The sequence below is a fragment of the Carcharhinus amblyrhynchos genome, chromosome 21 (assembly GCF_965287045.1).
Source record: "Carcharhinus amblyrhynchos chromosome 21, sCarAmb.v2.hapA, whole genome shotgun sequence".
Lineage (NCBI taxonomy): Eukaryota > Metazoa > Chordata > Chondrichthyes > Carcharhiniformes > Carcharhinidae > Carcharhinus > Carcharhinus amblyrhynchos.
Genome location: NC_137344.1, coordinates 11,903,150 through 11,969,860, shown reverse-complemented (window position 1 = coordinate 11,969,860; position 66,711 = coordinate 11,903,150). Strand labels below are relative to the sequence as shown.

Genomic DNA, 66,711 nt, shown 5'->3' with positions numbered 1-66,711 from the left:
CTGCACTGGCTCTCCAACAGAGCATCCTGCCCAGGCCCCATCCCTGTAACCTTATATATTTGCCCCACTCATCCCCCTAACCTACACATTTTTGGACGTTAAGGTGCAATTCACCATGGCCAATCTACACATCTAGATTGTGGGAGGAAACCAGAGCACCTGGAGGAAGCTCACGAAGACCCAGGGAGAATGTGAAAACTCCACACAGTCCCCAAGGTTGGAACTGAATCCAGATTCCTGGTGCTGTGAGGTAGCAGTGCTTGTCAGTGTGCTGCCATGCTCAGTACTGTGATAGGTCGCCTATTCACCACTTACAACTCCATGCTGTTGGCCAATCTGTTCTGCGAAACATGCTTATCAGTCGAGTTCCACAGATTGCTGGGCAACTGGCTGAAAGAGCGGTACAGACTGTACTTACCGTCACTGTCTGAGAAAATTTGCATGTTTTCCACATTTTGATAATAAATATTGCATCTGATCTGTCTGGTGAGTGGATGCCTGTAATGGTTTGTAAGGAAGCTTTGTGGGTGGGGGACAAAGTTTTGTGATTAAACCTGCTGGTAATGGATATCCCCTTTGCATTTTGAGTACGTAGGACTTCTACAAGGTGAATGATTTATAACTTGTTAAACAGTAACTACCTATAAATCTAGTTTTCCATTATACGCAATCGTGTGATTTATATCTTGTGATGCAGAATTCTTTTGAATGTGAACTCCCTGATACTAAACTTTTAAGAGTTTGACTCAAGAGTTTGGTGCAAATTGCTGTAACAATATTGTATGGTAGTCTTTACTAACTTACATTTTTACCTCAAATACTTGCAGCAAATATAGAAATTAAGAAAATTACATTTGAGTCTTATCTAACAAATGTCACATTGACGCCCAGTTTAAAAAAAAGAGAATTGGTCTTTGGTAACTGCAATATTTTGACCCATAGCCTAGACCCCCCTTCAGGTTGAGTGTATAGCTGGCAGACAGATTCTGATGTGGAGATGCCGGCGTTGGACTGGGTTAAACACAGTGAGAAGTCTGACAACACCAGGTTTAAGTCCAACCGATTGATAGTGAACTCATGAGCTTTCGAGGTTCCCCTCTTCGTCAGGTGAATGAAGAGTTCTGGCCTCAGAGCATATAAAGCACAGACAGTTTACAGATTCTGACCAATGCAACTTGGAGTAGGACCTGTAATTCTGATCTGATTAATGATTCACTCTAAATGGAAGAACGCACTTTGATTTGGTATGTGGTCCTTTCACAAACAGCAGCTGAGAAGTGAGTAACTCATTGAAATCTGGCACAAGAGTGATGGGCCAAATGGCCCCCCTTCTGTGTATCATTCCACAATAAGAATGACTCGGAGAATGGTGGGGAATTATGCTAACAATCGTGCTACAGATTTAATAATGTCAAAATTCCTGCAAGAAATCCCAGTTCCCTGATGGCTAAACACATAACATACGTGTAAGGTTGAGAATTTAGGTAATGACTTCCTGTTTTCTCCACCCCTCTCCGTAAACACCAAGATTATTCACCATCGATAGTGGACTAATTTTTCCCAGTGCACTTGCCAAACCCTTCAATTTTGTCTCATTATATTGGTATTGCCCTCAGTTTGATACTATCTACCACATAAATGTCTACATGTTTAAAAACCATTTACTGGCAGACTAGCTATTAACAAATAGAGTAGAAACAAGAGCTGTTTGTGACATGATTACCATTGACTTATTATGTTTACTACACCCAGTATCGCTATTGACTTGCATGTGCTCTGGCCAGTATCACACCTATGGTATGGAAGTCCCAAATCTAAGCAGTTGTAATTTGTTCATGAATGATTGGAAATCCTGAACCCTGCAGTGCTAAATCTGTTTGAACATGTTCCAGCGCATATGTCAATCGTATCCTGTCTCTTACTGGGTGCTACATAATGAACTGATTCTGCCGCTGGCCTTTGATTCAAAGTGCCACCCTGCAGTGCAAAGTGGATGCAAGTAAGTTGTTCAATTAAATTGCAATTAATGTTGAAACACTGACAATTTAAGAAGCTTACAAGTCAAATAGAGCCAACGACCCCATCTTTGATTCACAACCTATGGTAAGTTAGCTGATCTTAGCTGGAGCAGATGCTGTATTTGAACTAGGTGCCTCTGAACTGGGGGGTGGGGGGAGGCGCTTCTGATTACTATCCAGTGAATATTATTGGAAACGTATGTGAGAGAATTCTGGTTTTGCTGTGATGGCGAATATAGTGAATGGCTTGCTGCTCCCGCATTGTGCCATGGAGTGATCGAATATTGACTTGACCTCAAAATATTCTACAGGCCATTTGTTTTAACTCCAGCTGGTCTGCCAAATGACAGCAAGGTTTTTTTTGAACTCAACAGGTGAGAGAAGGAGTGCTTGCTTTCCACAGCACAGGTTGGCTGGTTTGAGAGTGACTTTGGCAGAGGCCTGGATGCAGGCTTCCTGCTTATGTTGTGGGCCAAGAGCTAACACATGGCCCATTGGAAACATTACTGAGTGTTGGAACCAAGCCCAACTCAGGCCTCATCCTATATTCATTTTCCAACAAGGTGACTTCAAATTCTGATCAAGTAGAGCTGCGTATCCAATCACTCCTTTCCCTAATCCAGGCCACTTACGGCAGCTCACCAAACGTCTTGATGAACTCTGGAATGGTTGGATAAATTTAATTACTTCCATGGGGAATGATGCAGCTTAATTTATTAATAATTTTCTGGATATATCAGATTACAAAGGTCGTGTTATTCTGTTTGTTTCCCCTCAGTGTTGCCAGAGGAAGTGTCACCTGCACAATGTCAGAGCTTGCTAATTCAATCACAAATCCTAATGCTCTTCCAGGGAGTGCCATCTGTTTGAACAGTGAAATATTGCAGGGTCTGGTTAATGTTTGAAGGGAGGTTGTAGGCTCCCATTTGTCACCGTTCTATGTACACTCAGTAAAAAGGAATTTTATCTTGTGATAAATTTACATTGGCTTGTTAACGCATTCATTAAAAAAAATTAAATATCTGGTTTGGGTAGCACAGTGGCATGGAACAATGTCCTTTCACTGAGTGAAATCTGTTCTGAATAAAGCTAACCATAATGGATAATGCGGTCTACTGTTAATTCCAGCTTGATTGCTTCTTGAAGTTGGGGGTACAGGGGCAAGGGGTGGTATTATCCAGGTAATGTGAATTAAGAAATGTAAATGGTGAAGGGGGCAATTTGTGCTGGGCAACTTTGAATGGAGACAAATAAAATCTGACCGGTACGTCACCAATCTATGACTGCTACATGAGCACAGCAGCTGGAGGATTTGTATCTGTCCATCATGAAGTGACATTTGCTTTGTTTCTAATGGGATTTAACAGAGGAAGCTGCTGAAGCAGAGAATCTTGCTGGTTACTGCTTATTAAACTGAGTTGATTGAATGGGATGGAGCTAAAGACTATAGCTTTTCAGATCTGCCACCTGGATTTAAAGCAAGCACTGGGAAAGAAAACACATTTCTTTAACTCCATTCATGTCTAAAACTGCTTTACAACCAATTAATTACTTTCACAGTGAAGTCACTTATTTTCTAGGTAAACTTGGCAGCCATTCTGCGCACACAGCAATGTTCCACAATCTCTTAATGTGATATTTGGATGTTAATGGTTGAGGAATAAATGTTGCCCAGGACACAGCCCTGCTGTACTTTGAGTAGTGCCATAGATGCCTCATCACTTAGAGAACATCTATTTCAGTACAGTACAAAGGTGCCAACTTTGATTAAGTGCTTAAATTTAGAGTGGGACTTCAACCTATGATCACCTGGCTCAGAGACAGAAGTGTTACTACTGAGCCACTTGAAATGAATGTCTCCTATGTCTGCTGACTGTAAAGGATATTTGACCAGCTTTAATCCTTTGCAAGACTGAGCAATTCAAAAACTAATGGAAATCTGGAACACTTTTTAGACAAAGATAAGGGTTACCTGACCAATAAAGGCAGATTGTGTTAAGATTAGGCATGGTCTAACTGAATGATGAAACAGGCACAAGGGGTTGAATGACTTGTCCCCGCTCCTATGTAATTAATGATTCCACACACAAAATGCTAATTTTGGAGTCTTGTTGAGCCTGGCTTGGTAGATTTGGAAGATTGGCACAAGACAGGTAAACTATCAGTTCAGATTTAAACCTTGTATCAGACATCCAAAATCATTAGTTGAGAATACATGATAGAGATTGGAGTTTGTTCTTTAACTTTGAGAGAATATTTGGTATATATTTCTTTGAAAAGATATGGCACAACATACAAGGACAGTGAATCACACTACATCACTTGTGTGTGGCAACATTACAATACAGAATTGTTGTACTCTGATTCAGAATTCTATCCTCAGTTTACATTGAATTACCTCATCTAAGGGCAGCAGTAAGAACCTGGGCCACACCTGGAAATGTGTCTGTGCTGACGTTGGATGAAGACAGAATTAAGTAATGAAGTTCTGTGGAGAAAAGCTTAAGGTTCTTTTTGAAGTTGACACACAAATGGTGTTTGGGAGGAGGACCTGTTCCTAGCTGTATTCAAACTGGCCATCGTTAGATCCAGGCTACCTGACTACCTCCCCGTCTTCTGCGGCTATGCCAGGTGTCCCTGGAAAGGTTTCTGCCAGCGCCATTGAAGCTTTCTATGCCTGTCAGTTGACCCTTTAAATCACATTTTGTTTTGATATAAACCAACCCTCCAACTAAGGGGAACAGCTGCTCCTTATCCATTCTGTTCATAATCTTGTACACTTCAATCAGGTCACCCTCAGTCTTCTCTACTCCAATGAAAATGACCCAAGCCTATCCAACTTCGCTTCATAACTTAAATTTTTCATCCCAGGCATCATCCTGGTGAATCTCCCCTCCAGTGCCACCACATCCTTCCTATAATGTGACGACAAGAATGCACACAGTACTCTAGTTGTGGTATCAAATTTGTATGCAACTCCAATATAAATTTCCTACCTTTAATCTATGCCTCGATTGATAAAAGCAAGTGTCCCACATGTCTTTTTCACCACCCTACTAACATGCCCTTCTGCCTTCATAGATCTATGAACAAACACACCAAGATCCCTTCGTTCCACAGAGCTTCCTAGTGTCATGTTATTCATTGAATACTTCCTTGTCAAATTATTTCTCCCAAAGTGTATCACCTCACAGTTCTCAGGGTTAAATTCCATCTGTCACTCATCTGCTCATTTGGCCATCCCATTTACATCTTCTTTAGCCCAAGACACTCGACTTCACTGTTAACCACCCAGCCAATCTTTGTGTCATCTGCAAACTTATTAATCCTACCCCCATTTAGTCATCTATGTCATTTATATGAGTGATGAATAATAGGAGAGCCAGCACAGATCTCTGTGGTATGCCACTGGACACTGGCTACTATCACTAATGTGGAGATGCCGGCGTTGGACTGGGCTAAACACAGTAAGGAGTCTCACAACACCAGGCTTAAGTCCAACAGGTTTATTTGGTAGTAAACGCCACTAGCTTTTGGAATACTGTTCCTTTACCAAGTGAGTGGAGAGTTCTGATCGCAAACAGGACATCAGAACTCTCCACTCACCTGACGAAGGAATAGCCTTCCGGAAGCTAGTGGCGTTTTCTACCAAATAAACCTGTTGGGTTTTAACGTAGTGTTGTGAGACTTCTTACTATCACTAAAGCAGCCTTCTGTAATCACCCTCTGTCTCCTACAACTGAGCCAATTTTGAATCCACTTTATCAAATTACCCTGTATCCCATGTGTCTTAAACCTCATGAGCTTCTTCTTGACCTGCTTGCTTCAAGATTCACTAGCAGCTCTGGCATTGTGCGTGACCTGGAGTTAAAATTGTGTTGGGGCCTTTATTGCCTCAACTTGTAATGCTTCTGTCAAAAACTGAGCAGTTAAAATGGTGATAACGGGGACAGAGAGAGAATCTCGTGACAGTCACTTTAACCAGTTCCCTGACTACCTTCTGCTCTGATGGTCAGGGTACACATTAACACATTTAAGAGAAGAGAGAGGAGAATGGGAAACAAAATTGGTGAAAAAGAAAAATAAATGCACCTCTCCAGTAAATAAGTGATATCATCACACTGTAATTAATGAGTTAATAGCAAGGGAGAAATAATTTCTGTGCTTGATTTGGGGCGGCATGGTGGCATAGTGGTTAGCACTGCTGTCTCACAGTGCCAGGGACCCAGGTTCGATTCCAGCCTCGGGTCACTGTCTGTGCAGAGTTTGCACATTCTCCCCGCGTCTGCGTGGGTTTCCTCTGGGTGTTCTGCATTCCCCCCACAGTTTAAAGCTGTGCGGGTTAGGTGGGTTGGCCGTGCTGGATTGCCCCTTAGTGTTAGGAGGACTAACTCGGATAAATACATAGGGCCTGGACAGGATTGTGGTCAGTGCGGACTCGATGGGCCAAATGGCCTCCTTCTGAACTGTAGAGATTCCATAATTTCCTCCCTAAATTACAATGAATATTATAACTGTGTGTGCACATACATTGTAGGCGCTTTATTAAAAATATTGATTTGTTGACATATTCATAAATACAATTGGACTGACATTAGAAATCTCAATCTCATGTATCTACATGAAAGAAAATGATGAGACTGACAGCTTGAAAATATAAAGCGATTAGCAAAGAATCAAGCAAGATCAAACCAGGAGACACATGGATAATCTATGAAATGTGGGAGTTGAGGCTAGGAAAATATCATTCATATTTCAAGATTAGGTGAGTTCCAGCATCTAGAGATATAATCTCCTGGCACTGTGTAGGGGTTACACGAAATAGTCTTGCTGCAGCATTCGTCAAGATTCCATTCAATTAGCTACGATACTACGCAGCCCAAAATTACTGGTGTTCCACTAACACTATCCAAACTCAGTTTGTGGGGCCACACAAATCCATGACTGATGGTTCAGCCAAGGCATATTTTCTCCAGCAACTCATTTGCTGACTCGTTAAAATCCAAACACCACTCACTCAAAATCAGAGATGCTGCTATTTGGAGGTTTCTTCGGACAAGTAATTGAATTATAAGGAGAACTATGAGCTGGGTAAACTTTGTTCCTAAATTTCCCTCTCTTGAATAACCAGAGAGCAATGTAAGTTTGTAAGTTATTTCCCCAATTAATTCTGTTGTTGCACTATGTACAAGTCAAGTTAACCTTTGCCTTCCCTGTTTTATAATTAAGAATAGTTCATACTAATCAAGTATCAATCATTCACAGAATCTATATGGTACAGAAGGAGGCCATTCGGCCCATCAACTCGGTACCGAACACAATCCCATCCATGCCCTATTCCCATAACCCCAGATATTTACCCTGTTAATCCCTTGACATTAGGGTCAATTTAGCACGGTCAGTCAGTCTAATCCACACATCTTTGGAGTGTGGGAGCACCTGGTGGAAACCCACACAGACATGGGGAGAATATGCAAACTGCACAGACAGTGACCGGAGGCTGGAATTGAACTAAGTCCCTGGCGCAGTGAGGCAGCAGTGCTAACCACTGTGCCATTGTGCCACCCCTACTGAAGAGGATTTGCATTCTGTGGGTTACCAGTTAGTGCCCACTTGGGAAATGGGCACTGCTGACAAGGCTGGCATTTGTTTCCCATCCTGAGTTTCTCTGAGAAATTGGCATTGGGCTTTCTTGAACCACAGATAGTGGTTTTATGCAACTGAGCAACACGCTCAGCTACTCAGAGAGCAGCGAAGTAAGTCGTTTATCTCAGTGGGGATTGGTTTACCTCAGTCGGCTGGACAGTTGGTTCATGATGCCAACAGCGTGGGTTCAATTCCTGCACCAGCCGAGCTTATTCAGGAAGGTCGTCTTCTCAACCTTGCTCCTCACCTGAGGTGTGGTGACCCTCAGGGTAAATGGAGATAGGGCCTGAGTGGGATTGTTTTTGGTGCAGGCTCAATGGGCCAAATGGCCTCCTTCTGCAATGTAGAGATCCTATTCTAAGATTTGGTGTGATGCATTGCGTTCACTGACTCTGTCAAAATCAATTAAAAATTAAACAGACTAGTTTGTTTCTGTACAAGTGGAAAATTAGAAGCACTTAACCTCAGACTAGAGAGATCGGAAAGCGTTTCTGTCTGTTACACATGCGTATACTCTATCTTACTGATGTAAATAATGTTAACATCCATCCTCATTTGTGAAAGGAGTGAAATTAATTAGCTCTGCCACTGGTATTAATGGAAGGTATTCATTTGTAAAATAATATTATTTAAATGTTTCTGCAAATTATGCATGTGTTGATTCCCATGTAGCTTTTATATACATCACATTGCCGTGAATAAATCATAGGATGGTTATTGCATGTGGACTAGCCAGAATTACACTAGCTGCAACAATGCTTTCATTTAAGATTCAGTTCTGTTGCTAAGAATATGACTGAAACAGATAATGTCACATCAAATCTTAGAATCATAGAATAGAATCATAGAATCCCTACAGTGCAGAGAGAGGCCATTTGGCCCATCGAGCCTGCACTGCCCTGGCCCTAAACAGGATTTCCCACCTTCTCCCAATTAAATCCCACCCACACAGTGTGGAGTTTTGAGGAATAATTCCATTACCCCAAAGAACTGATCTGGGCATAAATGTATTTATGAACAAATTAATTAGGAGCAGGAATAGGGCTGTTCAGCCCCTCAAGCTCCTTCCTTCAATAACATCATGGCTGATCTGATTGTGGTCTCAGTTCCATGTTGCTGTCTAATCTCAGTGCACTTCTGATTCCCCTGTTAGTGAAGAATCCATCCACCACTGCCTTCAAAAATATTCAGTGACACAGCTTTCTCGGGGAAAGAGAGCTCAACTGACCCTCAGAGAGAAAAACATTCTCTTCATTTCTGTCTTAAATGTTTCTGGGAATATTTGAGGAAGTGTTGAGTAGGCCAACGATATATGATCAAATTCAACTGCTTCTGACTGCTATCTGCTGGGAGTTGTCCATCTGAGAGCATTGATGAATCCAAAGAACAAAAAATGAACAGTACAGCACAGGGACAGGCCCTTTGGCCCACCAAGTCTGCGCCGATCACATTGTCCTATCTAGACCAACTGCCTGTATCCCTCTATTCCCTGTCTGTTCATGTGTCGATCCAGATAAGTCTTAAATGTCGCTAACATATCTGCCTCAACCACCTCACTTGGCAGTGCATTCCAGGCCCCCACCACCCTCTATATAAACAAAAGACTTTCCCCGTCTTTGTGGAGTTTGCACATTCTCCTTGTGTCTATGTGGGTTTCCTCCGGGTGCTCCGGTTTCCTCCCACAGTCCAAAGATGTGCGGGTTAGGTTAATTGGCCATGCTAAAATTGCCCCTTAGTGTCCGGGGATGTGTAGGTTTGAGGGATTAGTGGGTAAAATATATAGGGATATGGGGGTAGGCCCTGGGTGGGATTGTGGTCGGTGCAGACTCAATGGGCCGAATGGCCTCTTTCTGTACTGTAGATTTTCTATGATTTCCATCTCCACTTAACCTTTCCCTGCTTACCTTGAACTTGTGCCACCTTGTAATTGCCATTTCTGTCCTGGGAAAAAGCTTCTTTTTCCCGATCTATACCCCTCATAATTTTATAAATTTCTATCAGGTTGTCCCTCAACCTCGGTCTTTCCAGGGAAAACAATCCCAGCTTATTCAGTCTCTCCTCACAGCTAATACTTTCCACACCAGGCAACATTCTAGTAAATTTTTTCTGAACTCCCTCCAAAGCCTCTGGTGTGGTGACCAGAATTGGACACAGTATTCTAAATGTGGCCTAACCAACATTTTATTAAACTGTAATATAATTTACCAACTTTTATACTCGATGCCCCATCTGATGAAGGCAAGCATGCTGTCTGATTTCTTCACCACCTTTCCTACCATGCTGTCACTTTTAAGGATCTATGGACCTGCATGCCCAGATCTCTCTGTGTGTCTGTGCTCCTGATGGTTCTGCCATTTATTTTATCGCTCCCACCTGAATTGGATCCACTAAAATGCATCACCTCGCAGTTGTCCAGACTAAATTCCTTCTGCCATTTCTCTGCCCAATTTTCCAGCTTATCCATATCCTGCTGTATTCTCTGACAATCTTCACCACAATCTGCAACACACCAATCTTGGTATCATTCGCAAACTCGCTAATCAGACCAGCTACGTTTTCTTCCAAGTCATTTATGTATATTACAAACAACAGCACTGATCCTTGTGGAACACCACCAGTCACATTGTCTGCCAATATCTGTGGGGATGGAAGACCTCGGTATCAGAGAGTGCCCAGCTCCAGTGATTCAATGTGAATCAGTGCCTTTAGGAGGGTTCTGAGGGCAGAGTATGTCAGTGGAGGGGAGAACCTCAGCAGAGAACAAAAGTAAAGCCATTATCTCAACGCACAAACTCATCAGGAAGATCAGGCGGCACAATGACACAGCGATTAGCACTGCTGCCTCACAACGCCAGGTTTGATTCCAACCTTGGCTGACTGTGTGGAGTTTGCATGTTCTCCCCGTGTCTGCATGGGTTTGCTCCAGTTTCCTCCCACATTCCAAAGATGTGCAGGTTAGGTTGATGGGCAATGTTAAATTGTCCCTTAATGTTGGGGGAGATTAGTAGAGTAAATATGTGGGGCTTGGGGGATAGGGTATGGGTGGGATTGTCAATGCAAGCTTGATGGGCCGAACAGCCTCCTTCTGTAGGGAGTCTGTGATTCTAAACTGTTCCTTTCACAATATTGAAGAAATGGATTTGGAACTCAGATCCCCCCACCTCCCCCCTTTCCTATAGCAGGAATGATTTGCGAGTCATTCTTGATTTATCAAGGCTGGGCTCAAACTTGTGAAGAATGTGCAGCTCCAGAAAGAAGATTTCAGATAAATGGGTTAAAGTTGGAATGTCCTGCACATTAACATTAACTTCTTTAATGTTGTGGCATTTTAAGAAGGCATGATCATGATTAATAGCACGTCAACACCTCAGCAATTCATTTTTTAAGTTAAACAAATCCAAACTGTTCCAAAGTTCATTAAATGAGGTGTTTCATTGGCATTAGGCGGAGATAAAGACATGAGAAGATTGGAATGAGTGACGATCATTCAGTTTGTGAACTCACTCAGTTATCTCAGAGTTCACATACCATTCCTATTGACTCAGGAACAGCTTCTTCTCTGCTGCCATCAGACCTTTGAATGGACCTACCTGATATTAAGCCAATCTTTCTATTCACCCTAGCTGTAAAACTTTATTCTGCACTCTCTCCTTTTCTTCTCCCCTAAGTACTCTATGAAAGGCATGTTTGTCTGTTTAGCGCACAAGAAACAATACTTTTCACTGTATCCCGATACGTTTGACAATAACAAATCAAATTAGATCAAAACCTTGCTGCACACAGATTGGTTTCCTAGGTTACAGTGACTACAATTCTAAAACAGTTAATTGGCTAAAAGTGCTTTGGGATGTCCTGACATTGTGAAAGTGTTATATAAATGCAAGTGTTTCTTTCTTAAGCATTATGTAGCAAGAAATACTGGAGCTACTGGCCTTTAGCTAAGATCAAGCCCAAGATGGGATGCAAGCAAGGAATGGATTTGGATTTGCTTGATCATAGAAGCTCACATAGAGTCACAGAGGTTTACAGCATGGAAACAGGCCCTTCGACCCAACTTGTCCATGCCACCCTTTTTTTTAGAATCATAGAACCCTACAGTGCAGAAACAGGCCCTTCGGCCCATCGAGTCTGCACTGACTACAATCCCACCCAGGCCCTATCCCCATATCCCTACACATTTACCCACTAATCCCTCTAACCTACACACCCCAGGACACTAAGGGACAATTTTTAGCACGGCCAATCAACCTAACCCGCACATCTTAGGACTGTGGGAGGAAACCGGAGCAGCCGGAGGAAACCCACGCAGACAGGAGGAGAATGTACAAACTCCACACAGACATTGACCTAAGCCGGGAATCGAACCCAGGTCTCTGGAGCTGTGAAGCAGCAGTGCTAACCATTGTGTTACCGTGCCACCCCTAAGTGGCAAGGTAACCCCCTAAGCTAGTCCCAATTGCCTGCATTTGGCTCATATCCTTCTATACCAATCTTACCCATGTAACTGTCTGTAGAGAAAAGCAACGCCAAACAGAGACTTGAACACTTGGACCCTCAGATCAAAAGTCTGATGCTGTACCGACTGAGCTATCCAGAATGGTCCTTCTTTGCATTGGCTTTGTCACTTTAAGAACGGAATAAAAGACAAAGAAAAACTTAAAAAGATGTACTTCCTATTTTCTCCCCTATTCCCCTGAAGGCTAAGGTACCCCAGCATTGCCACGGTGCTAGCACTCTTGCTTGAGTCATCAAATCACGGGTTCAAGTCCTGTTCCAGGATCTGAACAAATGATTTATGTTGTCACTTTGGTGCAGTACTGACAGAGTGCTGCAGTATTGAAGGTATTTTGGAAGCAATGCTAAATTGGGGCCTTGCATCTTTGGGGCAGCTCAAACATTCTCTGGACACTTCAAACATTAATCCATCAAACAACATCACCCAAAAGCAGGGTTACTCATCATTTCCCATTGCTGTTTGTGAGACCTTACATTTGCAAATATTTGCTAACAAATAGCTATTACTGCCCCAGAGACCTGAGTTCACTTCTGGCCTTGGGTAACCGTCTGTGTGGAGTTTGTACATTCTCCCCATGTCGCGTGGGTTTCCTCCGGGTGCTCCAGTTTCCTCCCACAGTCCAAAGATGTGTAGGTTGGGTGGATTGGTCATGCTGAATTATTCCTAAGTGTCCCAAGATGTATAAATTAGGGTGATTAACAGAGTAAATACCTGAGCTTACAGGCATAGAGCCTGGATAAGATGTTCCATAGGACTCAATGGGCCGAATGGCCTCCTTCTGCTCACATAGAGTCACAGAGGTTTACAGCATGGAAACAGGCCCTTCGGCCCAACTTGTCCATGCTACCCCTTAGAATCATAGAATTATAGAACCCTACAATTCAGTGGGGGGGATACTTGAATGTGACAGATGCCCTGTTGCTAATGATTGGAAATATACATCACTTCACCAGAACAATGAAAATCAATAATATATAAACATCCACACTTGAAATGTGCACATTTTCTGTAAGTGTCACTATTATTTCCCGTCACACTTCTGATGATCATCACTTTCATGCTATTATGTAGCCATCTCTTCTAACCCAGCGTACCAACACTACAGGAGATCCGGCAGTATATAAAATAAGTTTGCAATGGAGCCTGTGAAGTGTTAAAAATCCAACAAAGACTGAGGTAGAAGAGTGCAGCTAAATGAAGAGGGAATGTTTGATGTTGGCACAAAATAGAGATCTGCGTTGTTTTGACAGGTACTGCACACCATTCACTGATAACAGAATTCCATTTTAAACACGAGGCTCAGATGAAAGAGAATATAAATTAATGATGCCAAGTTGGTATATACTTTGACAAAATTTATTCTTTCTTTAATGAGTGCATTTCATCCTGGTACCTGAGACCTGACATTCTGCTGTACAATTTCAGTATGTATTTGACTATCAGTCCATTTACAAATGAAGAGAGTTTTTATGACACTCTATACCCAAGGTCCAGGACTACCTGCTGAAGGACGCTCTCAAGCTTGGGGCAGCCGCCGCAAAGGCGCAATGGGAAAAGGCCATCTTTTAAAGCCTTTCAACCAACACAGACTGAGGGACCATAACTGTAAAAAACCCTCGGACTGTGTAACTGTGTGCAACTCTGTAAAAACAGCACACAGTGGGATGTGACTGCACTTCCAGAACTGCTGAGATTTTCCAGCATTTTCTCTTTAGGTTTCGAGTCTGGATGACTCAGAGCCGATTCAGAGCTGGCGAAGGATCTTCCTGACTCCAAGGCCGGAATTTTACCACTCCACCCACCATAGGGATCAGAGCAGGCGAGGGATGGACGATGGAAAGGTCTGTTGACCTAGGGTGGGATTTTACGGGTTTTGGGACGAGCGAGGCTGTAAAATCCTGCCCAAATGTTGGCTCTATTCTATCTCCATCTCTGATAGAGATGCTGTCAGACCTGCTTAGATTTTCCATCATTTTCTGTGAATATCCTGCAACTTTCTCTCTGGAAGGCTGAATTTGGCTTGAAAGGAAGAAGTCAGTGTCCAAGGCTTTTAATGTAAGGAAGGCAAACTTTGAAGTGCTGAACAATGAGTTGGCCAAAGTAAAGTGGACTGAACTGTTAAATGAGCAAAGCCTCAGAGAAATAAGCAGGGAATATCCAATGAGGATTTGTGTACAATACAAAACCACTTCACACTATAAAAAACAAAAGCTCCAGTCATGTAGTTGAGCAAACATGGTATTCGGCTAAAAGAAGATGAATGCAAGACGAAGTGGAAATATTTTCTGAAATGCAAGAGACGAGAATGCTTGGAAATCTGGCTGTTAAAGTACACAAATCACCAGAAGCCAGTGCATAACAACTTACACCTATATTATACCTTTAATGCAATAAAATGTACTAAGACATAACAAAGAGCGTTGGCTGGTATCTCCAAGAAGCTTCAGTGTAAAGGAGGGTGGAAATTATCTTTTAATTGTATAGAGCCTTGGTCAGGCCTCACCTGAATTATTGCATTCAGTTTTGTACTTTAGAAGAATACATTAATCTTGGAAAAACACAATCTTGGAGAAACACAGTCCCACAGGCTGATACTGGTGGTTGAAGAGTTAAAAGAATGAGTTCAGGGCCAGGATTTTATGGCCTGGAGGGGGAATAGATCCTCCAATCTGAATAAAGATTTAAATGATTGCCACATCTGCTGAAGGGGGTGGGGGAGGTCTTGGGGCGGTTTGTGTGTGTAAATTCCTGGCCCAGGTTCCAGAAACAGAGTTTGTACTCCCTTGAGTTTAGAAGATTGAGGAGTGATTTAATTCAGGTGTTTAAAATTGTTCAATAAAATAAATGTTGAGAAGTTGTTTGCTCCAGTGGGGGAATTCGGAACAGTGGTTCTAATTTCTTTTGTTCCAATGTTTCTCCGTCTTTGCATAATATGTAGCCCTGTTGTGGCAATAGCTGCTGTACCTGGCATAACAAAGCAGAAAATACACTCCTGGGATTATTCGCCAATACATGAGGGGCCTGACCCACAGGCAGTGCTTGCAAAAGCTCTGTCATTTGTGCTTGCGTAGTTTGATGGAGCGCTGAGGGACTGACACAAACACCGAGCAACAATACTTCATCTGAAGCCTATGCTGGAGATAGCAAAGCTATATAAAGTGTGTGTGGCAAACATCTTGACAAAAATCAAACAGGGTAACATACCTATTGGGATCCAACGAAATCAATCATAGACTATACCATAAACACTAGTTCCAATATTAAGTTGTAATATTAATTTGCTTTTATCCGCAGTAATTTTCATTTATAATTTTAAGATGGTGGATAAAGTCATCGCCTACTGTAGCGCTAAATTACTTTAAAAGTTTATTTATTAGCCATAAGTAAGGCTTACATTAACACTACAATTAGGTTAATATGAAATTCCCCACATTCCGGCACCTGTTCGGGGCCAATTTACCTAACCAGCACATCTTTCAGACTGTGGGAGGAAACTGGAGCACCCAAAGGAAACCCACACAGACACGGGAAGAACGCGCAGACTCCACACAGACAGTGACCCAAGCCGGGAATTGGACCCAGGTTCCTGGTGCTGTGAAGTAGCAGCGCTAACTGCTGTGCCACAGTGCTGTCCTTTTGGGCTAGTATTCTTTGGATTCTGTGTGGAGTTTGCATGTTCTCCCTGTGACTGCACGGGTTCCCTCCTGGGGCTCCGGTTTCCTCCCAGCGTCTGAAGGTGCATGGGTTAGGTTGATTGGCCATGCTAAATTACCCCATAGTGTCAATGGATTAGCAGGGGATAGGACGTGGGTGGGATTGTAGTCGGTGCAGGCTTGATGGGCTGAATAGCCTCCTTCTGCACTGTAGGGATTCTATGATTTGACGATCCTAAGGAGGTTTCATACTGACAGTGAAGTGAAATCTATTTATTAGTCACAAGTAGGCTCACATTAACACTGCAATGAAGTTACTGTGAAAATCCCCTAGTCGCCACACTCTGGCACCTGTTCGGGTACACGGAGGGAGAATTTAGCATGGCAAATGCACCAAACCATCACGTCTTTGGAGTGTGGAAGGAAACTGGAGCATCTGGAGGAAACCTATGCAGGCAAGGGGAGAATGAGCAAACTCCATACAGACAGTGACCCAAGCCAGGAATCGAACCCTGATACCTGGCGCTGTGAGACAGTGGTGCTAAACACTGTGCAACCATGACACCCCCATTCAGACAATAGTCTGAAAGAGCAGACTGGTATCTAATTGAGTCACTTCCTGCAGTGATTACTTTTCCAAAGGCGTTGTGGTTTTAATTGTTCAGAGTTTTGTTTACGGAAACTCCTGTCCCACTACCAGTTCCACGAGTTTCAGTTGTGACTTCCCTGCAAATCACAGTTTTTCAAACCGGATAAATACCTGTTCATTTGTGTGTGACTTCTGTGCCTAGTGTTGAGATTAGAAGGATCAGAGCTATATGGCGCCATTAATCACACAGTTGTTCGACATCCTTATGTTTGCTAGTGACCTCAGATAACCTCATTTCTCTCAGGTAACCAATTCTACATTTCTTGCTGGTGATCCACAGCTTTAAACATATAAAACAGTGAAATTTGAGCAGCCTGTTCAGAAACAATACTGCCATCCCTGAATGCGGATTACGGACAAAGAGCTAATCTTAGAATTATATACCCTATTGGGAGGGATCCAAACCGGGCTAACCTCAGAAAAGCCTGAAGTCAATCACAGAGAGCCCACCCTTTGGGGAGGCAATGGCCTAGTGGTATTTTCGCTAGACTGTTAATCCAGAAACTCAGCTAATATTCTGTTGACCCGGGTTCGAATCCCACCATGGCAGATGATGGAATTTGAATTCAATTAAAAGAAATCTGAATCATAGAATCCCTACAGTGCAGAAAGAGGCCATTCGGCCCATCAAGTCTGCACCGACCACAATCCCACCCAGGACAAATTCCAGTAATCCCACATATTTACCCTGCTAGTCCCCTGACACTAGGGTCAATTTAGCATGGCCAATCAACCTAACCCACACATATAGAACCGTGGGAGGAAACCAGAGCACCTGGAGGAAACCCACGCAGATACGGGCAGAAGGTGCAAACTCCACACAGACAGAGTCCTGAGGCCAGAATTGAACCCAGATCTCGGCAGCAGGGCTAAACACTGCGCCACCATGCCGCCCTGAAATAAGAATCTACTGATGACCGTGAAACCATTGTCGATTGTCAGAAAAGGCCACCAGGCTCACTAAAGTCCTTTAGGGAAGGAAATCTGCCGTCTTTACCTGGTTTGGCCTGCATGTGACTCCAGAGTCATGGCAATGTGGTTGACTCTCAACTGCCCTCCAAGGACAACTAGAGATGGGCAATAAATGCTGGCCAGCCTGCGAAACCCTGTCCATGAGTGAATAAAAAAAATTACACACACAGCAAGGATTTGAGGTTAAGGTTTTGTCCTTTCAGTGTTTTGAAATGTAATTACTTGGCTTGACTTCCTCCCCATGGCTACAGTCAACAGGTAAAATGTCAGTCTCTCCCACCCCACAGAACAAATTCCAGACTCCCCCTGAGTCACTCTCTTCAATCCTATTAAGCCCTTGGAACTGATTGGCTCTGAGCAAGACACACACCCTGACAATAATTCAAATCTAGTGTGTCACTTAGGCTCCAAGGATCATGATTTGCATATTAAAGGATCCTAGAATCCCGACAATGTAGAATAAGGCCATTCGGCCCATCAAGTCTGTACTGACAACAGTCCCATCCATGCCCTATCCCTTTAACACCTTATATTTACCCCAACAATCTCTCTAACCTATGCATCCTGTGACACTAAGGGGCAATTTAGTAGGCCAATCAGCCTGACCCACACATCTTTGGACGGTGGGAAGAAACTGGAGCATCTGGGGAAACCCTCACAGACACAGGGAGAACATGCAAACTCCACACAGACAGTGACCCAAGCCAGGAATTGAATCATGCCTCTGGAGCTATGAGATGGCAGTGCTAAGCACTGTGCCACCGTGCCACCCCTGAAGAAGGCCTGAAACAGGCAGATGCTTTGCCGCCCATCAGTTGGTCCTTTCCAAAATGGTGGTGGCGAGATTATCGCAGTTAATGGTTCATTAAGGCACCTGACCCCATTTTGAGGTCATCCCGTTAACCATCCCATTAATTAAAGTTTTTAAGTTTATTTATTAGTCACGAGTAGTCTTATATTAACACTGCAATGAAATTACTGTGAAAATCCTCTAGTCACCACACTCCAGCAGCCACACTCTGGCACCTATTCGGGTACACTGAGGGAGAATTTAGCACGGCCAACGTACCTAACCAGCACGTCTTTCGGACTGTGGGAGGAAATCCGCGCAGACACAGGGAGAACATACAAACTCCACACAGACAGTGCCCCAAGCCGGGAATCGAACTCAGGTCCTTGGCACTGTGAGGCAGCAGTGCTAACCTCTGTGCCACTGTGCCACCAATTCCAGGTGAAACAAGTTGCCTCCAACATCTTAAAGCCTCACTCAAGATTGAGCGTATCATTTATGTTGACACTGCAGGGCAGTACTGAAGGTGTGCTGCATTTTCACAGATACATCTTTAAGATGAGATTCTAAGCTGAGACTTTATCTAAAGACCTCGCACAGATAACAGAAAAGATCTCTTGTTTTGGGCCAATATTTCTCCAAGGGGAATATGCTGAGGGGCTGGTAATCGGATAAAGCCTCACAGATTATGTGTTTAATTCTAACTGTATATAACTTAACCTTAATGAATTCTTGCGATGAAAATGTTGAGATGTTTGTAATTTCTGATAATTGAACTGAAGCGCTGCAGATTTTATCTTGATCTCTGAAGAAGATATAAATATCATTGGATTTTACCGTTAGAACAATTTGAAATGTTTTGTAATGTGACTTTCCGATGTTATATGAAGCAAGTATATTTCTGCAAAAAAAACCCCACCTTCTCCAGCACTCTTGTTAGCATTGCTGCCTCACAGCACCGGGGATCCGGGTTCAATTCCAGCCTTGGGTCAGTGTGGAGTCTGCATGTTCTCCCTGTGTCTGCATGGGTTTCCTCCGGGTGCTCTGGTTTCCTCCCACAATCTGAAAGACATGCTGGTTAGGGGCATTGACCATGCTATATTCTCCCTCAGTGTACCCGAACAGGCGAGTGGGGGATTCTCCCAGTAACTTCATTGCAGTGTTAATGTAAGTCTACTTGTGACACAGATAAACTTAAAACTTAAAAAAAAACTTTGTCCCAACTTGTCCATGCTGCCCAGTTTTTACCATTAAGCTAGTCTCAATTGCCCACGTTTGGCCTATATCACTTTATACCAGTTTTACTCATGCAACTGCCTAAATGCAGTGTTAATGCAAGCTTACTTCTGACACTGATAAATGAACTTAAACTTATCTCTTTATGTGGCTCAATATTAAACCTTGTCTGGTAATGTTCCTTGCAATGGAGTTTCTGAACATATTATATATTGTTATTATTCTGAATAAACATTTTAGAACCTATTTAATTGCGAGGGACACATAGAATAGGTCGGAGTCCAATTTGAACTGTTAACCTTTGTCAAGTCTGGAGGCAGGAGCTACAAATAATTTGGTGTAATTTTTCATGTTAAGGTTGCAAGTAACAGATTAACTGGGTGGGTGAGTGGATAGTTTGCCTTGTCTTGACCCAGTGCTTTAACGTCTAGAGTTTACAGGCTCAGATATGCAAGTACAGACTCATTTACCCACTGCGGATTAAACAATCACTCAACAATAGCCGACATTTTCACCACACTGAACCTGCTTCCAAATTGAGATGGAATAAAAAGCAGGCCTGTTCATCCCGAAATGGACATGTTACACAAAAGCACAGCGTCACAGTCACTGTTGTAATGCAGAAAATGCAGCATCCGATTTTCTCACAACGAGGTCCCTACAAAGACGTAGGAGAGACTCGTGCCCCGGGGCACAGCCTCAGGGTAAAAGACCGACCTTTTAAAACCGAGATTTTGAGAAATTTCTTCAGCTAGTGAGTGGAGAATCTGTGGAATTCATTGCCACTGTGGAGACCAGGTCATTGAGTGAATTTAAGACAGAGGGAGAGAGGTTCTTGATTGGTAAGGGGATCAAAGTTATAGGGAAAAGGCAGGAGAGTGGGGTGGAGAAACATATCAGCAATGATTGAATGGTGGAGCAGACCTAATGGGCCGACTGGCCTATGGAACCATAGAATCCTATGGTGCAGAAGGAGGCCATTTGGCCCATCGAGTCTGCATCGACCACAATCCTACCCAGACTCTATCCCCATAACCCCCTGTATTTACTCTGGCTAGTTCCTCTCATACTAAGGGGCAATTTAGTGTGGCCAATCTACCTAACCCACACAGATTTGGACTGTGGGAGGAAACTCACGCAAGACATGGGAGAACATGCAGACTCTACACAGACAATCACCTGAGGCTGGAATTAAACCCGGGTCACCAGAGCTGTGAGCAGAAGTGCTAACCCCCACTGTGCCATCGTGCTGCCCAGTTCTGCCCCTATATCTTATGGCCAAACAGCAATGTGTAATGGGGCCGGTAATGCATATTAGGTGTCTGTTGAGGGATGAATATTGCCAGGATACCAGAGAGAAGCTGACAGCTCTCTGTCAATATCACACCATGGGGTCATTAACGTCACCTGAGAGAGGCGACAGGGCCTCAGTTTAATATCCATCTGAAAGATAGCGCTATCCCTTCACAGCATTGTAAAGTATATAATGAGCAAACAAACTAATACGTTGATGAGAATTCCTGAAGTTTATGGCAATCTGACACAAGAGACAAATTGCACCCAAATCAATAGCTTGTGCAGCCTTGAAATAACTGTGATATAATTTGATAAAAATCTAATATGTTCACATGACATTCCTCTTTCTGCTATTTACACATGGCAATTAATATGTTTGCTTTGAGTAAGGATCTCCAGAAGCAAACAGACTAATGTTACATGGGTGCAGTGAGCATCCACCCACCGATACTAATTCCCAGGCTGACTTTTCATGAATGGCACAAACTCCCAAGATTGAGAAATGGCAGTGCCATATAGTGACATTTCTAACGTAGCGCCAAGGGCTCAGCCTCCACTGGTGGGCAAGCGTCTCAACCCTGGAACTACAGGTCTATTTGGCTGATGTTCGGATTATGACCCCCTGGTGTGTAACCCCCACTGTGGGGAAGTGGTTGTGGAGGGGGTGGGGGGGTGAAGTTGCCTGGAGCACTGGTGCCCACTGGCCTGCCAATGGGAGCTCACCTCCTGGCAGCTTGTTGGCAGTTAACCTCTGACAATAGGCTTTTAATGAGCTCAGTTGTCTCTTGGCTACCTGCCAGGTGTGGTCGACTAGCTGATCCAAATCCATTTCCCAGCTCCTGGGAAAAATTGCTCGGAGGCAAAAGAGCCAGCCAGGGAACCAGCACCTGAATCACTATTTTGCCCACTTTGCATCTGCCCATGCCCCCATTATTTTACCCACCTTTGTGTCTGCCCACCCCCCACTATCTTACCCACCTTTGTGTCTGCCCACCCCCCACTATCTTACCCACCTTTGTGTCTGCCCGTGCCCCCACTGCCTTACCCACCTTTGTGTCTGCCTATGCCTCCACTATCTTACCCACCTTTGTGTCTGCCCACCCCCCACTGCTTTACCCACCTTTGTGTCTGCCCATGACCCCGCTATCTTACCCACCTTTGCATCTGCCCACCCCCCACTATCTTACCCACCTTTGTGTCTGCCCATGACCCCGCTATCTTACCCACCTTTGCATCTGCCCACCCCCCACTATCTTACCCACCTTTGCATCTGCCCACCCCCCACTATCTTACCCACCTTTGCATCTGCCCACCCCCCACTATCTTACCCACCTTTGTGTCTGCCCACCCCCCACTAGTTTACCCACCTTTTTGTCTGCCCACCCCCCACTTTTTTACTGACCCTTGTGCCTGCCCCACCCATCCCCCAGCCTGCCCCAAACAGGATCGAAAAATCATGCATAATATTTTATTATCCCTGTTGTTTTTGATCTGGGTTATTTATAACAAAGTCCAGGGGGTTAATCTTCAATCCCTGGAGACTCTCAGCTGTTAGGGCTTTGGCAGTCCTGTTAGGGAAAACCCTCGGGTACTAGTTGGCGGCTGGCACAGTAGTTAGCACTGCTGCCAGGGACCCGAGTTTGATTCCCAGCTTGGGTCACTGTCTGTATGGAGTCTGCACATTGCCCGCGTGGGTTTCCCCCCACAGTCCAAAGATGTCAGGTTAGGTTGATTGGCCATGGAAAATTGCCCCTTAGTCTCAAGATAAATACTAGCAGGGTAAATACTTGAGGTTGAGGGATAGGGCCTGGGTGGGATAGGGATCAGTGCAGCCTTGATGGGCCAAATGGCGTCCTTTTGCGCTGTTGGGATTCTATGGTTCGTCCTCTCAGTTCTGTTCATCGGGCCAATTTGGCTGGAAGGGAAGAGAACTGGGGAGAGAAGAGTGCACGCGACTAATCTCATTGGCAGCAGAAAGTGCAACATATTTATAACACATTTATAAAAAATACTCTGCAAGGTTCTATTCAGTTTCTGCTGAGTTCCCCACTCACGTGGGCACCCACAAAAGACAAAAACAGAAGGAAGGAACAGACGGTTAGTTCACAGGGCCTGGTGTTGGTCCACAAAACCATGGCAACGGTTATGTTGATTGAAAAGCACCTCGTGAATAAACACAATTGTTCCTAGGTGAGGAACCTGGTTACGTTTCTGTAACAAAGGTGAGCTGACCAGCGGCTGGGCTTTGCAAACTCAACAATTCTGGCAGCAATCTGTTAAAGTCAAAGTGCTGCCTTTCATTCTAAAAACCCTTTTATAAAGTACGGCCCAGACAGTGAAATGACACCAAACAATGACCCAGAACGAATGCCCCCATTTAATAGGTGCACAACAAGCAAAGGAGCTATAACAGACAAAGAAACTTCAATGTTTCCTCTTCTTTAAGTAAAGTAAATAGTGGTTATTGTGCACCTGAACAGGCAGGGCCCTCGGCTGATGGACTTATCAGTTATGATGTAGAGATGCCGGTGTTGGATTGGGGTAAACACAGTAAGAAGTCTCACAACACCAGGTTAAAGTCCAACAGGTTTATTTGGCAGTAAACGCCACTAGCTTTCAGAGCGTTCGCTGCTCCTTTGTCAGGCGAGTGGGAGATCTTTTCACAAACAGGGCATATGAAGGCACAAACTCAATTTACAGAATAATGATTGAAATGCGAGTCTCATTAATGTGAGTGACATTAGCTGGGTGCAGAGAAAGATCAACTTAATGCGATGTACGTCCATTCAAAAGTCTGACAGCAGCAGGAAAGGAGCTGATCTTGAGTTGGTTGGTAGGTGACCTCAGACTTTTGTATCTTTTCCCGACAGAAGAAGGTGGAAGGGAGAATGTCCGGGGTGCGTGAGGTCCTTAATTATGCTGACTGCTTTGCTGAGGCAGCGGGAAGTGTGGACAGAGTCAATAGATGAGAGGCTGGTTTGCATGATGGATTGGGCTACATTCACTGACCTTTTGTAGATCGAGGCAGTTCTAGTGGGGAATGGAGGTGTAGAGGGACTGGACATCCCATGGTGCGGAGGAGGCGGTTTGAGTCGGGGAACTGGAAGTTGTTGCTATGGTGTAGGACATCGGAGGAATTGCGGATGTAGGTGGGAAGGGACTTGACAAGAGGAGAGAGAATGGAATCAAGATTGGAGAAAATGAGTTCAGAGGGGCAAGAACAAGCTGATACGATGGGCCTGCTGGGGCAGTCCTGCCAGTGGGTTTTGGGAAGGAGGTAGAAGATGTTTGGAGTTGGGAGACCATGAGGTTAGAAGCTGTGGAGGGAAGATCTCCAGAGGAAATGAAATTATTGACAATCCTGGAAACAGTGGCTTGATGTTCGGTGGTGGTTTGGTGGTGCAGGGAGAGGTAGGAGCAAGCATGTGAAGGTTGGCATGTGACATGACATTTTCCTCTTCCAGTGATGCCATGCTGCGATCTATTAAAGGCACATTACAACAGAAACTACCAAGAACCTAGAGATCATTCCTCAAACTCAATAAACATTAAGTGCCTCTGATTCTGAGCATAGCAACCCAACATGACATAGATATGTGAATGCATACTTAATTTCAGAATGGCCTTGCACATCTGTACGAACCTGCAGCTCTGACCAAGGGTCATCCAGACTTGAAACATTGGTTCTATTCTCTCTCTCGCTCCACAGATGCTGTTAGACCAGCTGAGATTTTCCACCATTTTCAGTTTTTGTATGAATTTATGTACCCAAAAACATTTTTTAAAAAACTGTGCAAATTGTAAGGTTTTGTCATGTTCTTTGGCATTAGATTTCTGAGGTGACTCTATTCCAACTTGAGGTTTTTTTAGGTTAAATTGTTTTAGCAAAAGGATCTAATCGGTGACTAATGATTTGAGCAAACCCCAATCTTAGAAGCTGATAGAAATGCTGTAATAAAATAACTAGCCCAGGCACCAGCAGGTAGGTTGTTTAAAAAAGAATTACATTTGTGATGCGGCTTTATCCTTGCCTTGTTTTAAGAGGCTTAAGTAAAACGAGTTCTGGCAGATATCCGATAGTAACCAAAGATCAAGCCTCAACCTGTTCACACTCTGTTTACTCTGCCCAGTCTGGAGAATGGAAACTTTATCAGCAATTTCTCGTCTTTAATGAGTTGGTCCAGGACTTTGTTTGTTTTCCTGTGATTGCTACCTTTGGGCAAACACTGATAGTCTGTGAGAGCCATGGGTTTTAACTGAGGCCCAACCCTTTCATTGCTGTAAGGCAGTCGCAGAATTCAGTCTTCAGTCTTAGGCAGTCCGTCAGGATTGAATTTGTCTTGTTTCCATTCCGGTTCAGTGTGTTCTGAGGTAGCTGAGAGATTCAAGGCATCACCCGCAGGCTCTGCCGCACCTGAGGCAGGCGGTGCTTGTGGTAGATAAGTTGTTTGGAGGTCTGTGTCTTGGCTTCACTCTGCACATTTTCAATGAAGTCCCTCCATGTATTCCCAAAAGAACCTTCCACCGTGTTCGTCTATCACAGTAAGAAGTCTCATAATACCACGTTAAAGTCCAGCAGGTTTATTTAACCTGGTGTTGTGAGACTTCTTACTGTGCTTACCCCATTCCAACGCTGGCATCTCCACATCACAGGCCGGGGACTTCCATGCGTTGGTGGGAATGTTTGGCATCCTTGAAGCATTTTTGCCGTGACTGAGTGCCAGGCAGAGCCATTTTTCAGGAGTCTGGTGTCAGGTGTGTGAATGACGTGACTGAAATATTGCTCCAGTGAATCTCTGTATCTGATATCTGAATGGACGTCTACTCTCATTTTATTCTTCTTCCCTCTGCAACCCAAAGTTTCTCCCATCTCCTCCTCCCTCTCAAGGAATAGAGCCCATCCTGGAACATAGTAGCTCACATTAAAGTTTCTTATTGATAAATGAACCTTAGTTTCATCAGACGGTGCAATAATGTGGTATTGTCACTATGCCAATAATCCAGAGACCCAGGCCGCATTTCCTGGTCTCCCTGTGGAGGGTTGTCCCATGGTGGAGGTGGCTCACCATTGCCTGCCGGCACCATCTTCCAGACCCGCTGATGTCAATGGCCATTTGCATTGTTCGCCAGCTGCACCGCTGAGGAATCTGCTGTGGAAGGAGTGATCACCTTCGATGGATCTGGATGATCCTACCAGTGAGAAGGGCAGGAAAATGCTCTGCAGACCCAGCTTCAAATCCCACCAAGGTGGATAGTGAAATTTAAATCTGGACTTAAAAGTCTAACGATGGCTGTGAAACCATTGCGGATTATTATAAAATTTAGGAAATTTCTTTCGGAAATTCAAATCTGCCGTCCTTACCTGGTCTGATCTACTTGTGAATCAAGGCCCACCCACAACAATATAGTGAATGGCAGTACCCTTAAGAGTATTGATAGGCAGAGGGATCTGGGTGTACAGGTCACCAAAAGTAGCAATGCAGGTAGAGAAGGTAGTCAAGAAGGCATATGGCATACTTGCCTTCATCGGAGTATTGAGTTTAAAAATTGGCAAGTCATGTTGTAGCTTTATAGAACCTTAGTTAGGCCGTACTTGGAATATAGTGTCCAGTTCTGGTCATCACACTGCCAGAAGGATGTGGAGGTTTTGGAGAGGGTACAGAAAAGATTTACCAGGATGTTGTCTGGTATGGAGGGCATTAGCTATGAGGAGAGGTTGGAGAAACTTAGTTTGCTCTTACTGGAACGGCAGAGGTTGTGGGGCGACCTGATAGAAATTACAAGATTATGAGGGGTGTGGGCAGAGTGGATAATCAGAAGCTTTTTCCCAGGGTAGAGTCCATTACTAGGGGGCACAGGTTTAAGGTGTGAGTGGCAAGCTTTAAAGGAGATGTACGAGATAAGTTTTTTACACAGAGAGTGGTGAATGCCTGGAACTCAGTGCCGGGGGTGGTAGTGAAAGCAGATATGATAGTGGCTTTTAAGGGGCATCTGGATAAATACATGAATAGGATGGGAACAGACAGATGTGGTCCCCGGAAAGGTAGGGGGTTTTAGTTCAGACAGGCTTTGAGTGCTGAAGGGCCTGTGCCTGTACTGTAATTTTCTTTGTTCTTTGTTCTCTAATAATGTGGTTGTCTCTTAAATGGCCTTTAAGTCACTCAGTTCACAGGCAATTAGGGAAGGTCAGTAAATGCTGGCCCAGACAGTGATGCCCACATTCCATAAATGATTTTTTATAAATTCCAGGTAAACACTTGTCCAAGGTCTTGACTCTCGTAGTTTCAGAAGGAGGCTGGAGGATAACAGTCAAAGAACAGGGGAAGGGAGGGGAAATGCAATGTGGTTGTAATTTATGGCACTCTGGGTTCTGCAGGGGGATACCTGGAATGTGGGAGAAGTCTCTCTTATTTAGTTTTTCCTCAGTGGGGAATTTGATATAGTTGTTCCTCATGCTAGAAATTCATAGAATTCCTAGAATGCAGAAAAGGCCATTCAGCCCATTGGGTCTGCACTGACTCTCTGACAGACCTTACACAGGCCCTCTCCCTGTAAACCCACACATTTACCGTGGCTAATCCATCTAACCCCTACACATCATGAGGCACTAAAGGGCAATTTAGCATGGCCAAGTCAACTAACCTGCACATCTTTGGACTGCAGGAGAAAACCGGAGCACCTGGAGGAAACACACACAGACACAGGGAGAATATTTAAACTCCACACAGACATTCACCTGATACCAGAAAGTAAGATTTGGAAATATTGAATAACAGAACTTTTATGTTATAAAAAATGTATACATACAAGACATAAGAACATCTTTTCAGTCTGTTTTATATGTTTTTACCTATTGTGCAATAATAATACATTTTTGTCGTTTAGTTTTTCAGTATAATAAGAAAGTTTCTCTGGGGTTTCCTTGGAAGATCAAAAGGGTTCGGTGGCTGGTAACATGCCTTAGCCAAGATGCCACGATTAAATGTGTGGACCTCAACCATGAGTTCTGATCGGCTATTTGTTTTTCCAACAATGTACCATATTGATAAAATTTGTAAATGTGCATTTAAAAACATATTGAATTGAAAATCATAGAATCATAGAATCCCTACAGTGCAGAAGGAGGCCATTCAGCCCATCTGTACCGACAGCAATCCCACCCTAGGACCTATGCCTGCAACGCCACACATTTACCCTACTAATTCCTCTGATCTGTGCATCCCAGGACACTACGGGGTAATTTCGCCAATGCACCAAACCTGCACATCTTTATATGGTGAGGTGCATTGGCCATGCTAAATTCTCCCTCAGTGTACCCAGACAGGTGCCAGAATGTGGTCACTAGGGGATTTTCACAGTAACTTCATTGCACTATTAATGTGAGTCGACTTGCGACACTAATAAATACATTTTGTTTTGGAAAATGACAGGAAGTGTGATAAAATTTAACTTTACTCCTTATGGCTTCACTCTGAGAGACTGGAATGTTCTTGATATTCACAGTACTATCAGGGATACAGTGAAGGGGGTCGATACGGTGTAGAGTAACAGGTTAACATCTGAAGCTGATGTAACTCTGATGGAGTGATGATATGGGAATGCTGGCGTTGGACTGGGGTGGGCACAGTAAGAAGTCTCACAACACCAGGTTAAAGTCTCACAGGTTTATTTGGTAGCACGGGCTTTCGGAGCACTGCCCCTTCATCAGATGAGTGGCCAATCTGGTGAAGTGGATCAGAATCTGATGGAGTGGATCATGACTAAAGAACAGAGATCAGGAGGATGCAGAAGTCTAGCTTTATACACAGTTTCTAAGATGCACTTAGAACTGTAAATAAATAATAATGGTTTTAATAAACTCTGGGTGTGATCTTACCAGCTGTTCATGTCACGCTCCCACTGCAGTGTGAGTCTGCAGAATTCTTGGTGGCCAGCCAAATCTCCGTTCATGGTGGCGGAATGGGAAAATCCCACCAGCATGAACGGTGATAAGATTCTGGCTATGTCTTGAGTAGCTTACTAGGAGAAAATAGACAAACCCTCAAGAACTCCACTGGACCCCGAACACACAGTGAAATACACAGGGTGGGATTTTACAGCCTTGCTCACCCCAAAACTGTGAAATCCCACCCGCGGTCAACAGACCTTTCCATCGCCCACTCTGATTCCCATGGTGGGCAGAATGGGAAAGTTCTGGCCACAGTTCGCAGCCCCTTGGTGTGCTATGGCTTAAAGGCCATAGGTAGTTGATCTTTCCTTGCTGCATCTCTGTAGCTGTCCCAAGCTTTACTGGATCGCTCAGCACATAGTCTGGAACCTTGGAATGAGCCATTTTGCAACACTTGGTTGAGGACACCTCGTTGCAATGGAAGACCAGCAGATTTTGGGCTATTCAACTGCAGAGGGCATCATAGCAAAGCTTCACCTTGTTCTCACCCAATGGCAACATCAGCATTCTTCCAACAAAGATCACGACTCTCACCAACGTCTACAGATGCACCATAGAAAGCATTCTTCCTGGACGTATCGCAGCTTAGTATGGCTGCTACTCTGCCCAAGGCTGCAGAAATTACAAAGGGTCATGAATGTAGCCCAGTCCATCACGTAAACCAGCCTCCCATCCAGTGACTCTGTCTACACTGTCTGCTGCCTCAGAAAAGCAGCAAGCATAATTAAGGACACCCACGCACTCCAGACGTATTCTCTTCCATCTTCTTCCATCGGGAAAAAGGTACAAAACTCTGAGGTCACGTACCAACCGACTCAAGAACAGCTTCTTCCCTGCTGCCATCAGACTTTTGAATGGACCTATTTGCATTAATCTTTCTCTACACCCTAGCTATGACTGTAACACTACATTCTGCACTTTCTCCTTTCCTTCTCTATATACAGTATGCTTTGTATAGTGCGCAAGAAACAATAATTTTCACTGTATACTAATACAGGTGACAATAAAAAATCAAATCAAATCAAATCAAATTAAACCAAGTTGATGATCCAGACCAGTTGTGTCTGTGAGATATAAGTGAAATTGTTCAGGCTAGATTTATTGTTCACTATGGGAACTTCTTCTTAACTCACAAATGCTTTAGCAATTTATAGCCATCTTCCAGACATTACCTCAGGTCAACAAACTCAGTACAGGCCAGGAACGGAATTCCACCGGTTTGATTCTGAGCTGGTGGGGTGGTTTAGAGATCTGTGTTTTAATTGTGCACTTTATTACAGTGTAACCACAAAATAATCGATGAAAGTACAGTGCATTGCTGAATTAATATTAATGACCTCATTTAAATGTGCTCCAGATGTGTGCCAGAGTCAGTGTGTGTGAGTCGGGTGGAAACGTGCTCCCACGGTATGTGATATTTATAGATGATTTTTTGTATAGCACTAAAGACATTTATTACTGTGGTGGAGAGGGATTGCGTGGGGAATCTACTGCTTTAAATAGGAAACATTCACGAGAAGCAAAGCTATATTTTGTTCCAGATGGTGATGTGAGCATTGTGGAACGGGTCAGGGCAGCACTGTTAAAACGTCAGGATTCCTGTCAGTGTTTAAGAGATGACATCAGTTCTGCCCTGTCCACGCCATGCACAAAGTCACACGGATCTCAAAATGTACGAGCTGGTGTGGGGGTACGGAGGGAGGGTGGGGCGAGGGGCTGGGGGTGGGAGGCAGTGGAGAGGGACAAATGGGGGTGGGGAAGTGGGATGGGGATGGATAGGGGGAGAGGAGTAAGGGTGTGGGGGGCTGGGGCTGGAGGGGAGTAGGGGTGGGGGAGTGTAACAATTCTGTGATTCTCTTCACCTGATTGTCACAGTTTCCCAATTCACTGTCTCCCCTCCTCCTACCCCACTAGGGACATCTGTTACCTGTCTCAGGTTGTCCTTTGACACAATTTGCTTACCTTTGTTCTGCCATTTACACATTCTGATCTCTTAATGAGCCACGAGCCATTATCGATCACCCTTCTGAGCCAGGATCATCCCACTTACATTCCCTTTGACCTTATGTCTATAACATCTCTGTCAATCTCTGCCGTCTCCGTCAATTGCTGGCCCTCTATTTAACCTCCACAGAACCCCACTCCCCCTCCCCACCGCCTCACCACTACTGTATAAATCACACCTTATCCTCTATTGCCTTCCGCTCTGACAAAGAATCATTCAGATTCGGACAGATTTTTAAAAACAGTTTAGGTCTATAAGTAACTTAGACCTGCTGAGATTTTCCAGCATTTTCTGTTTTTTTCCCAGTTCACACACTGCCTCAGATACAGAGATCTCAGTGCATTGGAAGGAGGGCTTTGAAATGGGAAGCACAGAGCTCTGGGTCATCGCAGGAAGGACACTGAGCAGGATCCATCTTTGTAAGATTGTTGGGGTCAGAGCTTAGTGTGTGCAGTTCTGAAAACCTCACTACAGGAAGGGTGTGATGGCAATAGAATGGGTGGTTCACCAGGATGTTGCCTGGGATGGAGCATTTGAGCTATAAGAGATTGGATAGGCTTGAATTGTTCTCTTTAGAGCGGAGATGGCTGAGGTGGGGGAGATGATTGAGGTGTATCAGATAATGAGGGTTATGGACAGGGTGGGTAAGGAACAGCCATTCCCCTTGGGTTGAGGGGTCAGTTACAAGGTGGCATCGTTTTAGGGTAAGGAGCAGGAGATTCAGAGGGGATTTGAGAAAAAAACCTTTTTTCTCAGGGGGTGCTGAGAATCTGGAATGTGCTGCCTGGGAAAGTAACGGAGGCCAGAAAGCTTACAGCCTTTAAACAGTATTTGGATGAGCACTTGAAATGTAAAACTCAAGAATATGGGACATGGGATTAGCGCCCCTTTCGTGGTAGTTTTTGTTGTTGCAGCCTCGATGGGTCTGACTCTTTGGTCCTGGTTTCCCTGGCACGGCTGCCCCGAGATTGGGGCAGGTAAGGCTGTAGAACGACATTTCCCATTGGGCGACCAAAGTAAAATCAGGGTCTATGCGGTGGCAGCACCTTCCTATTGTAACCTCCCCAGTTCACATCCCCTAGCTCCACAGCCTCTGGAACATCTGTCACCATTGTATTCTCTCTGGAATATTCCCTGAAGTTGAAGATAATGGGAACTTTTCGGAAAGTAAGAAAGAGAGGGAGTACAGCAAAGGTTTGCCAGGCTGATTCCTGGGATGGCAGGTCTGCCATGCGAGGAGAGGCTAAGTCAGTTAGGATTATATTCACTGGAGTTTAGAAGAGTGAGGGGGGAATCACATAGAAACTTACAAAACTCGAACGTGGTTAGACAGAGTAGATTCAGAAAGAATGTTGCCGATGGTGGGGAAATCCAGAACCTGGAGTCATAAATTGAGGATTAAGGGTAAACCTTTTAGAACTGAGGAGAAATTTCTTCACCCAGAGGGTGGTGAATGTGTAGAAATAGTTGAGGCCAAAACATTGTCTGATTTCAAGAAGAAATTAGATACAGCTCTTGGGGCTAAAGGGATTAAGGGATATGGGGGGATTAGGATATTGAATTCAATGGTCAGCCATGGTCAAAATGAATGGTCTGGAAGGCCTGAATGGCCTACTCCTGCTTCTAGTTTCTATGTTTCTATAAAATTAAAGGATTAGTGAAGTGCCTGCCCAGTATTAACTGGGTTAATACTGATCTTTTTCCTTCTGAGTATTACATTGCCTCCAGAGCAACAAACAAATAATCTGTTTGTATTCCTGAAGGGTTTGAAACTCGTACATTGCTGGCTAACAATGAGAAGTGATGTGAATGTGAACTTCTCAACATGTAATCCCTTATTTGTTCTCCATGGTAAATCATTTACAAAGCTAAATAAAAATGACTCCCATGGAAAGTTTTGCACTGTGTAGAAACCTGATCGGGCAGCCTGCCTTCACGCTGTTTTCCTGCTGTGTGGTTTTGGGATGCTGTGATGGTTGGATTTGGTATCACTGGATGAGGGAGCATTTGTCAGCGTGAAGGTGAGTGTCAGTGGAACCTGCTTCCATCTCCGGGAACAAATTCCCACCTCTGTTCACAGGACTGTGATTCCAGCCAGTTGAGTCGATGGTGAAGGGAACTTACTCAGTCTCAAATAACCTGCGGGCATTAAGCTCATGGCAGTTTCTCCACAGAACGGAATGGGATGGCCAGTGATCAGGGTAGATGGAAGGTGCATTTCTACAGTTCCTTTCACCATCTCAGGGCAGCCAGATGCATTTTCATAGAATCTACAGTGCAGAAGGAGGCCATTCGGCCCACCAAGGCTGCACCGATCACAATCCCACTCAGGCCATATCCCTGTAACCCCATTTATCTACCCTACTAACCCCCTGACACTAAGGGTCAACTTTGCACGGCCAATCAGCCTAACCTGCAAATCTTTGGAGTGTGGGAGGAAACAGGAGCACCCGGAGGAAACCCACGCAGACACGGGGACAACGCGTAGACTCTGTGCGGTGACCCAAGCCAGGAATCAAATCCGGGTCCCTGGCGCCGTGCGGCAGCAGTGTAAACCATTGTGCCACTGTGCCACCCATAATTTTACAACTGATGAAGTAACTTTTGAAGAGTTGTTGCAGTAGTAATGTGGGAAGCACTGCAGCCAATTTGAACACAGCAAGATTCCATAGACAACAATGTGATAAAATCCAGGTAATCTGTTGGTTGAGGGATCATTCTAGGCCGGGGCAGCAGAAATACCTCTCCTGCTGTGCTTCAATACATCCACCTGAGAAGCATAGGAAATAGGAGCAGGAGGAGGCCATTCAGCCCTTCGAGCCTGCTCCACCATTCATTATGATCATGGCTGACCATCCAACTCAATAGCCTGATCCCACCATATCCTTTGATCCTCTTTGCCCCAAGTGCTATATCTAACTGCCCCTTGAAAACATTCAATGTTTTTGCCTCAACTGCTTGCTGTGGTAATAAATTGCTGACCACTCTCTGGATGAAGAAATTTCTCCTCATCTCTATCTGAAATGGTCTACCTTGAACCCTCAGACTGTGACCCCTGGTTCGAGATGCCTCCAGCATCAGGAACATTCTTCTTGCATCTACCCTGTCAGTCCTGTATGAATTTTATACATTTCAATGCCATCCCCCCTCTTTCCGCTGACCTCCAGCAAATATAATCTTATCCGACTCAATCTCTCCTCATCAATCAGTCCTGTCACTCCAGGAATCAGCCTGGTTCTCTCCACTTCCTCTAAAGCAAGTACATCCTTCCTCAGGTAAGGAGACTCAAGCACACAATATCCCAAGTGCCATAAACAGCAAATGAAATACAAGCTTGTAGGCTGGGATTTTCCTCTCCCTTCCCACCCCCCTCAGGTTTTCTTGAGACAGATGCTATTGCTCACCAATGGGATCTTATTATTGAATTATTAGTGTCACAAGTAGGTGTATAGTAACACTGCTGTGAAGTTACTGTGCAAATCACCTAGTCACCACACTCCGGCGCCTGTTCGGGTACACTGAGGGAGAATTTACCATGGCCAATGCACCTAACCGACATGTCTTTCAGACTGTGGGAGGAAACTGGAGCACCCGGAGGAAACCCACGCAGACACGGGGACAATGTGCAGACTCCGCACAGACAGCGACCCAAGCCGGGAATCAAACCCGGGTCCCTGGCGCTGTGAGGCAGCAGTGCTCACCACTGTGCCAACGTACCGCCCCTCCAAAATTCTACCGGCTTTTGCAAGGCTAGCCTGCCCAGACGGGCAACAGGAGGAAGAGTGGGGGTCAACTTTGGTGGGACCTGAAGGTCCCGTTGGTGGAAAGAGCCGGAAACTCCAACCCATTGGGTGGCATTTAGCTGCCAGGGTAAAAGTACAGCAACATCAATGCAGCAGAATCTTTATTATTCATTTGAGTTACATGATATCTAACTTGGGAATGACAGATGCTGAGTGTGGGAAAATAATATTCCTTTTGATGCTTCCCTATGTAAAATGTACAATTGTATCAAGTAGATTAGAATGCAAACACTGACCACTCAGCACGCACATCTCAATCTATTGTGAACCAACCGGGAAAATTCTATAGCTCTCACCTGTTTGTTATAGATAGCATTAGTAGTGAGAATATTCTTATCTGTTGCACTATTCAACTTGCATGATGATGGAAAATCTTATTCAAATGGCGCAACATTTGTAAACAGAGTTTTGCTGTGGGTTGGATGTACGAGGCATCTGGCAAATGGATATGGAAACTCTCTTTAACTGTGCTCACTGGGCCATCTGAGCCAGATTATGGTCTTTGATCATGTGAGCCTGTTTCATGTACCAAACCAGGGTGGCACGGTGGCACAGTGGTTAGCACCACTGCCTTATTGCGCCAGGGACCCGGGTTCGATTCCGGCCTTGGGTGACTGTCTATGTGGAGTTTGCTCATTCTTCCCGTGTCTGTGTGGGTTTCCTCTGGGTGCTCCCGTTTCCGCCCACAGTCCAAAGATGTGCAAGTTAGATGAATTGTCCATGCTAAGTTGCCCCTTAGCATCCTAAAATGGGTGGGTTAAATGGATTAGCCATTGTAAATGTGTGGGGTTACAGAGATAAGGGTAAGATACTTTGTCAGAGAGTCAGTGCAGACTTGATGGGCTGAGTGGCCTCTTACTGCACTGTAGAGATTCTGTTCAATGAAATCTTTGAACAGTTCGAATCCAACATTCCTCGGAACTTTTCATTCCTTATTCTGAACGCAGTGCCAGGGATGTTGAAGCTCCTCAGTATTTCAAAAAGTGCTTGAATTTCCTTTGGCCTCCTCTGCTGCTAAATCACCCCAAGTCAACAGAAATATCAGCTTTGATGGAGGCTTCAGTCAAACTGAACAGTCGGTGCAACAGCTACAAGACTCCCTGAGATCAATGCATGGTTTTCCAGCCTGTTGTCACTCATAGTTAATATTCCCATAACTGCCAATCTGGAGAGCTGAACAGAGGGCTGAAAAAACCTCTCCCGTAAGGCCTGGCAAGCACAAGGAATAATGGGGTTCTTCTCATTTTACTCACTGAAATGTTCATTAGTGATGCTAGAGTCAAAAGTGAAAGTTGCTGCGTTTGGAGAGGAAGGAATGTTCTTCACATGAGGGATTTTATGGCCTCACTTGTTCTGAAACTAAAATTCCACATGAGGTCAATGGACCTTCCCATTATCCGCCCGCTGCCCGCTCCAACACCCGTGGCGGGCGGGGCAGTAAGATTCCAGCACTTCCCATTGTCCGCCCCCTGCCCACTCCGATTCCCGTGGCGGGCGGGCGGGGCAGTAAGATTCCAGCACTTCCCATTGTCCGCCCCTTGCCCACTCTGATTCCCACTGGCGCAGTAAAATTCCGGCATTCAAAATCTCTGCTGCTGAAGTGGAGAAACACGCTGAGTGAATGAAAGCAATTTAACAATGATCTGATCCCTTGCTCATTTCCCACACGCTTCCTGTCACACTAACAGCTCACACATTAGCTGTAAATGGTAGTAAGAGGGACAGAGCAGGGCAGGAACAACAGCGAGTCAAATAGGTTATAATGAAAGCTGAGAGAGAACGAGAAGGGGAAGTGGTGGAAGAGTAAATACCAGAGAGATAACAAGAGTGACTAAATCCTATATTCCTATTATGTTCCTAAGCAGCAGTGAAAATGAGAGGGTCAAACTGCAAGGCTTTTATTTTAATGCACAGACTTTGTCTTTGATTTTGCCTGTTTTTCTGTCTGTGCGCCCATGGCATGTGGACAGGATTAAGAGCTGTGCTGGGAACTCCCTTGAGGGAGATTTCCCAATCGGCCATACTAACCTTGATGTGGGATTACTGGAAGCCCTCAGGGAATCTCATCATTCAGCAACGCCTGCCAAGGTTGAAGGGGCCTGGGAATTATGTAGCACTCAGGAAAAAAAATGAGCCGAAGGCACATGAGTGTGGACAAATTGATGATGCAGCATGCACACCCAGCCTTCTCTTTGATCATGGGTGGCATGGTGGCACAGTGGTTAGCACTGCTGCCTCACAGCGCCAGAGACCCGGATTCGATTCCCGACCCGGGTCACTGTCTGTGTGGAGTTTTCACATTCTCCCTGTGTCTGCTTGGGTTTCCTCCGGGTGCTCCAGTTTCCTCCCACAGCTCAAAAGTGCGTGGATTAGGTGGATTGGCCATGCTAAATTGCCCTTCAGTGAGAGGGGGATTAGCTAGGGTAAAAGCATGGGGTTGTGGGGATGGGGCCTGGGCAGGATTGTGGTCCAGGCAGACCTGATGGGCCGAGTGGCCTCGTCCTGCACTGTAGGAGATCTATGATCATGGTTGAAATTGAGATGAGAAGGGGGTGCTCCTTTGTGCCACTCAAGAATGCCATCCCACAGGCCAGACTTGGCGTGTAAGAAAGTGACCTCAAGTTTCAAGCCATATATAGCTGGCAGGTGTTGCGGACATACCAGCTCCTTCCTGTGTGATAGCCACAGAGACACTCTCATAGTAGACAGCACAGCTCAGTATTTATCATTCTGTTAATTCAGGCTCTGAGTCAGCAGGTTACCGCTGGCACTTCCAGGGTGGGTTTGCCAGGGCTGGCAGAAAAAGTGGGCACCATCCTGGCAAGTGCAGCCAAATAGACAATGTTAGCTTCTAGTCACCATGGAGTGTGTCCTTTCATATAGTCCCAAGTGGAGAATGAATGAGATCATTGTATCCTCGCTAGCCACTGGAGAGGTCCCGGAGCACAGGCGAGTAGCTAATGCGAGTAGTCCATGCCGACACTACAGTTATGAAAGCCCACCAATGCCTTCACTTTCTCAGGAGACTAAGGAAATTTGGCTACGGCTTTCACCAATTTATACAGACGCACCACAGAAACCAGTTTTTTCTGGTTGTATCACAGCTTGGTATGGCTCCTGCTCTGCCCAAGACTGCAAGGAATTACGAAAGGTCGTGAATGTAGCCCAATCCATCACGCAAACTAGCCTCCCATCCATTGACTCTGTCTACATTGCCTGCTACCTCGGCAAAGCAGCCAGCATAATTAAGGACCCCATGCACCCTGGACATTCTCTCTTCTGCCTTCTTCCGTCGAGAAAAAGATACAAATGCCTGAAGTCATGTACCAACTGACTCAAGAACAGATTCTTCCCTGCTGCCATCAGACTTTTGAATGGACCTACCTTGCATTAAGCTGTTCTTTCTCTACCCACCAGCTACGACTGTAACATTACATTTTGCAGTCCCTCGTTTCCTTTTGTATGATTGGTATGTTCTGTCTGTATAGTGTGCAAGAAATAATGCTTTACACTGTATGTTAATACATGTGACAGTAATAAATCAAATCAAATCAAAGTATTGTTCCTCTGTTCAAGAAAGGAAATAGGGATAATCCAGGAAATTATAAACTGGTGAATCTCACATTGGTGAGTTATTAGAGGGGATTTTTAGGGGTAGGATTTACACACATTTGGAAAAGCATGGTCTAATTAGGGAAAGTGGCCTGGCTTTGTGCAGGGCAGCTCACGTCTTACTAACTTGATTGATTTTTTTTGAGGTGGTGGCGATGAGAGTTAAGTTGGGTACATGAATTTTAATAAGGCTTTCAACAAATTCCCTCATGGTAGGTTCATCCAGAGAATTAAGATGCATGGGATCCATGGTGATTTGTCCACATGGATTCAGAATTGCCCATAGAAATCAGAGACTAGCAATGGAAAGTTATTTTCCTGGCTGGAGGTCATGACGACTGATGTTCTGCAGGGATCTATACTGGGAGCTTTGCTGTTTGTGATATATATAAATTATTTGAATGAAAAGATAGATGGGGGGGGTGTTAGTAAGTTTGCAGACGACACAAAGATATGTGGAGTTGTGGATAGTGTAGAAGGCTGTCAAAGGATATAGAGGGATTTAGATCAGTTGTAGATAAGTGCGGAGAAATCCAGGAAAGTGTGAGGTGCTGCACTTTGGGATGTGAAATACTAAGGGTAAGTATACAGTTAATGGCAGAACCCTGAACAGCACAGATGTACAGAGAGATCTTGGGGTTCAAGTCCATAGCTCTCTGAAACTGGCCAACAAGTAGATAAAGGCATCCTTGCCTTCATTGGTCAGGGCATTGAGTACAAGAGTCAGGATGTCATGTTTCAGCTTTATAAAACTTTGGTTAGGTCGCACTTAAGAGTATTGCGTTCAATTCTGGTCGCCACATTACAGGAAAGATGGAGGCTTACAGGAAGCTTTGGAGAGGGTTCATTACAGGAGGCTTTGGAGAGGGTGCAGAAGAGGTTTACTGGGTTGCTATCTGGGTTACAGAGTATGAGCTAAAAGGAGAGGCTGGATAAACTTGGGTTTTTTTCTCTGGAGCAGCTGAGGCTGAGGGGAGACCTGATAGAAGTCTATAAAATTATGAGCGGCATCAATAGGGTTGACAGTCAGAATCTTTTTCCCAAAGTTGAAATGTCTAATGCCAGGGGGTATACACTTAAGGTGAGAGGGGGAAAGTTCAAAGGGATGTAAGGGTCAAGTTTTGTACACAGAGAGTGGTAGGTATCTGGAACATGCTGCCAGAGGTGGTGGTGGAGGCAGACACGACAAGGGCACTTAAGGATCTTTTAGATAAGCATATAAATAAGCAAATCGGTGGCACAATGGTTCGTTCTGCTGCCTCACAGTGCCAGGGACCAGGGCTCGATTCCCGGCTTGGATCATGTGTGTGTGGAGTTTGCATAGTCTCCCTGAGTCTGTGTGGGTTTCCTCTGGGTGCTCCAGTTTCCTCTCACAGTCTGAAAGACGTGCTAGTTAGGGTGCATTGGCCATGCCATACCTTTCTCCCCTCAGTGTACCTGAACAGGCGGCAGAGCGTGGCAACTAGGGAATTTTCACATTAAGTTCATTGCAGTGTTAATGTAAGCCTACCTGTGACTAATAAATAAATTTTACTTCACTTTACTTTGAATCTGCAAGGAACAGAGGGATGTGAACTAAGGACAGGCGGAAGGGATTAGTTTAATTTGGCGTCGCGCTTGGCCCAACATGGTGGACTGAAGAGCCTGTTTCTGTGCTGTACAGTTCTATGTTCTGGATGCTGTGCCTGGGATATGTCTTGAAAGTTTTTCACTTCAGCAGGGTTCCCGCTGATGTAACAAAGTTATATCAGGAGACGGGGGTGGGGTGGAGGTACCACAGAAAGCTTACCCTAGCTCCCAGCTACTAGAAAATAAATAAAACTGAGCACAAAAATGTTTCCTCCCACTTTACCCTCTCCTGGTGGTGCTCTTGTAGTGGATTGGTTACTGGTTTTGTTTCATGCAGTCGCCCCTTCAATATTAACTGTGCAACATAATTTAAACCGGGGGAATGGATACTGCACTATCCGGGCTTTCTCCCAGATGTTCTGTGCTAGCTAAATTTCAATTACAATTAAACATTGATAGTACATCAGTCAGCGCTTTGCAGAGCGGTTTCTGAGAGGCAGTTGCTGTACGATACTGGGACAATGGTCGACAATCATTGTCTTCCTTCTGGGCATTTTCCATCACACTGTTCACAATGAGAAACTTCACCTCGTTTACCTAATCTGCCAAGATGGAAAATCTCCATGATGCCACATCAATACAAAATGTTACTCTGATAAAAAAATTAATATTGAGGTGGTATAATCTACAAGAATAAATATTGACAAGTTATGAGCTTTCCTTCTCTGAACCTAACCAGTAAATAATAGGCCAGTGTATCAGTAGCTGGGAGTTCAGAATATTCTTTGTAGCCTAGGCTAACAGTGCTAAAGATTATCAGTCAGTGGGCTTGTTTGGCGTTACGTAAATTGGGTGAAAAAATGTATCTGTTGCTGTCGATTGAGTAATGAATGAACTGAGCTCCAGGGAACATAATTAACTGGAGGATCTGTGCCTTTTCCATGTGCCATGACCAGATTTGGTCACAGGTCAGGGGGTTAATACTAATGAGCAGTATTATCCAACAGATACAGAAATTTGGTCTCTTGTGGATGAAGGGGCGATAATACACAGTGAAGGATTTTAGAGGAACTCCATTGCTGCTTTAAACAATCTTTGAGGATGCAGGCAATTACGGAGAGGGATAAAATCTTCACTTTACAGTTTTTTTTACTTGCATTAACAATTAGGGAAAATTACTTTCATGAAGCCATGTTTCACTTTGCACCTATAGGCTCCATTAAAGCAAACCAGCCCCCATCCATTGACTCTGTCTACACTTCCTACTGTCTCGGAAAAGCAGCCAGCATAATTAAGGACCCCATTCACTCCAGACAAGATACAAATGTCTGAGGTCACATACCAATCAACTCAAGAACAGCTTCTTCCCTGCTGCCATCAGACTTTTGAATGGACCTACTTCACACCAAGTTGATCTTTCTCTACATCCTCTATGACTGTAAAGCTACATTCTGCACCCTCTCCTTTCCTTCTCTATGAATGGTATGCTTTGTTTGTATAGTGCGCAAGGAACAATATTTTTCACTGTATACCAATACATGTGGCGATAATAAATCAAATCAAATCAAAAGACAAAGTGGGTTGTCACACTGTGTAACCATGGGGTGGCTGAATGGAGTAAAGCCACATTAGTTTGCACTTTAAGCCATTACACGGGTTTTATTGTAAAGCTTATCAAAAGGCAAATGGTGTTTGTGTTCCACATTTTACTGAGTTCTCAGCTTGTCAGCATGAATACAAAGTTAAATGTTCTAGTCTTCAAGTCTGGTGATGAAGAGAAAGCACTTTATGACAACAACAACTTGTTTGGGTGGCACAGTGGTTTGCACTACTGCCTCAAAGCACCAGGGGTTCAGGTTCAATTCCAGCCTCGGGTGACCGTGTGGAGTCTGCACGTTCTCCCTGCATTTGCGTGGACTTCTTCCGGGTGCACTGGTTTCTCCCCACAAGATGTGCAGGTTATGTTGATTGGCCATGCTAAATTGTCCCTTCGTGTCAGGGGGTTTAGCAGGGTGAATGGATAGGGCCTGGGTGGAATTGTTGGCGTTGCAGGCTCGATGGGCAAAATGGCTTCCTTCCACACTGTAGTGAATCTACGATCCTATGATTCTAACTGACAGCTATATAGCTCCTGTATTGCAGGAAAACATCCCAAGTAGCTTCACAGGAGAATAGATTAGATATTGAAGCTGAGCCAGGGGCAATAGTGTCTAAAAGCCTCATCAAAGGAGAGTCTTAAAAGAAGATAGAGGCAGAGAGATAGAGAGGTCAAGGGAGAGAATTCCAGAGCCTCGGGCTGTGACAGCTGAAGCCACAGCTGTGGGAGTGAAGAATGCGCACGCGACCAAGATTCAAGAATCTTGAGTTTTTTCAGAACGGAAAGAAGGTTATATTGAGATCAGGCCCATCCAAGGAGGAATTTAAACATAAGGATAAACATTTTAAAATCAAGACTGTGATGGACTTGGGGTTGCCACCTGATGAAATGAACTCCTGGATAATTCTTCACAATCTTGCCCCACTTGCCCAAACATGTGACAGGGGAGCTGCCTTCCTCCACCAATTGGAAAACAAACAGACTCATCACCCAATTGGATGATAGTCAATCGTTTTCACCCCATTTTCAATATTTTTATATCTGGCAAAGAGAAAAGTTCAAAGAAAATAATGAAAAAAAATTCTTTTTTCTTATTTCAGGATCGCACACAGTAGTAGCCTGGAGATTGATTTTCAATAGAGGGGGTGGCATTGTGGTCCAGTGGTTAGCATTGCTGCCTCACTGTGTCAGGGATCTGGGTCCAATTCCTGGCTTGGGTCACTTCTGTGTGGAGTCTGCGCATTCTCCCCATGTCTGCTTGGGTTTCCTCCAGGTGCTCCGGTTTCCTCCCACAGTCCGAAAGACATGCTGGTTAGGTGGATTGGCCATGCTAAATTCCCCCTCAGTGTACCTGAACAGGCGCCAGAGTGTGGCGATAAGGGATTTTCACAGTAACTTCATAATGTAAATCTACTTGTGACACTAAGAAATAAACTTCAAACTTTAAATTCCTGGTGACTCCAGGCCTAATAAATGGAGGGTCACTAACACTTAATGGACTCAAAGTCAATGAAGTCAGGGAGCATGATGAGGATGGGTGGGACTGGCTGCTGTTCGAATACAGGCAGCAGAGATTTGGACGAGGGGGTAAAAAACTGGGAGAGTAATTGGGCAGTCAAGATTTGAAGTAGTAAGTATGGTTCAGGAGCAGGTAAACTGGCTAGGTGGCACAGTGGTTAGCACTGCTGCCTCACAGTACCAGCGACCTGGGTTCGATTCCTGGCTTGGGTCACTGTCTGTGCGGAGTTTGCACGTTCTCCCTGTGTCTGCGTGGGTTTCCTCTGAGTGCTCTGGTTTCCTCCCACAGTGTGAAAGATGTGCTGGTTAGGTGTATTGACCCAAACAGGCGATGGAGTGTGGCAACTAGGGGAATTTCACAGTAACTTCATTGCAGTATTAATGTAAGCCTTACTTGTGACTAATAAATACACTTTACCTTTAACTGAGGCAGGATCTGGAGGGAGTGATGTTACACAGGTAGAATGTTAACAGCTTGTGTCGAGTGTCAGTTCTTACCAGACAACATTCTTGAGCTTCTGTTAACACCTTCTTATCCCCACAGGAACCCTGTTGTGTAATAAATTATAACATGAGTGCAGTTTGAAGTCCATCACTCACCACAGTGAGGATTAACAGTTTTCCAGGGAGGGTTCAGGGAGAGAAGAATGAACCCAAGCTCGAGCCAATTTTAATGGAACAATGGACGGATTTGCGGATTAGGATCCTGTAAGAATTCTGGAGTTGGAAAGAGAATCAGCTTGACATAATGTTCTTCATCAGGGTCACAGAAACTACGGGCAGGCAACCCTGACCGGCGTTTTCGACCGCTCACCGACAGAACACATTAATTCCACCTCGGCATCTCGCTGTCTCCCTGTCATGTGTTAATCTGTACATGATGTGGGTATGCCGGCGTTGGACTGGTGTAAACACAGTAAAAAGTCTGACAACACCAGGTTTTAGTCCAACCTATTTATTTGATAATATTCTCACAAGCTTTCGAGGGGTTACCCTCTTCGTCAGGTGAATGGAGAGTTCTGGCCTCAGACAGAGCATATAAAGCACAGACAGTTTAGAGATTACTGATTAAAAAAAATTTTTTTTAATCAGTAATCTCTAAACTGTCTGTGCTTTATATGCTCTGTCTGAGGCCAGAACTCTCCATTCACCTGACGAAGAGGGTAACCCCTCGAAAGCTTGTGAGAATATTATCAAATAAATAGGTTGGACTAAAACCTGGTGTTGTCAGACTTTTTACTTAATCTGTACAGCCATTGTTGCTAATTCAGCCTTTCAGTAAAGCAAATGAGCCCGAAATTCGATGGCTAATTGAGCCATCTCGTCACATGGGCCAGATGGAGGTAGTGTAGCTGATGTCTTTGTGTTTGGGGGCAGATGGCCTTGCAAGAGATTGATGGAAGAGGATTTCATATCTTCCGTTACAAAATGGACCCAAAGTAGCACTCAATCCTAGAGCAAACACTGTACCCTTTTCAGAAAAGACGCAAGTCCGAAGATAGTATTGTGTAAAAGAAAGCACACCCACCCCCATTCTGTCGTATTTCCTACGTCGACACAAATAGCAATCTAAGCCAGAGACAAAAAGAAGTCTCTCAAGGCCCGTGATAAAGACTTAGCAAAGCTTCAAGCTTTTGTGCCTGAAGAATGTGGAATGAGTCAGAATAGGAGACAACAGGCCTTGAAAAGCAGTCCTTACTGAAGCTCGGAACTGTTCACTCAATTAGATGTTGATTATTCTTTCGCTAAAGGCAGCAGTTATTGCTTTAACTGTGTTTCGGACAGTGGTTCGAAAAACAAAGAAAGTGTGAATTAGCTCCATTTCACTTCTTTCCAGGTGCTGTCTGGAAACAAAAGGCGTCATTTCAGAATTAAAGCGGTTCTTACTGATTGTAGGAATTTAAATTTGGCTGTTGTCTGTATCCGCGTGCAATCGATAGGGAGTTTGTGACGCCCCTGATTTTAATAGGTGACTCATCTTTATAAAGCCATGTTACTCTGCAGATAAGAAAGATCAGTCAGCCATATTCATTCATCAACTCGAAACATCGAACGCTGTCCCTTGCAGCATCACATTTCTCTGAAATGTGTCCAATGTTCACATCTCTAGCACAAATTGATGACTCTCTACAACAGGAAGAGAACTTGCAAAGAAGCTGTGTCCTTGTACCCCTGTTTATTTTCAAGTGATGGATCTTTTTCAAGCTATTTACTATCTTACTAACCTTTAAAATCACCTGAAAGATTCCTCGAGTTCCTTTGGTCTTTCCCAAAATGCCATTTCCCAAAATGTGGACATGTCAATCACGAGGGGGGCACAGGTTCAAGCTGAGAGGGGGGATGTTTAAGGGAGATGTGTGGGTTACGCAGAGAGTGGCGGGTGCCTGGAACGCACTGCCAGAGGAGGTGGTTGAAACAGACACATTAGCAACATTTAAGAGGCATCTGGATGAGTACCTGAATAGGGAGGGGATAGAGGGATACGGCCCGAGTAAGGGCAGAGGTTTTTTTTAGTTTACTTAGGATGTCATATCAGTCTGGGCTTGGAGGGTCGAAGGGCCTGTTCCTGTGCTGTACTTTTCTTCATTCTCTTTGTTGCTTGACACGAAGGAAGAGATTCATTGCTCTTTGCTGCATGGCTTGCATATTTCCCAGTGAACGGATTTGGAGGCAGTTTTCAAATTGTGGGCTGACGAGAGCATTCTTGGTTGTTTAGAATGGTCTCTGCTTATATCCTATTGATTTAGTTAGTGTATGCAGTTCACATTCCATTATTGATTGCTGTTCTGTGTTGCTGAATATATTTAATATAGCATTTATTACGACTCCTAGATTGCTTTCCAATTCATCCGTAACTAGTTCAGCGCTAGCCAAGGAGTTACCATCTCCCAATTTAAGATAAAGGCAAAATACTGCAGATACTATATTTAGCTCTGATGAAGGGTCAGCCTGACCTGAAACATTAGCTGTATTCTCCCTCCACAGAGACTCTCAGATCATAGAACGCAGAAAGAGGCCATTCGGCTCATCAAGTCTGCACTGACCACAATCCCAATCCCATCCCCATAACTCCATGCATTTATCCAAGTTAGTCCCCCAGAGGGGTAATTTAATATGGCCAATCCACCTAACCCACACATCTTTGGACTGTGGGAGGAAATCGGAGTACCAGGAGGAAACCCACGCAGACACGGGGAGAATGTGCAAACTCCACACAGACAATGACCCAAGCCAGGAATTGAACTCAGGTCCCTGGCACTGTGAGGCAGCAGTGCTAACCACTGTGCCACAGTGCTGCCCAGATCTGCTGAGATTTTGCAGAATCTTCTGTTCTTGTCTCCCAATCTAACTTGCCCTTGTCTGCATTATCGCATCTACCATTGACCTGCTCACGTACTTATCTGATCCAGCTCATTCGGTGATGTTTAAGCTGGTTCCACCTCTGCCCATTTCTCACCCAATTTCGCAACATCGCAGATTCGATCATGTTGGATTGTTGCAAAGTCTAAGTCATTCATGTAAATGAGAGATAGCAGTGGAGTCAACACTGAGCCTTGAGGCACTCAATTCATCATTTCACTCCACCCGATATAATTACTCCAACCAGTCTGTTTCTGATTGAGTAATGACTGTTGCTACTGTAACTGCTGCAGCTCGAGTTGGTCATAGGATATCCAGCAAAGCTGAAAGATATTCAGAAACCAAACAGTTGGTGTGAATGATGGGGAACAAGGAATGTTGCGGGGCTTCTGCAATGCTTCGCTTGTTAATGCAGTTAAAATTATCATTCCTCTCTGCCAGTAACTTGGACAGTCATCCTCTGTATAGCAGCTTACTATCCTGACGTGCATGTCTCTGCTGTGCAGGCTTTTTTTGTGGTTTAACCCTTTCACTGGATACAGTTATTAACATGGCTACAAAGTTTTAAGTTAAGTTTATTTATTAGTGTCACAAATTTGCTGATGACACCAAGATTGGTGGAATGGCAAATTGCGCGGAGGGTGTGGAGAGTCTGCAGAAGGATCTAGATAGGCTGGGCGAATGGGCCAGGAAATGGCAAATGGAATTTAATGTTGGCAAGTGCGAGGTGGTCCACTTTGGTAGGAATAATGGTAGGAAGGATTATTACTTACGTGGCGAAAAACTGCAGCAGGCGACGGAGCAGAGGGACCTCGGGGTCCTTGTGCATGAGTCGCAAAAACCCAGCCTGCAGGTGCAGCAGGTGGTCAGGAAGGCGAATGGGATGCTGGCCTTCATAGCGAGGGGGATTGAATATAAAAGTAGGGAGGTCTTGCTGCGGCTGTATAGGGCATTGATGAGGCCGCAGCTGGAGTACTGAGTGCAGTTTTGGTCGCCGTACTTACGCAGGGATATTTTGGCCTTGGAGGGAGTGCAGAGGAGGTTTACTAGGCTGATACCGGAGTTGAGGGGGTTGAGCTATGAGGAGAGGCTGAATAAACTAGGCTTGTACTCGTTAGAGTTTAGAAGAATGAGGGGAGATCTCATTGAGACGTATAAGATGATGAATGGGATGGATAGGATAGAGGTGGAGAGACTCTTCCCGCTCAGAAAGGACAGTAGGACTAGGGGGCACAGCCTCAAGATAAAGGGGGGACGGTTTAGAACGGAGTTGAGGAGGAACTTCTTCACTCAAAGGGTGGTGAATCTCTGGAATTGTCTGCCCGTTGAAGTGGTGGAGGCTGCCTCGCTAAATATTTTTAAGACGCGGGTTGATGGGTTTTTGATGAGAGAGGGGATTAAGGGTTATGGGGAGAGGGCGGGAATGTGGAACTGAGCCACGACAGATCAGCCATGATCTTATTGAATGGCGGGGCAGGCTTGAGGGGCTGGATGGCCTACTCCTGCTCCTATTTCTTATGTTCTTATGTAAATAGGCTTACCGTGTCTTCCCGTGTCTGCGTGGGTTTCCTCTGTGTGCTCCCATTTCCTCCCACAACCCAAGGATGTACAGGTTCGGTGGATTGGCCATGCTAAATTGCCCCTGAGTGTCAGAGGATTAAATATGTGGGAATAGGGACTTGATGGGCCGAATGACCTCCTTCTGTACTGTAGGGATTCTATGATTCTATGATACACAAATGCTGTAATGAAGTTACTGTCAAAATCCTCTAGTTACCACACTTTGGCGCCTGTTCGGGTACACAGAGGGAGAATTTAGCATGGCCAGTGCACCTAACCAGCACACCCGGAAGAAAACCACATAGACATGGGGAGAACATGCAGACTGCACAGACAGTGACCCAAGCTGGAAATCAAACCCGGGTCTGTGGCACTCTCAGGCAGCAGTTCTAACCTCTGTGCCACTGTGCCCAATTCTCCTCCGTAATTATTAGTATGGGTATTATACCCCCTCAAGGAACAAGCAAAGATATCGCCAAAGGTCAAAAGTCAGACAATAACATAGAAACATAGAAAATAGTTGCAGGAGTAGGCCATTTGGCCCTTCGAGCCTGCACTACCATTCAGTTTGATCATGGCTGATCATGCACTTTCAGTATGCCACTCCCACTTTCTCTCCATACCCCTTGATCTCTTTAGCCGCAAGGGCCATGCCCAGCTCCCTCTTGAACATATCTAATAAACTGACCCCAACAGCTTTCTGTAGTAGAAAATTCCATAGGTTCACAACTCTCTGAGTGGAGAAGTTCTTCCTTATCTCAGTTCTGACTGGCTTACCCCCTATTCTTAGATGGTGATCCTTAGTTCTGGACATCCCCAAAATCAGGAACAATCCTCCCACATCCAGTCCCATCAAGATTTTATATGTTTTTATGCGATCCCCTCTCATTCTTCTGGACTCCAGTGAGTACGAGCCCAGTTGATCCAATCTTTCCTCATATGTCAGTCCTGCTACTCCGGGAATCAGTCTGGGGAACCTTTGCTGGACTCCCTCAACAGTAAGAATGTCCTTCTTCAGATAAGGAAACTCAGACTTGGCCTCACTAAGGCCCTGTATAACTGCAGCAAGACATTCCTACTCCAAATCCTCTTGCTATGAAGGCCAGCATGTATTACCTTTCCTCACCGCCTGCTGTACCTGCATGCCAACGTTCAGTGACTGTTCCATCATGAATTTCCCTTTTCCTAAACTGCCACTATTCAGATAATAATCTTCCTTCCTGTTTTTGCCACTAAGGTGGATAACCTCACATCTATCCACATTATATTGCATTTGCCAAGTATTTGCCCATTCAGCCACCCTTTCCCAGTCACCCTGCAGCCTCTTAACATCCTCCTCACAGCACAAACTACCATCCAGCTTAGTGTTGTCTGCGAATTTGGAGATATTGCATTCAATTCCTTCATCCAGAGCTTTAATGCATATCTGTATCTGTGGAGAAACAAGTCAGGTGGCATGGTAGCACAGTAGTCAGCACTGCTGCTTCACAGCTCCAGGGACCTCGGTTCGATTCCTGGCTTGGGTCACTGTCTGTGTGGCGCTTGCATGTTCTCCTCGTGTCTGCGTGGGTTTCCTCTGGGTGCTCTGGTTCCCTCCCACAGTCCAAAGATGTGTGGGTTAGGTTGACTGGCCATGCTAAAAAATTGCCCTTGGTGTCCTGAGATGTGTAGGTTAGAGGGATTAGTGGGTAAATATGTGGGAGTAGGGCCTTGGTGGGATTGTGGTCAGTGCAGACTCGATGGGCCGAATGGCCTCTTTCTGTACTGTAGGGTTCCTATGATTCTATTTCCATAAGGTCTAAAAGACCCTTTCTTGGCTGTGGAAACGTTTTTCCAAAGTTGCCACCTAACCTAGTGAGTATTTCTAGTTTTTTTTGTTTGTGTTTCAGATTTGCAGAATTATGCATTTTTCCAAAGACTGGATCTGATCATTTAGAACAAAAAACAAAAAAAATTACCGCACAAGAACAGATCCTTTGGCCCGCCAATCCTGCATTGACCATGCTGCCCATGTGAACTAAAATCCCCTACCCTTCTGGGGACCATATCCCTCTATTTCCATCCTAGTCATGTATTTGTCCAGACTCCACTTAAAAGTCACTTTTGTATCTGCTTCCCCGGCAATGAGTTCCAGGCAACCACCACCCTCTGTGTAAAATAAACTTGCCTTATACATCTCCTTTAAACCTTGCCCCTCACACCTTAAACCTATGCCCCCTAGTAATTGACTCTTCCGTCCTGGGAAAAAGCTTGTGACTATCCACTCTGTCCATGCCTCTCATTATCCTGTAGACTTCTGTCAGGTTGCCCCCTCAACCTCTGTTGTTCCAGTGAGAACAAACCAAGTTTCTCCAACCTGTCATGTCTTTGTTAAGAATTTCTGTTGCTCAGATAGTTAATTAAATATATTTCAACTGAAGAATTTGTTGTTTTCACTCTCTGCCAATCCAGGATTCTTTGGAATAAAGGGATATAAAATGGTAGTGAAGAGGTGATGGAGCAGTGCTTGCCCCTTCTCACCACTCCATTCCCCTTTTAGCACCAGCAGTCACAGTAAAAATGCCAGAGGCATGTCCTCCCTCTCATCACGTACACATACAGACTGTCTCGTCTGCTTCTTGTCAAAACACCAGGTTATCAGGTTGCACAGATTTATTAAAGCCTGTTCAGGAAAAGAGAGATGGTCACCAACCAGAAGGGCAGTTTAACAAATATGATCTGAGATTACTTGCCTACTTGTGACAAGAATTCATTTCGAAGATATTTAATTTGGCTCATTGACACCTCTGTCTGTTTTCTGAAATCAATTCCGCAATGTTCCCATGCTTGACAGAGTTTATCAATGTTTAAAAACACTCTATTCTTGACTGTCTGTGGTGATTGCTTTACCACTTTAATTCCACGAGTCACTGTTATATTAATACAGCAGAAGCAACAGGCCTGTCACATCGAACGGAGATTGCATAGAATTTAATTAACCCTGCCACCACTTTCTGAAGAGATTGGGTGCAGAGTTTATTCAGACTGACACATGCCAACTCTGGATCCTTTCTTGAAAATTTCATCTCACGATTTTGTGCCTCGAAGACAAACTACTTTTTCTCCCACGTCTTCAGAATTTCTACTTCTTTTAAAGAAAAATATTCAAAGAAAATTAAAGGAGACTCACAATTAAAAAAGAAATCCCTATGATATATTTTCCCTGGAATTGTTCACAGCATTTCTCAGGACTGTAATCTTCAACTGCTCAAGAATTCAGAAAGTGAATTGGACCAATCATGTAAATGCTGTGGCTACCTGGGCAAGTTAAAACCTTGGAATTCCCTCCCTAACGGCATTGTGGGCCGACCACAGCACTTGGACTCACCACCATCTTCTTGACGGCATCTAGGGATGGGCAATAACTGCTGGCCAGCCAATGATGCCCATGTTCCACAAATTAATAAAAAAAAGAGGAATACCGTGGCAAGTAACTCACTTCCTGACCACCCCCTCTCCCAAAGCATGCCCACCAACTACAAGGCACAAGTCAGAAGTGTGATAGAATACTCCCCTCTTGCCTGGATGAGTGCAACTCCAATAACTCTTAAGAAATTCAATACCATCCAGAACAAAGCAGCCCACTTGATTGAAACTTGATCCTCAAACATTCGCTCCATCCATCATTGACACACATACCATGTGTACCACCTACTTGATATGCTGCAGGAACTCATCATAGGGATGGCACAGTGGTTAGCCCTGCAACCTGGGTTCAATTCTGGCCTCTGGTTACCATCAGTTCTCCCTGTGTCTGCCTGGGTTGCAATGAGAACCACTATGCCATTGTGCCATCCCTATGATGGGTTCCGGGTGCTCCAGTTTCCTCCCACAGTCCAAAGATGTATGGGTTAGGTGAATTAGCCATGCTAAATTACCCCTTAGTGTCCCAAAGTGTGTAGATTATGGGGATTAGTGAGGTAAATGTGTGGGGTTTATGGGGTTAGGGCAATGGATGGGCTTGGATAAGATGCTCTGTCGGAGAGTCGGTGCAGATTCAATGGTTGAATGGTCTCCTTCTGCACTGTAGGCATTCTATGATTCCTTAGACAGCATCAGCCCAACTCATGAATACTAACATCCAAAAAGAGAAAAGCAGCAGATACATGGGAACGCCACCACCTGGAAGCTTTCCTCCAAGTCACTCACCATCCTGACTTGGAAATATATCGATGTTCCTTCACTGTTGCTGGATCAAAATCTTGGAACTCCCTCCCTAACAGCACAGTGGGTGTACCTACATCAAATGAACTGCAGAAGTTAAAGAAGGCAGCTCACTTCTCAAGGGCAATTAGGGATGGGCAATAAATGCTGACCTAGCCAGCAATGCCTACTTCCCATGAATGAATATTTAAAAAGTGCTTCAGAAAGTTATTGGCTGGAGACTTGGAGATAAACCTGCTGTTTGGAAGTTAGGAATTATTTAAATCTTCCTCCATGAGGTTTGGCTGTGTCAGTGAAAGGGGGAACTGTAATCTCCAGCAGGGTAGTTGTTACGACCACCCCAAATAGTTGCTGATCCAGTTGAGACCCCTTGGTTTGTCAATGTCCAGCAGGGATAGCCCCAAATTGTAACTCCCCCTCATCCCCCTCTCTGCTGGTAGCAATAGGTTTAATCTAACAATGTTACCTTTCCTCTGGGTGCCTTTATGAGACCCAGTAGCCACGTTTAAACAGCAACCAATTTTAACCAGACTTTCTTGAGTTAAAGGTAGAGTGAGTTTATTAATCACTAAAGAGAATAGTAAAACAGATATATATGCATTCATACGGATTAGGAGTGAGAATTGAGTCCAACAGTAAATAAAAAATAATAAGGTATGTGGAACAGTCCTTGACTTATGAGGAATTGATGATGAAGAGTGAGGCCGTTATGATTTGATTCCGATATAAATGACTTCCATAGGCAGTTTGAGGTTCCAGTTGCGTTGATCTCTTCAGTTTCAGTTTCCTGTGGTTTCATGGAGAGATTTTAGTTCCCTTTCCAACTGCAATCCTTTTGCTAGCTGGTTGACTTCCACAGTCAGAGAGAGAGATCTGCATAAGATGGCTAGCAGCATGGTGGCACAGTGGTTAGCAGTGCTGCCTCACTATGCCAGGGACCCAGGTTTGATTCCCAGCTTGGGTCACTGTCTGTGTGGAGTTTGCACGTTCTCCCCGTGTCTGTGTGGATTTTCTCCGGGTGCTCCAGTTTTCTCCCACACAGTCCGACAGATGTACTGGTTAGGTGCATTGGGCATGCTAAATTCTCCCTCAGTGTACCCGAACAGGCACCAGAGAGTGGCAACTAGGAGATTTGTGTAGTAACTTCACTGCATTGTTAACGTAAGTTGATTTGTGACACTAATAAATAAACTTCCATGCCATAAACTCCTATGACTCTATTAAACGTTCAGTGTGGTAACATCCAGCTGTTTATCTTCACAGACCGACAGACAGGCACTCGATCTTTCAGCTAGCATTTAACTCCTTCTTTGTATGTTCCAAGTGGAAACTGGAATCCACTAGTCTGTCTGGGCACTACACCCAGCATCTTTTGAGATAAGATGGCCATTTGTCTTTACTGGAGACGGCAACAAATCTTTGGAGAAGTGTCCTGTACAGAAACAGAGAGGGGGTCCCATTGTCCCTTAGGGAATCACCCTGCAGCCATTCCTGTCAGTGGCTGACTAGACATTCTCAGCTATTTTTAGGGCTTGTATCCGTTTGAAAGAAAAACTCAAGTCACTTTAAAGTCCAATATTTCCGCGTATAATTCTGTGTTGTATTTCCCCATCGTCATGATGTCTTTCAATTCCAAAATTGTGTGACTCAGTCTCCAGGCTGGGAGATAGAAGTTTGCTTTTAAGTCAGAATTTATCAGCAATCTTATTCAGACATTTTCTGAATGGATAATCATGTAAAAAATGTCTTTGGATCTGATTTTGAGTCAGTGCCAATTTAAGGAGGTCCCTGTATGACTTGATGGCGAAGTGAACCTTAAACCAAGACTTCCCCTTTGTTGAAGGAACCAAAATTGCCCTTGTGTTTCCCCAGAATCCCCTCTCCCTGATGTGACACATCGACCTGAGGTTGCTGTTGATTGAGCTTTTAGAAGCTGATTTCCCCAGGTATTGGCTCCAATGTACAACATCTGCCCTCAAGGCAAACATATCTGCATTTTACTGCTACTCTACATCAAAACCTTTGCATTTTAACACAATTTTGCACAATCAGACTTAGAAAAGTTGCTACTCATGTGAAGAGGAATGAGAATGTATAACAGTCTCACATCGAGGCAGATCAGCACCCTGAGACAGCCCTTTGGCCTCGAGAAGAACTTGCTTCCACTGGTTTGAATCATAGAATCCCTATAGTGCAGAAGGAAGCCATTCAGCCCATCAAGTCTGCACCAACCACAATCCCACCCAGCCCCTACCCTGTATTTATCCTGCTAGTCTGCCTGACACAAAGGGGCAGTTTAGCACGGCCAATCAACTTAACTCACACATCTTTGGACTGTGGGAAGAAGCCAGAGGACCTGGAGGAAACCCACGCAGACACAGGGAGAATGTGCAAACTCCACACAGACAACGACCAAAGGTGGGAATCGAATCTAGGTCCATGGCGCTGTGAGGCAGCAGTGCTACCTGGGATACTGTCAAATCCACTGTGTGATCTACAGACCCTGCCACATGCAGAATGTGGGACGAAACCCACACAGACACGGGGAGAACATGCAAACTCCACACAGACATCTACCCAAGCCGGGAATTGAACTCAGGTCCCTAGCATTGTGAGGCAACAGTGTTAACCACTGTGCTCCTATGCCACCCCAAACATACGGAAGTCACGGTCAATGTGAGCAATCAGCATCCATCTCACTTCAACTACATGGACTGGTATCAGTGGAATGTGGCAACTTGCATGTGGGCAACAAAATGTCTCATAGGCTGCACATAGCCCTGGGGCTACAGGTTGTCTCTCACAGTGCTATTGGCTCAGGCTGTGATTTGGTTTTAAGGGCGACATCATCTGTACTACTTAATGTGACTTAGCAAGAAGAAGGTGAAAATAATTGGAAGAATACGCTGTTACAGGGAAGCATAGAATCATAGAATCCCTACAGTGCAGTAGGAAGCCATTTGGCCCATCGTGTCTGCACCAACCACAACCCTACCCAGGCCTTATTCCCACAACCCTGTGTTTTTACTAGTCCCTCTGGCACTGAGAGGCAGTTTAGCGTGGCCTATCAACCTAAACTACACATCTTTGGAATGTGGGAGGAAACCGGAGCACCCGGCGGAAACCCATGCAAACATGGGGAGAACGTGCAAACTCCACACAGACAGTGCCAGAATTGAACCCGGGTCTAACCACTGTGCCACCGTGCCCACAAAATAAATGGCAAGCAGAAAGGCCAAAGGCTCTATTCATTATTATTGATATTAAAATAACTATTGTTCTCTGTAAATAAAAGGAATATGTTCAAGCTTTGCCCTTTTTGAATTACCCGGGAGCTTGTAAAACTACAATTAGCGCATCAGATGTACAAGTTTCAAGCATCATTTCAAATATTATACAACATTAATTCTCTGCTGCTTTCACCATGGCAATGCCTCAGCCAATCAGAGTTGATTTGCAAACCATTCAGCATCCTTTTCTCCTGTAGTATGAGTTATTGTGATTATTTGAAATTTGCCATTCTTGCATTTGTCCTGATGAGCGTAAGATAACATTTAAGTTTCACCCTTATATTGCCCTTGGTTCTTTCATCAATTACCTTAAATCTGTGCCGTCTGCTTAATGACCCTTTCATCGCTGGAATTTGCTTCTCCTTATTTACTCTCCAAGTTTCCCTCCAAGCCACTCATCATCCTGACTTGGAAATATATCACCGTTCCTTCACTGTCACTGGGTCAAAATTCTAGAAGTCCCTCCCTAACAGCACTGTTGGTGCACCTACAGCACACGGACAGTAGCGGTTCAAGATGGCAGCTCACCATCACCTTCTCAAGGGCAATTAGGGTTGGGCAATAAGGTGCTGGAGTGAGTGATGTCCATATCACGTGAATGGGGTGGCACAGTAACACAGTGGTTAGGACTGCTGCTTCACAGCGCTAGGGATCCGGGTTCGATTCCCGGCTTGGGTCGTTGTGTGGAATTTGCACGTTCTCACTGTGTCTGCATGGGTTTCCTCCAGGTGGTCCGGTTTCTTCCCACGTTCTGAGAGATGTGCTGGTTAGGCACATTGACCCCAACAGGCACTGGACTGTGGCTACTAGGAGAATATCACAGTAACTTCATTGCAGTGTTAATGTAAACCTTACTTGTGACTAATAAATAAACTTTGAATCAAGCAAATTATCAATCCCTTCATGAATTTGAACAACTCCATCAAATCTCACCTCTCCTTTTCTAAAGAAAACAATCCAGCTTCTCTGGTTCTGGGGTTGCCAACAACCATTAAATATATTCCCAGAAGTTCCATTGCATGACTTGCCCCCATGCTCCAGCCAGTAGTCCCACTGTGATGTGCACCAATCAGAGAGCAAAAAGACCCATTACCCAATAAGATGATGCTTGATTGTCAGCCAAACAGCTCCCTCCTGCCATCTTCAATGGCTTTATATCTGGCAAAGAGAAATGTTCAAAGAAAATAATGTCCAGATCATTATTCCCCAGGGTAGCACACAACAATGTGCTGGAGACTGATCTTCACTTCCTGAGAGTCCAAGCCAGTCCCAGAGGGTTGGCTACTTTACCTGGTGCCATTTTGGCAGATCTCCAATGTATCCATTCTGAGGCTAACTGATGTCTTTCCTAAACTACGGTGCCCAGGATTGCCCACAATACTCCAGCGGGGGCCAAAACAGTCTTGTATAAAGTTGTAACATAGCTTTCTTGTACTTTATTCCTTTTTAACAGATTTTTAACCAGAATAAATACTGATCTAGTTTTCTACCAAACTGAAGCATTTCCTGGTTGCAATGACCTTTGACCTGGAACTAGTTCAAAGACATTCTTAGTGATGTTTCAGAAAACTCGTACTAAACTGTCGATGGAAGGGAGCTGGAACCTGTTATGCCTGCTTCGAGGAATGTAGATTCTGCATTTCTGCACTTTCCTAGGCCCATTCCAGACCTACACTGAATATTCACATCCCATTTTATTGGCTGAGCCTGTGCCAGTTGCCCTCAATTGTATTTTACATTGTTTACGCCAGCTAAACAAAAAAAGACAAGTACAAACCTGCCTCAAAACATCAGCACCGCAACTCCAAAGCATCAGTTTTCCCAAAACGCCGACTCCCCATCGTATCTGGAGTGCACCCTCAAAAAGACTTAATCCAGCGTGGTCCATTAATGCTTTCAGTATCATAAAATCCTACAATGCAGAAGAAGACCATTGGACCATTGATTCTGCACCAACCACAATCCCACCCAGGCCCTATCTCTATAACTCCGTGCATTTACCATAGCTAATCCCCCTGACACTAAGGCAATTTAGCATGGTCACTCCACCTAATACACACATCTTTTGACTGTAATTACTAGATAAAAGCTCTGTGTTTCTCAGAGGCTACAGGTAGTTGTACACTGCTTATAGCACAGTGCCAAAGGCAGGAATGAGACATTCTCCCTGAACAGGAATATGTGTAAATGTGCTGAAAGTACAGAAATATAAATTTAAAATATCATGCAAAATCATTCAGAAAGTGAGAAAAAGAACTCACCAGTGGGTGTGCCAGCAAGTCACTAACCCTTTGGAAGTCAGTAACTGCCATGTTTCCTGTCCTTAAAAAAATGAAATCATAAATGCAAACATTACTACATGAAGCAACTTGTAACAAAACAGTTTCCATTTGATTCACAAGCCCCAACTTGCGATTGCTGACTTATTGATGTTTGGATAACAATCAAGCATCATTCAATTGGGTAATGAATCTTTGTTGGCCTAGGAAGACAGTACATCACAAAGGGCAGCACGATGGCACAGTGGTTAGCACTGCTGCTTCACAGTGCCAGGGACCTGGTTTTGATTCCCGGCTTGGGTCACTCACTGCCTGCAGAGTTTGCACGTTCTCCCCATGTCTGCATTGGTTTCCTCCGCGTGCTCCAGTTTCCTCCCACAATCTGAAAGACATGCCGGATAGGTGTATTGGCTGAGCTAAATTCCCCCTCGGTGTACCCGAATAGGCACCGGAGTGCGGCAACTAGGGGATTTTCACAGTAACTTCATTGCAGTGTTAATGTAAGCCTACTTGTGACAATAATAAAATAAACTTCAAATTTAAGGTTGATGTGCTGTCTGAATAATGACTGGAGTGTGGAGCTAAGTCATGTGATGAAACCATCGGGGATACATTTAATCATCTGTCGGGTAAAAGATACAAAAATCTGAGGTCATGTATCAATCAACTCAAGAACAGTTTCTTCCCTGCTGCCGTCAGACTTCTGAATGGACCTATCATATACTAAAATGGTCCTTCCCTTCACCCTATCTGTAACTGCAACACTATATTCTTCACTAAAAACAGAAAATACTGGAAAATCTCAGCAGGGTTGACACTAAATGGAGAGAGAAGAGAGCCAATATTTCAAGTCTGGATGACTCATCGTCAGTGCTCTGGTTCAGAAGGTCAGACCTGCTGATATTTTCCAGCATGTTCTGTTGTTATTCCAGATTTCAGAATCTGCAGCATTTTGCTTTTATGCTATAAGTATTCTGTACCCACTCCTTTCCTTTCCCCTACATACTCCATGTCTGAATAGTGTTCAAGAAACAATACTTCTCACTGTGTCCCGATACATTGGACAATAATAAATCAAATCTAATTAAATTTGTAACCCCAGTGGTTGTATCACTTTTGTTTTGTATGAAAAAGGGGATGTTTGGGTTTTGAAATGTAGTAAAAACCCTCACAACACCAGGTTAAAGTCCAACCAATTTACTTGATAGTAAACCCACAAGCTTTTGGAAACACTGTTTAGTGTTTTATTTAACTAACTTTTTATTTAACTTTTTATTTAACTATTTAACTAACTAATTTTATTTAACTGAATAGCGTTCCGAAACCTTGTGGGTTTACTATCAAATAAATTGGTTGGACTTTAGCCCGGTGTTGCGAGACTTTTTACTGTGTTTACCCCAGTCCAACGCCAGCATCTCCACATTTTGAAATGTAACCAGTCTGATTGACAGCTTTCGGTAGTCATGTGACTATGCCATGAGGCTGTCTCTGGAGACTGACATCTTAAGATCAGTTCAGTAAAAGCCTGTCACAGAAATGCTCATACCTATCTTGAAACAGTCAGTACCACAATAAGAGAAACTGAATTGTTAAAGAGGAGATTGATAGAGGTGTTGAACTGGAGCTAATGAAACACCCATTGTTCTCTACCACAATTTACATGGGATGTCAGGACAGGAGGGAGTGTTGTGAAGTTAAGCTTGTGAAATGTGGTCCATTTAAAAACTGGTTTTGTGTTCTACGTTGGAATGTTTAAAATGCAGGTATATAGAGTACACAGATGGCAACATTTGTTGCAGAGACCAAAACATCAGGGTTGCCTTGGTAACAGACTTTGCAGGTTTTTTGCATTCTGACAGCCTATCAGTTTAAAGAGAAGATTCAGCAATCGGGAACCTATCAAAGTTGAATTTTGCTGTTGTTGTCCATGTCAAGTCAAGTTTAATGCAGAAAATTGATATGTCATCTGAGTTATAAAAAGAGAAACTCAACTGCCTCCCAGCAGTTCAACTGTGAGCCAGCCAGAACAGACGGACTCTCTAGAGTGGCTCTCCACTCTGAACTATCTCTGAAGAGAATTCTCCCTCTATCTAGCGAAAGGGTATCAAATCAGAAAGACCTTACAGACAGAGAAATCAACATAAAAACTCCAAAAGCTTCTGAAAGCCATCAAACCTGGTTGTATATTTTCCTTGAGAGAGACTAAAATTCTGCTATTACTGTTTTGGTACTGAATGATCCTTGCATTTATTTGAACAGCATTACAATCGAACCTTGCTTCAATTAATATGTCAAATGGAAGGCAAATGGAATTGTGTCCTTCATTGCTAGAGGGATAGAGTTTAAAAACAGCAGGGTTATGTTGCAGCTGTATAAAGTGTTCGTGAGGTCACACCTGGAGGACTGTGTACAGTTTTGGTCTCCTTACTTGATATACTGGCACCGGAGGTGGTGCAGAGGAGATTCACTAGGTTGATTCTGGAGTTGAGAGGGTTGGCTTATGAGGAGACACTGAGTAGACTGGGGCTATACTTATTGAAATTCAGAAGAATGAGGGGAGATCTTACAGAAACTTGTAAGATTATGAAGGGAATAAATAAATTTTTGAACAATAAAGAAATTAAGGATTATGGTGACCGGGCAGGTAAGTGGAGCTGAGTCCATAGAAAGATCAGTCATGATCTTATTAAATGGTGGAGGAAGTTCAAGGGGCCAGACGGCCTACTCCTGCTCCTCGTTCTTACGTTCTAATATCACTTGTTTTGTTAAAGTTCTTGATTAGTTAAATAAAATAACTTGTTAATTATCTACTTAAAGCAAGTATCAGGTCCTCATGTTAATGAAGCTCTGATGTAGAACAGTTAACACCTTCCCAAATACCAGATTACGAAGCCAGGTAAAGGGAATTACCTCTGCGTCGTAACAGGGGTCAAGTGAAAGAGGACTCCACACCCTGTTGAAATTTGGGAAGTTGGCAGGAGGGGTGACAGGGAAGGGGTGGAGGAACCTTGGTTAAAACAGGGGTCCTCCCAGACTCCTCTGGTTTAATGATCATTCTGCGTCCAAAGGTAGTCAAGAATTTCACAGCTTTGTTAGTCAAACCCACACACCAAAGGCTGTTTGTGCCAGACATCATGACTAGTCTTATTCAGGAGCAAGGGAAGGGTGGGCAGGAGATGAACTGTGAGTTAGAAACAGACTACATTTTAGCTGCAAATGTTCCGTGAAAAACTGTAATAGATTTGAAATGGAAGAATTTCTTGTAGCACAAATCAGTTCTGCACCAAGAACCTAGTCAGAGGAATGAGTCTGGGGCTTTATCTGATTATTTATGAGGAAGTTGACATTTACTCATCGATCATTGCCAGAATGTGACAGCATCGGCAGTAATACACAAAATTAACATCCACAACTAGATTAAAACATATAACAGGGCTCATTTTTCACTGCGTCCATGGGTGGGATAGGGGGAGGGGAGTGGAATTAATATCTCCAGTCACTGTGTGTGGTGACATTATAAATGTTTTCAGAAAAGAGCAAGTTTGGATTGTGAATGGAAGAAAAGAACATTCTAGATGTTCTGCATGAGAACTTGTGAATTGTCTCCCTGTTCGTACATCCCCAGTGGACTAAAGTTGCTGCTTCACCTCAGTTCCAAGGTTCAGGCAGTACTGAGTCGTGGGGTAGTGCTTCAATAAACGTGAAGGAAAAATGGTGAAGATTTTTTAAAATTCTAAATTGAGGGAGAATGAATGACCAAAACCGAGATGCGGAGAGATTTCTTCAGCCGGAAGGTGGTGAATCTGTGGAACTCTTTGCCACAAAGGTCATTGAGGGTATTTAAGCCAGAGAGAGATAAGTTCTTGATTGGTAAGGGGATCAAAGGCTACGAGGAAAAGCAGGAGATTGGGGTTGAGAAACTTGTGAGACATGATTGAATGGCGGAGCAGATGCAATGGGCCGAATGGCCTCTTTCTGCTCCCATATCTTATGGTCTTAAAATGGAAACTGTCTTTTCACCTTTAAACCCAGAACTTGACTCTGTTATCAACACAAAGAATGGAACATTTTTCTGCTACCAGTAATTATCCCAGATAAAATGAAGTGGGATAATGTCAACTCAGTGATTGAGGGTCATCAGACAGTGTCCATGGCTGGGTTGGAATTCATGTTAAATTGGCAGGTACCTGGAGCCATTTTTGCTTTGGTCTTGTATAGTTTGGATTCTGGCTGCCCTTGGAAGCTGGAGCTACTCATTAACATACATCAAATCATAGAATTGCGACAGTGCAGTAAGAGGCCATTCAGCCCATTGAGCCTGCACTGACTGATTTGATTTGATTTATTATTGTCACATGTATTAACATACAGTGAGAAGTATTGTTTCTTGCGCTATATACAGACAAAGCATACTGTTCATTGTGAAGGAAACAAAAGAGTGCAGAATGTAGTGTTACATTCATAGCTAGGGTGTAGAGAAAAATCAACTTAATGCAGGTAAGTCCATTCAAAAGTCTGATGGCAGCAGGATAGAAACTGTTCTTGAGTTGGTTGGTACATGACTTCAGACTTTTGTATCTTTTTCCTGATGGAAGAAGATGGAAGGGAGAATGTCTGGGGTGCATAGAGTCCTTAATTATGCTGGCTGCTTTTCTGAGGCAATGGGAAATGTAGACAGAGTCAATGGATGGAAGGCTGGTTTGCGTGGTGGACTGGGCTACATTCACAACCTTTTGCAGTTCCTTGTCGTCTTGTGCAGAGCAGGAGCCAAACCAACCTGTGATACAATCAGAAAGAATGCTTTCTATGATGCATCTGTAAAAGTTGGTGAGAGTTGTAGCTGACATGCCAAATTTCCTTAAGTCTTCTGAGAAAGTAGAGGCGTTTGTGGGCTTTCTTAACTATAGTGCTGGCATGGGGTGACCAGGATAGGTTGTTGGTGATCTGGATACTTAAAAACTTGAAACTCTCGATCCTTTCTATTTCGTCCCCATTGATGTAGACAGGGGCATGTTCTCCTTTACGCTTCCTGAAATCGATGACAATCTCCTTCATTTTGTTGACTTGAGGGAGAGATTATTGTCGCCGCACCAGTTCACCAGATTCTCTATCTCTCTGACAAAGCGTCTTAATCCCACAAACCCATGTATTTATCTCACTAATCCCCCCTAACCTACACATCTTTGGACTGTGTGAGGAAGCCGCAGCACACAGAGGAAACCCACCCAGGCATGGGGAGGATGTGCAAACTCCACACGCACACTCATCCAAGGCTGGAATTGAATCAGGATTCCTGGCATATGAGGCAGCAGTGCTAACCACTGTGCCACCCATAACATTGTTAAAACCAAACTAATGATTCTGCAGTAATCATACTGGAGTTGGATTTTTAGCAACACTCTTGAAGAGCCAGATCACAAATGGAATACAAAGCGAAAGAGTGACACAATAAAGGGGACTTTGGAGAACACACAAGTCCTACGACATGTGGTAACCTGCAAAAAATAGGCTGAGAGACACTGTTGAGCAAAAAAGATCAAATTCTCCACAGTAACTGCTGCATAGATTGGTAACTGAGGAAACAGAATGGATGCCCTGTTAGATATTTATAGTGAAATCATCAACTGGTTTTGGGAAAAACTCATCTGTTCACTATCAGTAGTGAAACCAAAGGAAGATATTCAGATATTGGAGAGGATACAGATGTATGCAGCTTGATTGATAGCTTGGATAGGGCACCTGTATTACAGGCTACAGAAACTGAGACTGCTCACATTAGTGTCCGGAGAAGATATCACCTGGAGTCGGTATCACCTAGTGCAGATTTCACCTGGAGTAGATATCACCTGGAGTAGGTATCACCTATGGTAGATGTCACCTCGGGTAGATATCACCTGGAGTAGGTATCACCTATGGTAGATGTCACCTCGGGTAGATATCACCTGGAGTAGGTATTGCCTGGAGTAGATATCACTTAGAGAAAATATCATGTGGAGGGGATATCACTTAGAGTAGATATCACCTGGAAAAGATAACACCTGGAGTAGATATCACCTAGGGTAGATATAACCTGGGTAGATATCATCTAGACTAGATATTGCTTGCAATAAATATCACCTGGAAAAGATAACACTTTAAGCAGACATCACCTGGCGCAGATATCACCTGGCGCAGATATCACCTGGAGCAGATATCACCTGGAGCAGATATCATCTGGAGCAGATATCACTTGAAAGAGATTCCACCTGGAAGAGATATCACCTGGTGCATATATGACCTGGAATAGATATCACCTGGTGCACCTGGAAAAAATAATACCTGAAGTAGATATCACTTGAAGGAGATTCCACCTTGAGGAGATTCCACCTGGAATAGGTATCACTGGAGTAGATATCAACTGGTGCATATATTACCTGGAATAGATATTAGCTGAAATAAATATCACCTGGAGGAGACTTGAGCTGGAGCAGTTATCACCTGGAGTGGATAACACCTATAATAGATAATACCTGAGTATATATCAGGTAGAGTAGCTGTTAATGAGTATTCATCAATGGAATGTGAGTTTCACTCTGATTACATAACTATTCATTTTCAATTGATGATGCTAGAACTGAACTAGCAGGAATGACTGAATGGGCAGCTTTCCTTTCTCAAGAAAACACAGAAACATAGATTGCTATGGCCCATTGTGTCTGCACCAACTCTCTGACAGAGTATCCCACCCATGGTCTCTTCCCCCACCCTTTCCTTGTAATCCGACACATTTAGCATGGTCAATCCTACCTGATCTGCACATCTTTGGACTGTGGGAGGAAACCCATGGAGACACGGAATGTGCAAACTCCACACAATCACCCAAGGCTGGGATTGAACCTGGGTCCCTAGCGCTGTGAGGCAGCAGTGCTAACCACTGTGCTCTCCATGTGATGTGACAGAGGTCTATAACATTTCACTGGATTTTATGGAGATTATGGCTGAAATTCTCCAGTTTCGCCCGCTGCGGGAATGGTAGCAGGTGAGAATGAAAATTCGGCAGGAACACTTAAATGTTTGTTGAGCTCGGGCGAGAATTTCTGGTCGAGGTCAGAGAAAGTTGCCCATGTTTTCATTTGTGGGAATGTCCACAATAAGGAGCGATTAAGGATAATCAGCAACAAATCCATTTATCCAGTCCTGTCCTCATGGAGTGACTGACCTTCCTGTTTGTTGTTTCCTCTCCACCCATTCCCATATTGTTGCCTGTAAACTTGTGTAAAGCCCATTAGGCCTCAAACAAGTTCCAATTCTGAAGCAAGTTCACCAGTCTGAAAGCTTCAGTCTGTTTCTTCCACCACAAATCCATCTGGCCTGCTGAGTATTTCTAGCATTTTCTGTGTTTGCTACCTTACCTGGGGTGGCACAGTGACAGAGTGGTTAGCACTACTGCCCCACAGCACCAGGGACCGGGTTCGATTCCCATGGTTGGTTGACTGTCTATGTGGAGTTTGCACATTCTCCCCGTGTCTGCATGGGTTTCGTCTGGGTGCTTTGGTTTTCTTCCACAGTCCAAGAATGTGTGGGTTAAAGTTTATTTATTAGTCAAAGTGGACTTACATTCACATTGCAATTTATTGTGAACATCTCCTAGTCACCACACTCTGACGCCTGTTCAGATACACTGAGGGAGAATTTAGCATGGGAATGCACCTAACTTGCGCATCTTTGGAGTGTCGGAGGAAACCAGAGCACCCAGAGGAAACCCACACAGACATGGGGAGAATGTGCAAATTCCACACAGACAGTGACCCAAGCCAGGAATCAAACCCAGGTCCCTGGTGCTGTGAGACAGCAGCACTAACCACTGTGCCTCCATGAGTTAGGTTGATTGGTCATACTAAATTGCTCCTTAGTGTTCGGGGGATGCCAGGGGATATGTGTAAGGTAAATATGTGGGGTTAGGGGAATAGGGTCTGGGCGGGATTGTTGTTGGTGCTGGCTTGATGGGCTGAATGGCCTCCTTCTGCACTGTAGGGATTCTATATACCTTGATCAGATAGCCTCAGCTTTTCAGAAGAAATTAGCTAACTAATGCTGGCAGCAAAAACTCTTCCTTTCACACCCAGCTGGATATTCCTCACGTGTCACTTGTGGCTCTGTGCAGCAGCAAATTAGGAAACTGGGAGCCCATTCCTGTCCTCAGGATATCCGTACATTTCCAGCAGGAATTAGTGGGCTATCAACCAGGAATAACGTTCACCCCAACCCTCAGAGGACCTGATAGGATACTTGAAGTTTTACCTCATTGCTGTCAAATTGAGATCAGCCAACTCAGCACCAAGCAGAGTCTAGGCTGGTACCACAGTGAGCAGTGTATTTGTCTACTGTGTCAGGGAAACATTGAGGAACCTCACCTAAATGCAGAGACTGCACTTTATGTTATAGAGAAGGGACAGGTTAAATATGAATCAAAGAACAAAGAAAATTACAGCGCAGGAGTAGGCAGTTCGGCTCTCCAAGCCTGCACTGACCATACTGCCCAACTAAACTAAAACCCCCCAACTCTCGTGGGGACCATATCCCTCTATTCCCATCTTATTCATGTATTTGTCAGACACTATCGTGTCTGCTTCCACTACCTCCCCCGGCAGCGAGTTCCAGGCACCCACCACCCTCTGTGTAAAAAACTTGCCTTGTACATCTTGCCCCTTGCACTTTAAACTTATAATCTATCAGTATCAAGTTAAGTTGCAAAATAGTATCTTACAAAACCGAAGGGGGAGGCAATGGTATAGTGGTGTTGTTGTTGGGCTAGTAATCTCGAAACCCAGGGTTTCTAGATTACTCTGCGGACCAGGGTTCGAATGCCACCATGGCAGATGGTGAAGTATAAGTTCAATAAAGATCTGGAATTAAAAAATCTTTCGATGACCACGAAACCATTGTTGATTGTCATAAAAACCCACCTGGCTCATGACCGTCCCTTAGGGAAGGAAGTCTGCCATCCTTACCTGGTCTGGCCTACATGTGATTCCAGAGCCATGGCAATGTGGTTAACTCTTAAATGCCCTCAGGGATGGGCAATAAATGTTGGCCCACCCAACGAGGCCCATATTCTGTGAATGAATACAAAAAACAATGGCATTACATACCAATGATCTCCCAATGGAGCAGTGTTATGTGCCAGAACAACTTGTTATAAATTTAGTAAC

General features: G+C 44.3%; 1 long non-coding RNA gene across 1 annotated transcript; it reads right to left on the bottom strand.

Moving 5' to 3' along the window:
* Window positions 1-13,618: 13,618 nt before the first annotated feature.
* On the bottom strand, window positions 13,619-57,560 carry LOC145356647 (uncharacterized). The gene is made up of 3 exons (XR_013889178.1): window positions 57,503-57,560; window positions 17,480-17,588; window positions 13,619-15,144 (listed from the first exon to the last, which is right to left on the bottom strand). It is a non-coding gene; the product is annotated as an uncharacterized LOC145356647 (long non-coding RNA).
* Between the last annotated feature and the right edge of the window lie 9,151 nt (window positions 57,561-66,711).